The 72,089-nt window shown below is 31.5% G+C and overlaps 1 protein-coding gene and 1 non-coding gene across 2 annotated transcripts; both read right to left on the reverse strand.

Moving 5' to 3' along the window:
* Positions 1 to 13,318: 13,318 nt before the first annotated feature.
* Positions 13,319 to 13,425, reverse strand: LOC111917923 (small nucleolar RNA R71). Its single transcript, XR_002859057.1, has one exon. It is a non-coding gene; the product is annotated as a small nucleolar RNA R71 (small nucleolar RNA).
* An 11,078-nt stretch (positions 13,426 to 24,503) lies between these two features.
* LOC111917890 (LEAF RUST 10 DISEASE-RESISTANCE LOCUS RECEPTOR-LIKE PROTEIN KINASE-like 2.5) lies at positions 24,504 to 31,327 on the reverse strand. Its single transcript, XM_023913524.3, has 4 exons — positions 30,500 to 31,327; positions 25,930 to 25,962; positions 25,654 to 25,769; positions 24,504 to 25,562 (listed from the first exon to the last, which is right to left on the reverse strand). The coding sequence occupies exons 1-4, from the start codon at positions 31,299 to 31,301 to the stop codon at positions 24,504 to 24,506; spliced, it is 2,010 nt and encodes a 669-aa protein (XP_023769292.2). The 5' UTR covers positions 31,302 to 31,327.
* Positions 31,328 to 72,089: the final 40,762 nt, after the last annotated feature.

Here is a 72,089-nt window from a genome sequence, read left to right on the forward strand (position 1 = left end):
GGAAATTAGTTAATCGTCATTCACTTACCTTCAAATGTTCTGCAATTTGGGTTATGGCATCCCTCTCCCGAGTTGTAGGATATTGTGTTGGGTACTAGCCTTAGTATCTTATTTGGGTGATTTACTAAGGACTCAATCAATCAACTAACTTGAATTCGTTTTCTCCCATTTTGTAGATGTCAAAGTTCGACAACTATGGTCTTCCCAAATCCCGTGGAACAAGCATTCCACATGAAGATGGTATTCCACGATTCGATCGAGGAACAAGAAATCATTCTTCACTTCCTCCACCTCCTCCAATTGTTCTCCCTAACCCACAAGTTCGAAGGATTGAAAAGTTCAAACTCACTCAAGCCCTCTTGGCAAGTAAACATAAAGAAGGAAAGTCGGTATGTGCACACGTCCTAGGGATGAAGTCACACATTGATAGGTTAAGAATGTTGGGATCCGTTGTCTGTGAGGAAATGGCTGTTGATTGGGTTCTCCAGTCACTTCCTAACTCATATAGTGAGTTCGTAAGAGAGTACTATATGATGAACTACAATGTGACCCTTATAGATCTCACCTATATGCTTATTGCTGCTGAATCAGCAATGGTTTGGCGCAATAGAAAAGCAAAGTTGATTGGTGAATTTGCCTTCAAGACCTCTATGGATATAGACATTGGCAATGAAAGACATGCTATGATCGAAAAGTTTGATCATAAGAGAAAGGAAATGTCTGAAGTAGTTCCATGTCATGTTCCAAAAGAGTCAATTTGCTTTTATTGCCAAGAGAAGGGGCATTGGAGACAAAGCTGCCCCATTTACCTAAGAGATCTAAGAGATGGGAGAGTCGAAACATATGGCTCTAATATAGGTAAAATACATTAACTAACTCTTTTAAGCTTCTATTCTAGATTCTTAATACATAATGTGATAAGATTACAATTGATGTTTTGTAGGATCGAAGAAAAGAAAGGAAGCTTAAGGGAAGAAGTGAGCAGAATCTAACCGTGAAGGAATGGATTTCGATCGCATTTCTCGAAGATTAGATTCTTGAGTTACTACTTAGAGTTAGAATTAGATTGCTAAGAAAGATGTATTAGCATAGTTTTTCAATGAATTGCATTGTAAGGACAAATTTTTTCCGCAATAAAATAAATTTTGATTTTATATTATTTATTTATCCTTGCAATGGCGTATATGAAAAATTGATGTTTGAATGTTTCTATTATTATCAATAATGGATTTGGTTCTTATTATGTTATTTATGGAAATTCGAGAGTTTACCAAATAGGGAGAGTTTCTCATCGCCCAAGTTTCATTGGACAGAAACTTGGAATCATGCAACTTGGTTGCACGATGAATGAGAAATTTCATATTTGGAAATTAGACTAATTCATTGACAAAGTGTCAAGTGAAGGACTAGGAGATCGAGTACACAAAGTTGCGTGTTGATCAAGTCCACCATAAGAATAAAAAAATATTCGTCATAATTTACTAAAGGTTTAGTAAATATGATTATACTTACAAGATTAAGTGTAATTCTGAATTGATTGAAAAGATTTAAATCAATAGCAAAACGAATAAGAAGAATCAAGTAGGCAGAAAGATAAAAGTTTCTCCATTCTAAGAAGAAGGGAGAGTAGCTTTTATGCTTTATGATAGGTCTTAATGATTAAGAACCATATCTCAGTTGATCCTCTAAGTGAGTCTTAGTACAATTGTATGTTTAAGAAGAGGAATCAAGGATTGGAGAAATGGTTAAATCAAGAGGTCAATCATACTTCGTTCCAAAACAAGTCTTAGAGTTAAGACTGTGACATTGAGTGAAAAGTATTAAGAAGGTTTATAGTATTCATCAAATGTGAAAGTTGTGATGTCTTGGATAAGACAAAGACCAACTAGGACCAATTTATGAAGTGTTTTGATAAAAACTACACTAACTCTTGAATATTTGTTTGTCAAGAAATGTTTATTGACAAGAGAATCTCATATGTCAAGGAGTCAGTGGGAGTCTTAATGGTCTTGAAAGGTTTCAAGAACCAATCAAAATAGACCTTATCGATCATCACTAGCACACGAGTTGAGGTTTACAACCTATCGTGTAGACATTATTTTGTTTATGTGCTGTTCCAATTGAGTTAATTATGCATGTGAGTTCTATGAGTTCTCATTTTGAACGCATAAAAGGCAAGGCACCTTAATCAATGAAAGGTACATTGATAGGAAAGGGTGAGCTGCTTAACTACTTGGAAGACGTGGTGGGCAGCTGTGCCACCATAAGGCAAGAAATCATGATTAAGAAAGTCCGGTCCATATGAGTTTGAATTTGTCGTAAACTTTGGTTTTGACAAATTCACATGGATAGGAACAAATACATCGTTAAAATCTAAGCGTCATAAGATTTCCTCCTTCATGAAAATGATTGTGAATATTTTAAGAAGATAGTGATTGTAAAATTGCATTCTCGAATTCGATTATGGTTACGGTATCCCTTTCCATGATTAGAATTGTGTGGTTTGACAATTAGTCTTAATTGTTTAGACATACATATGAACTATCTAAGGCAAAGGTGTATAAGTTCAAGAAGCCTTGATAAAAGATTATCAAAGCACTAGGTATTAGAAACATGAATTTAAGAAATTCAATAAGTATTGTTTTTCTGAAAGTTAGGCTGTTTCTGAATACATGTCAAAGCTAGTGGGAGCATAAGTGTTATGTTTATAATAATCATCATGATAGTGGGAGCATAAATGTTATGATTGTATGATTATTAAGGAAAGTATTGCGAGTTAGCAATATTAATTATAGAAAACAAGAGTCATGCTTTGCAAAGTTGTAAGGATTGAATAGTTGTTTTGCTATAATTAAGGGAGAGAATATTATGCTTCATTTCAAATCTAAAGGATTAGGTTGTGGAATGTTAATAACTTAGTCAAAGAAACATAGTGTGTTCTTAAAATTTCGATTATGATTACGGCATTCCTCTTCACAATTCGAATTTTGAGAACATAGCAAATGAAATATTATGGCGGAAGATTGATAAAGTATCAAATCTTTATATAAGACATTATGCATTGTGTCCCATACGCTTCGTGTATAGGATCGATTGCAAATGCTATAATATTTGACCATTCTAAGATTTTCCAAATGTCTAGCGCATTTAGAGGGAAAAAGGACAAGAATAGGTTTTGACTAATATAATTAAACAACTATCAAAGGACAATCCAAAGTTCGCCGAGGATTGGTCGCTTGGGAGTAGTTGGAAGTATAGTATTGGAAAATATGGAAATGTTTCCATATTGGATGGACCATATCGACATTATTATGAATAAATAAGATTCTATTAAGAATAAGTTGTCATATGGAAAATATGGAAACCTGTCCATATTGGGAATTAAATATTGAAAATATATGTCTAGATTAGAAACTTTTATGCAAAAGGATGTTCAAAGGAAAGTACTTTGAGTGAGAGACATCATATCTAAGGAATTGTCTTGTAACAATCTCCGATAAAGGACTTTGTAATATCATTGGCAATAGTCTTTGTAACTTTGGTGCAGTGATGTCACGAAAGGATCATTGCATAAAATGTTAGAATCTAGCATAATCTATAAGTAGCAAGAATTTGATATTCTTTCACTTATGGAAAAAGGATTTGGAGTTGTGAAATGAGAATGATTGGGAATGTGCTCAATTTGGTCTATTTCACAAAGTAAGAACCATAGGTAAACATTGTGTGCATGCTAGGAGCATGGCACAACTGTAATAATTCAAGTAAGAAGTTGATTATCCGAAACGACAAATAATGAGTAATCGATATGGTGATAAATAAAAGATGTTTTATTTATGCTCAAAGGGTTGAGGCCATATGGGATTAGTACTATTCTTATGTTTCACTTTGCATGTTTTGACTTCCTGAATAATTTAATTGGTTTAGAACAGTCAAATTATTCGAACGAGCCACAGTCGTTCATATGTTGGAAGTAGGTATGAATGAAGACTATCGTGAATTGGTGTGTGGATTGTCTAAAGAGCATTAGACATAAGCAAATGTTTGCTGCAACGTTCATGAGTGCTTATGAATATGATTTGAGCATTGGATTAAACCCACGCTCACTTGGATCACTCCATGAATTGCATCACGAGTGATTGGTGAGACGATAACATCTTATATTCTTGAAACCGAGATGTGTGAGTTGTATCTTGCGAATCGGTTGCACATTGATAATTTGTAAACGCACTAGTAACTTGGAGTTATAAAACATATTGTTGTGTGTGATTCGGTGAGTGAGTGCAGGCAAGTATTGTATCAAATTTTATCCGTTCCTTGTATCCAAAGTAGGATAAAAGCGATATCTTTGGGCCATTCGATGATTTAGTGATGACAAACGTAAATGCTCGGTCGGGCTAGGGCTAATTTGATTTGTTCAATTAGTCGGTCGTCATAAACTGGAAATCGAGAAATAGTACAAAGAGAATGATTAGAAATCTTGTCTTACGATATCTAGAATGGAGGAATATATGATCCCTTATAAAAGGACACGCGTATCTGATAGGATCAGAGTTGACAGCGACTTTGGAAAGCTACGATTGCAGATCAGGATCTGAAGTCATACGCAGAATAGTTATTAGACTTATCCAAGTGGGAGACTGTTGGATTAGTGTCTAAGTCCATAACTATTTTAGTATGTACTTGACCCGATGGTGCATGGTCCTTTTGGGTTGCCTTCACCAAAGCAACTTGATAGGATGAATTATGGAGAGAAATGATTAAATATGAGTTATTAATATATTTTGAGAATAATATATTAAAGGAGAAATCATATTGTTTAATTAATATTAGTCAATAATTAATTGGTAATTAGTTTTGTGACTAAAAGAGATTAATTGAACTTAAGGGACTGGAATTGTAATTATAAGATAATTGCAATTTGGGCCATGGATTGCCTTGTAATAAGGAGTGGACGAATTCTATGGGGAAACCCATAAGGAAATCGTCCAAGGCCTTAAGGAAAGGGATCCATGGGTTACTTAGGTCTTAAGCATCCAAATTAGGGTTTCCTTGTTAGATAACCCTAATTGCCTCACAATATATAGACCCCTTAAGGACCAAAAACGTGGCTAAGATTTCTTCTAGGGTTTCACATGTTTTTGGGCAGCCTCCATCCTCTCTCTTCTTCATCCTCTTGCTTATGGTGTTTGTGAACCATTAGAGGAGTGACATTTGTGACTCTAAGCTTTCTAAAGTCAATACAAGGAGATTTAGGATTGTTATTGCTACATAACAATCAAGGTAACATCTTAAACCTATTCTCATGTTAATATGATTACTTGAATGCTAGAATTAGGGTTTATAGTCTTGGATAACTTGCATTTACAATAGAGAAACCTAGATCCAAGCATTAGGGTTTGTATGAGCATATAGGATGTTCTTATAGCTAAAACCCATCACCTACAAAGCCGACAGAAGTTCGACAATTTTTAGGACTCGCCGGCTACTACCGAAGATTCATACAAAACTTCTCCAAGATCGCCAAACCACTCACCACCTTGACTCAAATAGGTGTGGTATTTAAGTGGGAAGATAAACAAGAAGTCGCTTTCCAAACATTAAAACAAGCCCTATGCAGCGCACCGGTTTTGTCTCTTCCAGAAGGAACCGATGACTTCATGGTATATTGTGATGCCTCAAAACAAGGCCTCGGATGCGTGCTCTTGCAGAGAGGGAAAGTCATCGCTTACGCATCAAGGCAACTTAAGACAAACAAAGTTAATTATACCACCCACGACCTTGAGCTGGGAGCAGTGGTGTTCGCCTTAAAGATCTAGAGGCACTACCTCTACGGCACCAAGTGCACCATCTTCACTGATCACAAAAGTCTTCAGCATATTCTCAATAAAAAAGAACTTAACATGCAACAAAGAAGATGGGTAGAGCTTCTGAATGACTACGAATGTGAAATTCACTATCACCCGGGCAAGACCAACGTAGGGGCCGATGCCCTAAGCAGGAAGGAACACTCGAGCCGACGAGTAAAATCTTTAACCATGACCATCCATTCCCACCTGGCCACGCAGATCAAGGATGCTCAGCTAGAATCCTTGAAACCAGAAAACATGGCAAATGAGACATTAAGAGGAATGGATAAGAACTTGGAAGTCAAGGATGATGGAGCTCGTTATCTCATGAACCGAATTTGGACACCGAAGTTCGGTGGGTTCCAAGACGTTGTAATGAATGAAGCACACAAGACTCGATACTCCGTCCATCTTGGGTCAGATAAGATGTATCTAGACCTCAAAAAGTTATACTGGTGGCCAAACATGAAGGCTGAAATTGCTACTTATGTGAGCAAGTGCTTGACTTGTGCCAAGGTCAAAGTAGAATATCAGAAGCCATCAGGACTACTTCAACAGCCGGATATACCCGAGGGGAAGTGGGAGCGGATAACCATGGACTTCATAACCAAGTTGCCTAAGACATCGGACGGGCTTGATACCATATGGGTTATCGTAGACAGATTGACCAAGTCTGCGCACTTCCTGCCGATAAAGGAAACAGACAAGATGGAGAAGTTAACCAGGACGTACATCAAAGAGATTGTGCGACTGCATGGTGTGCCAATATCCATTATCTCCGGCCGAGATAGTAGATTCACCTCGCGATTCTGGCAGTTCTTACAGAAATCTCTAGGAACTAAGCTTGACATGAGTACGGCCTACCATCCACAAACTGACGGGCAAAGAGAAAGAACCATCCAGACATTGGAAGACATGTTGAGAGCCTGTGTGATGGACTTTGGTAAAGCATGGGATACCCATTTACCGCTTATCGAATTCTCCTATAATAACAGCTATCACACTAGCATTAAAGTCGCTCCGTTCGAAGCTCTCTATGGCCGCAAGTGCAGATCACCCCTGTGTTGGGCCGAAGTGGGGGATACTCAGCTAGCTAGGGGGCAAGTCCCTAATAGCACCCTTACTGGTCCTGAAATCATAAGGGAGACCACAGAAAAGATTGTTCGAATCCGAGAAAGGCTGAAGGCCTCCCGAGATCGGCAAAAGAGTTACGCGGATAAGCGACGCAAACCTTTGGAATTCCAGGTCGGTGATCGAGTACTACTAAAAGTTTCCCCTTGGAAAGGAATGATATGTTTCTGCAAGCGTGGGAAACTAAATCAGGTATATTGGTCCATTCGAAATCCTTGCCAGGATTGGACCAGTGGCATACAAACTTCGATTACCTCAAGAACTCGATAAGGTACATCCCACCTTTCATGTATCGAACCTGAAGAAGTGCCTATCTGACGAGACACTCGTAATACCACTTGACGAAATCGATGTTAACGAAAACCTCCACTTCGTGGAGGAACTAGTCGAGATCATGGATCGGGAGATCAAAAGAACGAAACAAAGTCGCATTCCCATAGTGAAGGTTCGTTGGAACACGAAACGAGGACCTGAGTTCACCTGGGAACGTGAAGATCAAATGAAACAAAAATATCTGCATCTCTTCCGAAACCCTTGAAGTCCCAGTCAGAGTTTAAATTTCGGGACGAAATTCCCTCTAACGGGGGGATGATGTGACAAACGTCAATTTCGAATCAAGTCAAAGTCAACAAGTCAAACCGATCGACTCGATTAACCCTTGTGTATTAGGTTTCACGTTATGTAATTACTATTCAGTGCTCAATTTTAATGAGAAATCATCAGTTGGAAAGTTTGTGTGTTTAATTTCAGTAGCCTTAGAAATGCTGAACATAGAGCCAAAGTGATAACACGCCATTTCACGCTCATCGAGAGTGTGTACAACACTAAATCATGGCTTAACAAGGTTTACGGACCTCGCGTTGTGAAGCCGGACACTCAAATATATCAAAAACGAAACCTCTCTTAATCGATTTCACTTTAACTCTCTCTATCAAAAATCTCTCCCAAATCTCTCTTTGTATGAGAAATCTCTCCAAGAATGTGAAATCTCTCCCAAATCTCTCTCAAAAGTTCCCGTAACTTTTAATGTCATTCGGGCCATCCCGACCCTTAACCGGGTCAACAACGGCTCAAAAACAAAAGTTTACGCGAAAAACGGACTTAAGGAGCCGAAACTCCTCTCAAGGATGGAAACCTCCTGAGGACCAAGCCTCGCTGTCTAAGCCGAGACCGAGCCTCGCTGTCCCAGCCGAGACCGAGACCCGGAAGCCGAAACCAAGAGCCGAAACCGAATCTGGCCACCTCTCGGACCGAAGCTGCGAAGGTCGAAGTCATTCGGGCCGAACCTCGCTCTCGGTTCCCCCTTCCGACCGAGCCTCGCCTCTAGCTGCATCTCGCACCCTCGGTTCATTTCCACCCTATCGGTCCATCTTCTCTACTTTCGGTTCCCAAGCATCAGAAGCCGAACCTCCGGGCCACGCTTCAGATTTTTGTCACTTTTCACCCGTTTTCACTATTTTTAACATTTTAAGCCCGTTTTTCATTATTTTAACGCGGGATTTTCTCCAAAAATCATATTTTAACATTTAAGACCATAAATGACTATAATTTAAACATATTTTTGTGAAAATCTTTATTAAAGGAATAAAATCTAGTGGGTGAACAATTGAGGTGGAGTGTTGATTTTGCTTTAACTTATGACACAAGCAACCTCCCCCACATCCACTCTATGACCAGCCACACCTCCCCACCTTATATAGGTCACTTAAATTTCCTTTCCACTCAATTATTATCCCTCCCCACGTTCTTAGAGATGGAGCATCCATCCTCTCTCCTCACACTTCATTTATTCTCTCATTTCTTCAACAATAGATCAAACGCTTTTCTCTCAAACTTATTCTCTCTATTTCGAGACCCCAAGGCTGATCATCAAGCTTTATTATACTCTTGGTAAGTAAAATTCACCCTCCTTGTGATTGTTACACTTCATTCTAATCCAATCATCGATTGCTTACACAAACTCCATCACTTTGATGTTAGATTCTCGAGAATCTTCAAGGCATCTTCAAGTGTTCTTGAGTTGAACACTTCTTTTCTCCATCATCCATCTACTGAAATCACTCAAGGTGAGTTCATAACCCAAAATTTTCATGTTTTTCTTAAGTTTTAAGGGGGAGAATACAAGTTAAATCATCAAGAACATAATTAAATTCTTCTAACAGCTTTCATCAGAGAAGTTTCACCCCATTCATGGACTGTTTTAGGCAACATAAACATTTTAGTTTTCAAAACTGTTTTAGGTGCAGGTAGTTCAAGTTTTTAGCTTTAAAATGACTACTTGAACATCTCCATACGGTTTTTCTACAATTTATGGTGATTTCTAGAAATCTGACTATCGTTTCAAACATCAACTCGGACCAGTCTGTGATTATGGACTTGTTCACACAAGTTAGAGGTCACTAAAAATCAGGGGGAAATTTATGAACAAACTAGACTCATCTTCCAAACTCTCAGAATTTACGGAATTTGATTTGGACATTTTATGATTTTTCTACAAATTTTCTAATAATAGTTACAGAAAATGTTATCAATAGAAAAACACTGTCAATTTCATTTCACCTTGTAACATGTTGAGCAATGTATATATCATTATGTGATTATGTGTTGTTGCAATATATGACATTTTTGTCTTAATATATAAATATACGTCAGTTAACAAATGGATTTTGCTAGATAAAGCATAGAAATAACAAAGTGTTATAATCAAGTACATCCAATACATACAAACGTTTGATTAAACTATGTTAAGTATAGTTTATATACATTACTACTACTACCCTTGTTTTGATAGACTATAATAGGTATAGTTTATGATACTTTACACAATACATATATTTCAAAATGGTACATTTATACAAAAGGGAACTTTCATTTCGTTACATGTAAATTCGTTAATGACTTTGTGAGACATTCGCTTCGCATTACTTAAAGTCCTGTATTGTAACTAGAGTCTCCTGGAGGGAGAGCATGATAGTTGTATATAGATCTATATTGGGTTTGAGAAACCCACACCCAAGCTGCATGCAACAGCTAGACCGGCAGGTCTGAGGTGACAAATGTCATAATAATTCCGACGCCTGAAGAACGTCGTTTTCAGGCCAACTAGGTCATAGCATGGTTATAATAACTCACAGAAAGTATTAACAAACATAAGAATTTACGGGAAATTCATTGACATCATACGCGTTTATGTTGAATTAAACTCATATTATTTTCTGTAAATAAGGAAGGTTACTTATACGTTTCGGTCTTTTGATATAAGACTACATTACACATTTTTAAAGGAAAATATAAGAATTTTCTGGAACAACCGTACATTTACTAGACAAGACTTTTCATAATTGCATACAAAAGGTTATGAACTCACCAACCTTTGTGTTGACACTCTTTCAAACGACTTGTATTCTCAGGAAATCACTAAACAGGAAATCAAGTGCATTTTGAGGATGGGACGTTAAGGCGTCAAACATTTCATTTTGTTGTCAACATATTGTAATTGATTTTGAAACATGTAATGCATACAATAATGTAACTCTTTCAATTATATATATGTTGGTTGTGTTTACTTTCATCACTATTGCCATTGTTGTTATGATACTATACATGAAGTCCTCCACTCTCGGACGTTTCCGCCATCCTTGGTTTGGGGGTGTGACACAGGGGGATCAAAAGAAGTTATGGCTCGTGAGCAAGAGCACCTAGGTTCATACCTCTTTCATAGCAAGCAAGAGAGGTCTAATTACAACCATTTGTAATCAGGTCAAGTGAAAGATAGCAAGCAGGTTGTTGATCAGAAGAAAGATGCAACAACATAATTTTTATTGTATGTTAGCAAGAATCATAAGCAATAGAGCAAGTAGTAAGAAGAAAGAAGAAAAGAAAGAAGTAGCAGGAAAAGAAAGGCAGGTGGAAAGAAAAGAAAAGCAAGATAGCAAGCAAGAGGTTTGTAGCAAGTAGCAAACTAGAAGTCTATAGCAAGTAGAAGATGATAACAAGTAGAAAGTTTTGGGTTTGTAGCAAGTAGCAAACAAGAACGATTATAGCAAGATGCAAGAAAGTTTTTGGAACTCAAAAGTTTAGCAAAAGCAAGATATAAGAACTTTGTGTTCTTAAAGCAAGTAGCAAGATTGAATCACAATGATTCGGATAGCAAAAGAAACAAGATCAAGATTGTCAAGATTAAGGTGGTGAATGTTGGGTTTAATCTTGACACAGATGTTATCTTAGTTTAATATTTGAATTGAATAAAAGGTAGGGTTGAATGGGTCATGTGGGGTATTTTGGGGTATTTGACTGTCAGTTTGTTCCTGTAAAACAGGAAAACATGGGCTTATTCTTGTTTAGTTTTTGTTAGGTTGTGTAGGCTATAAAAGCCTCTTGTTTCATGAATAGAAGAACAACCCTATAGAGTCACAAAAACTTCTTCATTCTCCCTGTATCACTCTTTCTTGAAAATCACACATTAAGTGTTGTTATATCTTATTTGTTGCTACAATAAAGAGTGATCTAGAGGGTCTAATTTCCATCAATCACAAGAAATCTTCCCATAGCTATACAAAAAAAAAAAAAGATTTTGGAGATGCCTTTTCAAGAATTTTTCTTAAAACCTTTAAAAAATCAAACATATTTTCGTCTATTTCTTAAAAAAAAAAATATTTTCTAATTCATTTAAACTCTTTCATTTTCACAAAGTTTATTTAAGTCTTTTTGGCCTTTAGAAAACCCAATATATTTTCACCTTATCATTAAAAAAACCACTATATTATACAATTAAATTTAGTGCATCAAAACCTTTATATTTTTTGAAAATTTTTAATCCCATGGATTGTAACCATTAACCCGTTAAGAATCAATTACCTAAAACTTTTTTGCTATCTAGGGTTTACCGTACTCAAAGCTCTAAATTAGACATTTTAAAATTTTTATAGGTTTTAACATAAAATAAAATAATGATTTTTTTCTTGATTTAATGAAAAATATGATAGGTTTTTCTAAGATTTTGGTAATTTTTTTTAAAGGGGCATTTAAAAAAAAAAAACAAAAAGCCTAAATAATTTTAAATAAATTTCTTTATTAACAAAAATTAGTTTATATTTTTATGATTTTATAGTTTATTGTTGTTTTTAGTTATATTTATTTATAATTTAGGTTTTTTTTAAATATTTTGTTTGAATATGTTGTCAACTGTCTTATTTTATTTTATTTTTTTTTACATTTTTTAGTTTATATTTTTTTGACATGTTGTATAATTTTGTTAAAAACTTTTAACGTTTTGTTCGGATAAAATTTTAATATTTTTTTATGAACTTTTATTTGTTTATATTTGTTAAAGATTTCAAGCTACTCTCCGTAAATCAATTACATTTTGCGATTTATAATCATGTTATTCTTTTACTTTTTGTTTTTTAATATAAATAAGACTTATATAATTTGTAATATCCCAATGTTAAGGTACTTCTAAACTCATCTTTATGATTTTATTTTATGACATTTTGGTTAAGAGTTTTTATTTTTAGATAAAACCCTCACCTTGTTAATTGTTTTTAGATTAATTTTTAGTAGTTAAATTATTAGCTAAATTCATTATTTGTGTTCGATACCCAACTTACTTTAATATACTATATACTGAGTAGGTACACTACCTATAGGTGCATTAGTAGATAAGCAGTTAGATTTATAAATTTAAAGTTAGATATGTATAATTTGTGCACATAAAGTTTTTGGCACCGTTGCCGGGGAATGACTTATTTGATTTTTAGTTTAATTGCTTTCAGTTATTCGATCATTCTTATGGAGTAAAAAGCGCAAAAAGTTAATTTTTCTGTATTTATATTTCTGTCTGATCAGTAACCACATCGCGGACATCTTGGCCACATCGTGGTTACGTTACAGTCAATTTTTAGTTTAGTTTTTTTTGTTTGTTTTACACGCTTTTTTTAGTTTTGTGTTAGTAGAAAAATACGAGACATCACAACCATGACAATGGACAAGTACAAGCAGCATATGATGAACGAAAACAGATGGGGTCTTGATCCACTAAAAATCCCAACCACGACAAAGTTTGAACTTCGGGGGCACATTCTTGGCTTGCTAAAAGAACTACCTTTTATGGGAACAAGCACGAGGACACTTATGAGCACATAGAAGAGGTGGTAGAGGTTTCACATTATTTTTATGTACTAAACGTGAGTAGAGATGCGGTGATGCTTCGACTTTTTACGGTCACATTGAAGGGTGAAGCTAAGGAATAGTTAAAATCACTTCCCTTTGGAACAATCACGAATTGGGTTGACTTTAAGATTGAATTCATCAACCAGTTTACCCCTCCTTCAAAATTGATGAAGCTAAAAAGAAACATATTGAATTTTCAACAACTAGAGTGGGAGTCACTATATGGAGCTTGGGAAAGTCACAAGAGATTGCTATGACATTGCCCTCAACATGACTTCAATGTGCAATAAGAGATATCAATATTTTATGATGGAGTCAATGTGTGCACTTGACAACTTCTAGACTCACAAGGGCCCATGACAAGGAACGATCCGACAACAAATAAAGCTTTGATTGAAGATTTCGCTAAGCATTCAAGAGAGCATCACAACTCAAAGGAGGATGTCACCAAAGAAGCATCAAGTAAAGATAGAGGTCAAGATGCTATCACTACATTTATTGCAAAGCTCGATGAAATCGAAGAAAAGATCACAAAAATGTGAGGATCAATTCAAGATAGATGTAGAGCTTGTGCAAGGCCCCATTCTACTAAGGATTGTCAGTTGGATTACAAGAGAGATCGTGATACAAAACAAATTCTAGAACTTAAGCATGATCTCTACCAAATTGAACAAGTCCAATAAGAGAAAATATATGCTCTCGAGTCAATGTTATTTAGATTCATGGAAGCTAGCGAAAAACGACATGAAGCTACAGACGCAATACTTAGAGAACAAAAAGAATTTATTTTAAGTATCTGTACACAAGTGGGGAAATTAAAAAGGTTGTACAAGAAAGGCTACCGTATTCACTTTCATGAAAAATCAAGTCAATCCAAAATGCTCAAGCCATGGCCATTTATACAGAAGAAGAAGATGAATTGGTGCATACGAAGGACCTTGAAGAGGATTCTAATCAGTCACTCGAAGTAAAAAAGAAAGAAAGAAGAAGAGTATCGTGAAGCTACCTAGTCGCCACGACGTGGAGGCAATAGTGCCACATCGTGTACAATAAAAGAAGATTATGATTTTTCTGTTATTGAGCCAAGGAAAATCTAGTGAAGTAGGGAAACACAATGTTCATGGAGCATAACGAACTTGAAGAGCAATTAGAAAAAGAAGAAAAGATTTCAAAACCTCTAATGTCAACGCTGAGGTGTTTGCTTTTACAAGGCCACCATATCAAGTCACAAAGGCAGTCGAAGAAAAAGAAGAAGAATATGATAAGCCTCATTGTGAAAAGAAAAACCCGAAAAGAGACAAGACAAAGCTAAAGAGATGGGAATCAGGAAAGAACCCAAACGAAAACACAAAGAAGATGTCAACCCAACAATTCAAGAAAACTCAAGAATGTTCTTCAATAGATGGGTTTCCTGCAAATGAACAAGGCTCAAGATGATGGAGAACGAGGAGGTTATACTTCCACCCGACGCAACGTAAAGTGGGAAGGATTCCGACTCACGACTCTTCAAAAAGAAGTGCTTCTCGACAGGCAACCCGATATTTTTAGAGTTTGCATTTTCTTTTGTTTTTTATTTAGTTTTACTTTTATTTTTCATTTTATTTTTATTTTATCTTAACCGAATGATCATGTGTTTCTCTACTCTTTCTGTCTTATTTTGTAGTGATGAAAGAAGTGAATCAGTGAAGGAGCTTAATTGGAAATAGTCGGGAGATTTTAGAAGACTAGAACCTAGAAGTCGCATTTTTGAATAAGTGTGGGGTACCTAACGAGAAGAGCTTTGAAAAAAAATCACTATGTGAAGACACCATGACGTGGTTATCATTGTCATGTCGTAGCAATTCTTATTTTCGCGATTACATTTTTCCACCATCGACACCACGGCGTGGTGTCACTTTCCCACATCGTGGTCGGGCTTCAGTGATATATTTTGATGTTTTCTTGCACCATACTTTTTGAAGATTTAAGTCTCTAATTCACATTTTTCTGGCACATTTACAGTAGCTGCATGGGTCCCATTTCCGATTACACTTTTGAGATGTCCAAGCTTTCCCACCAAAAAACAAGATCAACCTCACAATTTCTATCCCAAGGGAGTCTGTTCATTTTACTCTCTCTCTCTCTCTCTCTCTCTCTCTCTCTCTCTCTTTAGTTTTATGTTTTTCATAGCATGCAATGGGGACATTGCATAAAATAAGTGTGGGTAGGGGTTGATTACATTAGAGTACAAGCATTTGAGTTTTACAAAAATTTCATTATCATAAAAAATTGCTAGTGTTGACAATATGCATTTCACATAAACTTGAAATATTAGTTTAAGTGTGGGGTATTTTGATATGTGCATATCTACATATATATTTTACATCATATCTTAATATTGTTAACTATATTTATGCTTATTATAGAACAAAATGTACTTATTATGTTTAAAATTTGTTATGTAGCGTAAAAGACATGCTTCTGAAGCAATATGGAAGTTGGAAGCAGGAAAATGCGAGCTTAGACAAGAAGAAGACACTAGAAGGATGTTGTTGGATAGCTTGACATCTCGTAAGTATTTTGACCATATCTGATGACTCGTAACTATAATTGATTTGATTCAAACTAATTTGAAAATTGGACACAATTTCGGACAATTTTCAAGTTTTAGGAAAATACTTGTTCTCGATAACCACGTCATGGTGATCTCACCACGATGTGGTGAATGAAATCTTCACAATTCTTGACGCTAACTTGGAGAATACAGGATAAAATTAAGGACCATGACGTGGTGTAACTACCACGATGTGGTGACCAGATTTTAGGCAAGTATAGATATCTGAACATTATGACGAATTAGGGGACTTGATGGTGACTTTTGGAGAAGTATTATGACAAAAACCCTCTGGAAAACCCTTAGAAGAGGAGGAAACTATTAGAGCTCTAGAGTTGAAGAGATCTAGAAGAAAACATCATCAGTTCATTCGGTTTGATCATGTTTCATTTAAATCATATTGAACTTTTATGTTTGATTACTTCCATAAGTAGCTAATTTAGTAGACTTTTGTTTAGTTAGAAGAAATCTAAAACTATGAGTTAGTTTCTTACCTTTATGGATTATATGAATTTGGTTTATGCATGTGTTTGATTATCATTATCTATCATGTTAAAGTTTGTAACTTTTTCGCTTAAATTCAAGTTTAGTGTAGCTTAGTGACCATTAAATTACATGAACTTGTTACCTAGTAATTTAGTGACCATTAAATTGCTAGAGCTAGGAGTGAGCGCATCTTAGATAAAGTAATAAAGACAACAACTTTAGCTGTGTTGGAGACCATAATTGTGATCATAATTGTGTTTGATTAATTGTCTTGACCGTAGATAATTATCTTAGATATATCTTACATAGCCCAATCATCATTAATAATCAATTATGTGTTCTCTTTTGTATGACCATTGCATAATAGAACATGAATTGGTAAAAATATTAGTAGTTTGCACCAAAATTGCTAATTACATATAAATTGGTAACCAACTTCAGTAATTCATAAATAAGAACTAACCATAGGAAAAGGGTGGATTCAAAACTAAAAGAAGTGTTTTTATTATCTTGAATACATCTATTTTTAGTTAAAAGTTTGTTTTAAGTTAATCTAAACTTGCAAAATCAGATAAAACCCTCACTTAGTTAATTGTTTTTATCTGGCAATGTAGATGGCCTCTAAGGCACCAAAAAAATGCAATAAAAAGAAAATATGCAGCAAATGAGTATCGACACACTTTCATACGAATGGAAAATAATAACAGACTGGTCACTTGTGCCACCCAACACAAGAGCAACAAAACAAAAACAATCACCGGCCTCAAAGGCTAATTACTTCCCCCTAATAAACATGTCAACAAGGTCAAGAGATTCGTAGCTCCCGATCACGAAAAATAAGAGACCTTAAAGGATCATAACCTTTCCTTCGAAATACACAATGCCTAAGCTACTAGATCCCAAGGTGACGAACTCGATCTTGCTTAGATGATTAAGGTTAGAGTACAACTCCCCTTGACCCAAGGCTTAGAACAAATCCCCAAAGCAAAGGCTTTCAGCTAGGAAAGAAATGCTAAAGAAATGAACCAGCTAGAGTTCGCACCTACAAACTAACTAAAGCCACGACCAAAAGAGGCTAACCTGAGGGGAAGCGTCGGGCCCATCAGAACAGACGCTTTAGCCCCCAAAACATGTTAAATAAATGATAATATTGACCAAGGCCCTAAGAGGCCAACACTAACCTCTGGGGAGAATCCAAACCAAGCTTGACCAACACAAACCTTCCAAAAAAACAACAAAAACGATGAATCGAAAGCAAACTTAACATACAGAAAACACAAAGCAAGCATTGTTTAACCTAGAAAACCCTCGGGATTTTAAAATGACCATGCAAGGCCAAAGAAGACAACCAAACATTATTTTAAAAATTGTTCGACAAGCACCATTAAGATACAAATGTTATCTTAAAACATCAAACATCAACAAAGGACTTAAACCATCACTTACTGGGGTGGAGGAAGGTCCAGCGTGAGAAGCACCACCTCTAGAAAGCCCTTCCACGGAGTCAGGATCATCGCACATCTGATGCAGGACCCCTATATCCAGCTCACCCATACGGAGGTAGGAGGAAAAGTCCATCTCCATGAAAAAATTTATAGCATCATGCATCACCTAAGCTAGCTCCACGGTAGCTTCCCGTTCCCCAAGGACAAAATTTCCTTCGGCAACCTGCTCCCGTATAGCTTGCTTGCCGCTCTCCATGCCGGCAGCCACACATGCTATCTTCATCCGCTTCACCCCCAATACAAATTCAACACTCTCAACAACATTATCAACCACTCGAACAACACCTTTTTAAAGCAACCATCCCATGTTCTCTTCTGTAACTTTCCTTTTTGCAACCTCCTCCTCCAGCCTCTTAGGAGAATGCTCCGCCTGGACCTCTAGCACCTTCTTCTCCTCCATCAATACTTCAATCTGCTGAGAAAAGTGCTCTACTGACCCATCCAGAGTAGCCACTTGGTCCTCCAAAGAAGCCTTCTCCCCCGCCAAAAGATCATAACGCCCCTCGAATGACCACTTTTCCCCCTCCAACTCCAGCAACCTTGCCCTCAGCTCATCCCACTTGGCCTTAACCGACGCTAGCTTATTGGAACGAGAACCGAACTGACCAAGGCGAGAGGCAGTCACCGTCATAAACGAACCAACCTATACAGCTACATATAAAAGGTTGTTTGAAAGATGGGAATTAGAAAGAAGCTCTAAGGACTCTATGGTAGCTGGGGAAAACCATGGGAACCCCAATCATATGTTGTCGAGTGCTGGGAAAAGAGAGACTCCCAGGTTATCCCCCATCTAGGCATATATACGGTCGGCGCCGCTGGGGGGTAGAAGCAGAACCCCCGACAATGTCATCCCTAACCAAGAGCGGGATCTTGGGGTTCGGAGTACCTTCAAAAATAGGGGTTAACTCAACACCAAGAACATCTTCACCAAGAGCAGAAGTTTCCATCGGCTTTTCTTTGGGTTCACGGGGTAGTCCAGTCACCCCTCCCTTCATCCCCTCCTACTGTTTCGAAGTGTCATGATCAGGGATGTCAACTACCATTCTGGCCTCCCGAGAAGGAAGTCCATGTTCTGCCTCTTTAGCATGCGCCGACCTAAGGATCTGGCATCATCAGACTCCACAAGCGGCGAATCCAGCCAGTAAAGATGTCGTTTAGAAGCTGCACGTGTGTTTCGCCGAGTCATCCCGATCGATGTCTCCTCCTCCTCCTCTGTATCAAATGGCAAAGGATCCTCACGAGAAACACCACTGATTGGCGCATCATCCAATATCTGACGAATGGGAGAATCAGACCTAGGCAGAGACACAACAAGAGGACCGGCAAGGGCCATGACATGGTCAAGACCAATCGGTGAAGGAAGCGTCTCAACCAAGGCCACTTCCCGATGCACACAGGTGCTCTGAAAGCGGCCCCTCAACACCATCTCAAAGGGAAGGATCCTCTCATGATCTGCAAATGAGAGACAACCCAACATAGTTCACAAAGCAAAAGAAAACAACAATCCCAAAAGGACGGGGAAGGAGAGCCACTCACCGTCTTTCTCAATGTAGAACTGAGGCATCATCCCTCGATCCCTCCAGGCAGCGCTCATCCCAACGACAACCAACATACGATCCTCCTAGTCCTCTCCATTAACACAAATGGTCTTCAGTGCTTGTGCCGCAGTGGCACTAGCCCCAAACGATTCCAACGTCCGATTGGAAAAAGTGTTCAAGCGAGGATAAATAAAGCCCATAAGATTATGATTCACCCAGAGCCACTGATCTTGCTAGTTCTTCTTCGGAGCTTTTTGCTTGATGATAAAAGCATGTGCACCCCGCCTTTGGGAAAAAGTCCGGACGCCGAATTGAGTAGAAGAATTAAAGAAAGATTTTAAGGTCTAAAATTGTTGCAGAACTCCAAGGGCTTGACAGACGAGTTCAAAGGCAACAATATTGTTGACAACATTTGGAGTCAAATCGTCCACATAAAAGCCATATTGGCGCATTATCTCGTCAAAAAAGTCCATCGTCGACAGCCTCAGACCAGCCTCAAAGATCAGAATAGGGACCCTGACCGTCCCCTTCGGTGGGCGAGAAATTATCGCCCCCTTTCGAGGATACTCCATGCCATGCTTGAGAAGTAAACCAAAATGCTCTTAAAGAGTGGCGAATTCTCTTGAAGAAGGAACGATTCCGGTATTCAAGTCAGCCATGGTCCATCAAAAAAGTAGAAACAAGAGAGAAAAGGAAAAGAAGCAGCAGAAGTGAAAAGAGCCAGAAAAAGGAAGTTCGACTTAAATGGGGGAATTTTTAAATACAAGCGGGAAGCCCAACCGGTTAAAATGATGAAAACCGCCTGCAAAAATGCCTCTGTCACGTCAGCGGTTGTCAAAATCCATCCCCACTAAACACGTGTCCTGATCGAAGCTAGAACAACTCAGCTACCCTAAGCCAATGCTAACGTCTACTAGCCTAGGGACTTGTTAACGTATCCCATCTGAAATATGTTAGGTGTAACGGAATTGTCAATTTAATAGACGGCCTGGGCAAAAGTCGGTGTACGTCTAACATCGCATCCTCTCCCTCACGCTTCGCAACCCCATGTTCGTTCCTTGGCGCCCATGCGCCAAAAAGACAAAATAGCACAATCATCCTCCAGAGTGATAGGTGTAATGCTTAGGATGCTGATCCCCTAGAAAGTTTGCACCAATAACAAACATCCACTAACGAAGCACGATCGACCAATCAAAAGTCGCCTGTCCCTGCCAGACCTGAAAAAGTAGAAGACATGGTCGAGGTTCTATTCCCCCAACTCTAGGTATAAAAAGGCCCCTTCTCCTCCAAGAGAAGGGACTGATACAAAACACTATCCCTTTACCTCATACTTTTTCACCCTCTCACCGAAACCTAAAACTAACTTGATCGTCAGAGAATCATTGTGGGACAACCTCCCGAACGACGACCGACGATCTTGTTTTCTTTGATGTGATTCTTAGGCCCTTTTTCCATCTCTCATGGAGCAGGAATCGATTTGGAGACATATCACAACAGCTGGTGAGTGTGAGTGGTAAGTGAATCGGGCCTAGGGGCCATATTCTATGCCCCGTAAAGTCGGTATGCTAGCCTGGTGTTGGCTTCAACCCTTCCTTCCATTTATCTGACAATAGTGGGAAGCATTGTTCGTAGATGATATCTGTTGAGGTTCTTGTATTGATATATACACGGTGAATGGTAACGTCTCTGATGGACCCTTGAATTATCAATGGGTCGTCCCTTATCCAGCCAAGCGGCCTTGGGTCAGTTGTTGAAAAAGTCAAACCTCACATTTCCCCTGTGATGCTGCTTGCGTGACCTACGGGTTCCATCCTTCCTCGCTTGTGATGTATCATCAAAATCTCCTGGCAGCAGTTTCCTCCTTTGGTGTTAGCTTTAGGGTTTTCTGCAATAGACTTCGCACGTAGGCTTCGCACAATCTCTACTATGTTTCCCTTTAGCTACTTTCTTCCATTTCGTTCTTCAGGACCGATCAGTTGTTTGTGTCATGTGTTCTGATTTTGTGATATTTACAGTTGTGTGTTTTCATTCACTTGGCTACCGGTTTATCCACGATAGTGAATATTTCTGCTCGCCGTCCCTGTCTATCATCTCTTGAAAACGTTCTGAGCGTCTGTCCCGTCTGTGGTATCTATGCCCCCCTCGCCTTTCGTTCCAACTAGTCGGTTGCTCTTTGCGGATGGGGTAGACATGGCGTTTAGGTACGCTTTCTTTGAGGCATCCCCTTCTTCCTGTAGTAAGTACCTATCCAACTTCTCTTTTAGTTATGCTTGCATCTAGGGTTTCTTTCCCATAAGCTTCTGGGAAAAAAGTCCAAGGAGGAGGCCCCATGTGAACGCCCTGACGATTAATCCTTCATCATGCCCTGGCACGTTGAGCATTAAATTTGTAAACTGGGTAAAGTACTCCTTGACTATCTCCCCCTCCCGCTGTTTACATCTGATTATGGAGTATGAATCGCGGTTGCATGAAGTTGGTTAAGACACAGTATTTCGGTTGGCTAAAGTTGTAAATGCTTCCTGTTCGGAGTGTCTTGAACCACGTTCTAGCGTTGCCATCGAGTCTTGTAGGAAAGTACGTACACCAAAAACGTTTATCAAGTTTGAGGGGCGTCATGGTCCATTCATACATGTTAATGTGGCTATCCAGGTCCGTGGTGCCATTCTAGGTTTTGAGATTGGGTAGCTTGGCAGTATTGGGTATCTCATAGTCCAAGAGCTCCTTCACGGACGGTGAGGTTACGCTTCTTGAGAGGCAATCTTGGTTTGGGGTTTGCTTTGCATAGTCGTAAGTGGGTTGTTGCATCGCCAAGTATGGTTGGACCAGCATGTTCTTGTACGCCGCCAGGTTTAACGGCGTTGGGCCGTAGAAGCTTTATAGGTGGAATGTGTTGGAGAGTTGTTGGGTGACGGGAGGTGGTTGGTATTGTTGCAGCGTTGATGGCGACATGATGCATGCCGCAAATGTTGTAAAGGGTGCAATCTAAAGCATGGTTTATGTCTTGTTTGGTGTGCTACTTTGTTGGGACGTCGGTGTTTGCAACGAAGATGGTGCTCCGTTGGTGGTTTGAAATGTTATCGGTGGCAACAGTTGTATGGTTTGTTGTGGATTGTTAATTACCTAGAAAACAGGCTGCAACAGGGTTGTACTGAGGTTATTTTGTTTGTCGGTTGGAAAAAAATTGGCGGTGTTGTGCTACTAAGGATAGACGTCAGGTATTGGTTATGGAGTGTGTTTTGGAGTTGTGCCATCGCTAACGATGGCGTTTGGCCATCGGACGACGGTACATCATTTGTGGTTATTGGTCGTATCGGGCTGTTCTGTTGCCCTGAGGGTTCAACGCTGGTTTCGTTCATCATTCTAGGGGTGAGCCAGAGTGTGGTTTTTTTTATCATTTGTCACACAACAAACGGCGCCCAATGATGCGACATTGGTTCCAATCACCGACTCTCAGATTGCTTGTTGTCGTCAGAAGGCTCTACAAAGTCACAATAAGGAAAGTCGTCATTTGTTTACCGGGAGAAGGTCCCTGGAAGACGCTCCGACGGTCAAGTCAGTAGGGGATATCTCGCTGAGAGTTATAAGTATTGAGATAGATTACTTACCTCTCAAGTTAGGGCGGGGCCCCTTTTATACTAGGGATACCTGTTGTTCCATACGGGGAGCAGGGACTGTAGTTCCGTTAGGATCCGCTACTCTGATTGGCTAATCGTGTCCCTTGTTGTGTCAAGACCAACGAGTCGCTCAGGCGTTAGTGCTATAGGCGTACTCTTTGTCGTTTGGAGCTATTGCATTTGTCATGTAGCAGGAATACTCCTGGTGAGGTCGAACTTCTGGCGCGTGCGTTCCACCCTAAGGGAACGCCCGAGCGCTAAAGCCCTTACTGAGACATCCAGGTCGGGCCTGGCTGGGCTAATTGGAGGATCCTTCGACCTGAGGATCCTGCTTCTGGCCCACGCTAGGAGGCACGTCATCAGAATATATATATATATATATATATATATATATATATATATATATATATATATATATATATATAATTTATTTGTTTGTTACAATTTTGGAAGAAGAAAAACTGTTCTTTAACAAATGAACTTGAAGATATGGTCTTAGAAATGATACCTCATTTAATTGACATGATGAATGATGGTGGGTTCCTATTTTTTTGTGCGATATGTTAATAGGGTAGGTTTATACGTTTTGGTATAGGGTGGTTCTCATTTTTTGGTGCTATTTGTTGTTTTTTCCCCGGATATTTTATTGGGCAATGTATAGCATTTTCTAATGCCATTTGTGAACCGCATCAAAAAATAATATTATTTTTTGATGCTATATTTGTTGATGCCTTTTTATTAGGGGTATTCGTTTGGATGTATCGGTTTGATTCGATTCAATTAAGTAAATCCAAATTTATTTCAGTTTTCAAAATACGGATCCAAATAGTCCAAACTGAAATCAAATTTGATCCGATCCAATCCAATTACAATTCGGTTGGATCGGTTTTTTTTATTCGGTTTTTCAAAAACCAGAACATTTTAAAATGATGTATAATTATAATATAATCCAACTTTTAAACAAGAAGTAAAAACAAATTATTTAGTTGTGATTAAAAATTTATAAACAATTACTAATAATGTATATTATAGTTTAACATTCAATAAATAAAAGAACTTTTGAGAGAAAATTCATATTAATGTTTTTTATTAGTTGAAACTTTTTGAACTTATTTGAAAAAACAAATTATAAAACTAAATAAATAATAAATTGTTATTCGGTTTTTTGGACTATTCGGTTCTTATTTTATAATCCAAAACCAATCCGAAATTCAAAATAATAATTCGGTTTTGTTGTAAACCAATCAAAAAATCCGAGTATCCGAACCAAATAGTCCAATCCAAATTATCCAATTGGACAATTCGGTTTTATCTAATTAGTGAACAGCCCTACTTTTTATACTGTATTAACAAATAATACTAATACTAACGGTATTATTTAACCTCTTCTGTACCAGTGATAACCTCTACTATACTAGTGATAGTGCTTTCAAGTTTCAACATTGATCCGTGTTAGTTTTTTTAATAGCAATGCATTAAAAACCAAAAGAAAGCCTGAATTTCATCAACACTTTGTTGTGGCTGATTTTCTCTGGTATACACAAAATTCCTGAGAAATGTCTTTGAATAGAATTAATATTTGTCAAAGATCTCTTCATACAAAAATTAATTTGCGACAGTCATGAAGATAATTCTTCTTCGGTAGCCTGCATTTTTAATATTCTATCGCTGCTCAAATTCTGTGTGGCTGATGGAGAATTTTCGTGGGCATGCCTTGGGGGAGATGACCAGAAATGCCTAGGTGGAACTTGTAATGATTGAAAGCTTCCTTCCAACATCTCTACAACTTTACTTATAGATGGCCGATCTGATGGATCTGACTGGATGCACCACAGGCTCACCATCACCAACTTCCTAGCCAATTCCTCTTCTTCTTCAGTTGTCACCCCATCAACCCCTAGATTATCTCCGCTTTCTACTTTCTTGTATATCCAATCCGGGAAATATGCTTCACTCATGCTTGTGTCGTTAGAGTTGTTCTTTTTATGTGCACCTGTCATTTCAAGAACCATCATCCCATAGCTATATACATCTGATTTGTGAGATGCACCTCCAAGACTCTTGAAAAATACTTCAGGAGCCATGTATCCAGTGGTACCTCTTGCACCTGTTACAGATACAATACTCTCCTTGCTCTTCCACAACTTAGCCAGTCCGAAATCAGATATTTTTGGGACAAATTCTTCGTCCAATAGAATGTTGTGAGGCTTTATGTCAAAGTGCACAATCCTTGTGTTGCAATCTTGATGTAGGTACTCCAGACCTCTTGCAATCCCTTTTGCAATTTGGAATAATGTGTTCCAGTCTAAATGGGATCCATCACCACGAAGAAACTTATCCAAAGATCCATTTGGCATAAACTCATACATGAGGGCTCTTTTCTTTCCATCAAAGCAGAATCCTAACAGTTTCACTATGTTGACATGAGAAGTTCTACCAATGCTAGCGACTTCATTAATGAAATCATTTCCGTCTCCAATGGCATTACCCAAGAGCTTTACTGCAATTAGTTGCCCATCAGACATTTGTCCTTTGTAGACACTTCCAAATCCTCCTTGCCCCAGTTTGTCATGGAACGAGTTTGTCATTGTCTTGATTTGTGAGTACTTGAATCTATTTGGGGCCATAGTCCCATAGCTCCTTATGAATATTTCTATTTGATGATTTCTGGTGGTTCCCTGTTGTCGATACCCAATGCAACCTTATGTTAGGGAACTGGGATAATTTTATGTAGAAACTTTAACATATATATTCTTTTGAGATCCTTACCAGAAAATTAAACTTTCCATTTAGCCGAAGAGCACCTAGAGATTCCCATAACCTCTTTTTTCTATATAGAATGACAAACATCACGAATAAGATGCCAACAACGCTGCATGAAATGCCTACACATAGTTTTCCATGATCATTAAATGCATCTAAAAAATGTAGTATCATTTCTCCTATGGTCCATCGAAAATTATAGGAGGTATACTTGTATATTCATAGTAAAACTCTTCAAAAATGTGTGCTTGGCTAAACAATGAGAAAACCTTGTCTACTTACCAATTATAAGCTTCCTTGCAGCTCCTTTGGATTCTGTTTGAGAAAAAAAAGGTAACATTAATCTTAGTTGAACTTATATTGATGGAGATCAAAATTGAAATAATCTAAAGGTAAAAGGTATGAAGGAAAATTAGCAAAGTAAAGCATGTGTGAATGAGTCTTTATATTGAGGGACAAGTAAAACAAAGACCGGTAAGTAAATCCCCCCTGTGGATGTTGTATTAGTGTTTAAACACTTCAACAAACGATTTAGACAATTACACACAAAAGTAGTAATGCAAAACAAAAAACAAGAACACGATCAATTTGTATAGTTCACATGGTCAAAGTGATTGGCTACATCTACACGGAGAGAGATAGAGAGAGAGAGAGAGAGAGAGAGATTTATTGATTTCTACCGACAAAACCAATAAGGTCAAGCTCGCTAACTCTTATAAATCTGGACCACTACACATTTCATGTTGAATGTGATAAAAAAAGGTAGTCCATAAAAAATATATTCTTGTGGCACTGCCCCTTGACCACTGCCGGTTGGTTTCGGAGCGGGACAACCTTAGACTCTACAACTTAACAATCTCCTGGTTGGAGGTTGGTGAACAAATATACTGATACATTCTAGAACTTTATAAACCATCTCTCTCTCTCTCTCTCTGGTTGGAGGTTGGTGAACATATGTGTTCTATTCTTTATTCAAAAGATTCTTCTTCGGATTCAGAGTCTCGTCACTTATAAGTTCTCATATAAAGTGGTGCCTCATCTAAATGTGTTGTATCCTATTGTCAAAAAACCAGATTCTATCCACCAAGTGAACTGCTCTTTGTTTTTCATAACGCAATACAAAATATGTATTATGCATCCCTAGTTATGATAAGAAGTTCTTCAACCATATAATATATTTGTTTTCTTCTAAAATCTTCATATACACTTTTTCTATGGTTGAAAGAGCAATACTCTCTTATAACCTAGACATCCAACTGATTTTGTAACCGCTAATTGTGAACACATACTTATTTGTGCTCTTTCTCAAATCCATACAACCCCCAAATCAACATCAACAAAAACTTCCAAGAATACCCCTTTTCTTCTGAAGTATAAGGCAACTTCAGAAGTACCTTTTAAGTATCATGCCTACCATCTGACTACTTCCTAATGCTCTCTCTAGATTAGACATAAGTTTGTCACAACTCCCACTACATGAGTAATATTTGGTCTGATGCACACCATAACGTACATCTAGCTACCAACTGCTTAGGTATAGGGAAAGTTAGTAATGTCTTCATTGTCTTATTCCTTCTTTGGGGACAGTTTATTTGAGAGTCTCAACTGAATTCTCAACGGTGGACTTTTGGGTTTTCATCTGACATGTTAAACTTCTCCACGACAATTATGATAGACTTTGCTTGAGAAATTTTCAAAGGACCAACAACTTTATAGGTGGCTCTACATGTGCACAATATATTTTTAGCATCCGCTAAGTCCTTCATCTCGAACTCTATTGACAACTATATCTTTAATTTTTTTTATTTCATGCATGTCTGATCTAGCAATCAACATGTCATCAACATACAATAAATAATCATATATGAGGATCCTAACTTCTTCTGAAAACAACAATTATCCATATTACATCTCTTGTATCCATTCCGCTGCATGAAACCATTAAACCTCAAGTATCGCTATCTTGGAGCTTGCTTCGGCCCATACAAACCTTTCTTCAACTTGCACATTATATTTTCGTTTCCAACTAAGAGAAAAGTCTTTAGTAATGCCATGTAAATGTCTTCTTCCAGGTCGCCATTTAGAAAAGTTGTTTTCAGATCTAGTTTCTCTAGATGGATATCTTATGTAGCCATAATAGCCAAGACCAATATGATAGTATTCATCTTCATAACTGGAGAGAAATCTCATTGTAGTTAACCCCTATTTTTTGTTGGAAACCCGTTAACCACCAATCAAGCCTTACACCACTTATTGTCATTTATCTTATCTTTGCCCAAAAGCACTCAATTGTTCTATAGTGCTTTCTTTACCATTAGTAGCTTGGCCAATGACCAAGTCTGATTCTTAATAAATGAGCTCAAATCTTCTTCCATGTGCTTCTTTCAAGTCTGGTTCTTATCACCCTTCGCTATTAGTAACAATTATCTTATTGAAGAAGAACTTATTGGATTTCTTCTTTCTCTAGTAGATCTCCAAAAAAAAGGATTCTCTTCCTCATCAGTAACTTCAGCTTCTTGACTCCCACCATCTCCAAGTTCATATATGCTCCCAATAATTCATGAACTTTAATCTATCGTAGGAGTACTGATAGGTTTTATAATATTGTTTTCTATGATTTCACCAAACTTAACTTTATTCTTATTTGTAGTTTTTTTCTCTATTGGGGTTTGCTATAATCTCATACTTGTACAAGGCACTTTTGTTGAACACTATATCCATGCTACTAATAACTTTTTTTGTTAATCGGTAATCACAAAAATGATAACCCATGTCATCCAACATGTAGCCTATGAAGGTACACTTCTTTGTCGTTGCCTCGAGTTTGTCTCTTTTGATATTCATTTTCAAGTATTTGAGCAAAATCTCCTGACCATGGCATTCCACTTCTTAAACTATGAAGCCTATGGGGGTAAGGGTCCTTTGTTGATTAAATAAGTTCTTATTAATCTTTCCCAAACATTTTAGGAAACCCTCCATGTAATCTCATGCTCTTTTCCTCTTGTTCAACGTATCGGTCATCCTCTCATCCACACCATTATGTTGAGGTCTTTCAGAATTCCTTTTCAACATCCTTATCCCTTGTTCAACACAATAATCATATATTTATATTCTCTTCTACTTAAACGCATTGTCTGACTTAAGATATTTAATCAAACTAGTTTCATTCTTAACAAAAACTTTCAATTTATTGAGGGTGCTAGATACTTCAGATATGTTCTTCAAAAATAAACATGAACTTTCTAATAAATTCGTCAATAAAAGTAACATAATACATGTAACCTCCCATTGAAGAAACCGAAGTGCGCGACCATATTCATCTGAATGAACTAACTCCAACTTCCTGGCCTTGGGGGTTAAATTTCTTTTATTTTCCAAGGACATATGCTCGTAAAAGTCAACAACTATCACACTCTTCAGATTTGGATTTTTTTCTTTTAGAGGATAGCATCTACATTCCCTTCTCATTCATATGCCCAAGTTGTTGGTGACCGCACACCGATCAATTTTGAAATTTTTTCTACCAACAAATTAGAAAGGGCATATACATCCTCGGGTTCAGTGTTGTTGAAGATGAAAAACTCTTGGTATATAAGCACATTTCAAACGACAACTTAGAATCACTTATATAAGTTGACCTTGATACTCGTGATATCAACCAACCCCCTTCTTTTAACATGCAGCACCACTTCCATTAATTATAAAACACATTGTTTAGTAAAAAACATGTCCGACTAAGTAGCTCACATGGTTTTATTGGCTCTTATTGAAAAATGTTTGTATTGTATGTCCCGACAACACCACCAAATAACATGTATACATTACCAAATCATTATGTTGTATTATGTTGCAATACCAGCAAAATGAAGTTCAAATGGAAGACATCCTACCTCCTATTAATACATCCAACATCGACTTCTTCATGCGTGTACTTACACTTACTGGCTGAATCACTTAGAAGAGCAATCTCAGAACATGTTTCCTACAGCCACGAAACTTGAACATCTGTGCAACGTTTTCCTTACTTGCACAAATTTCCTCTTTTACTGTTGTGCTCAACAAAGAGTTGTTTCTAATTTTGTTTGTAATTTGCTTACCATTAAATACATAGACTTTGTTGAATAGTTTCTACAACCATTAAGGCAATATCTCTCTAACACTCAACCGCAAACCCACAAGTAGGGGAAACCTATAATAGTGCTTCGTTATATTAACTTTCTCTCAATAGAACCCTAATATGTGTTATCATCAATCCACTACTACGTGAAAAAAAAAAAAAAACAATCTTATTTATTGCACCACATTGAACAACACGCAAACACAAGTCCACACACCCCTTGGGTTGAATCAACAAATTAAAGAAACCCATACACGGACATGAAAAACCTAACTCCAATCATTCAAGGTTTTGTATTAGCTATTCCGAAAAAGGGGAAGGAATAGAAGGGCAGACACAATACTACACATCCGAATATTCGAACCAAATTATTAGTCAATCCCAAGTTTCCAATTATACAATCCGATTTTATTCAAATAATCAACAAATCCTATCAATACATACACAGCTAACATGTTAAATCCCTTCTCACCGCGGTCAGATTGGGACCAATCCGTTTGTACATATTCTTGATAATTCATTGAACACTAGACAGATATAAACTTCAATTTCGAGATTTTAAAATATCATTTACTAACTGTGTAAACGAAGTTAGTCGGATTTGCAGTCAGGTCTACGGAATCAAAATTCTGTATTTAGTGTGCATGGGTTTAATGGGGTTTTAAATAGACGTAGAACGTACAAGTTGTTAATCTTAGCAGACCGTAAAATATACAAAAACAGTAAATCACTTACCTCCACCTCCATCCGAATTGTTACAAGTTAACGAGAAATTTCCATTAGCACAGTAGCAAGCAAACAAATCAGGCGACGTCGAGTTTGACCCACATTGACCATCCGACCGAATACACCGATCACACTCATTGTTATTCGCCGTCCACTGTAGCTGGAAACCGGCCGTCAAACCTGACCTCAGATCATCTGTTGTAGCCGCCCCAGCCGCCAATCGAGCTGTTGAAGATTGATTCACCGGTACATCGATGCGATTTTGACACTGATCCAAGAAATTAGCCACGCTGGGGATTAGCTGATCATTTCTTATGAAATAACTGTCACTTTGGGTCTCATTCACATTACAACTAAATCTGTAATTAGCGCTCAAAGGTATCACTGCACTACTACTATTGCAACCGTAGAACAAAGACACATTCAGCTGCGGAAAATTATCACGGTTGAACAGCGTGGAGTTGTAGGAGGTGTCGTATAGAAATCGAGGGCAAGAGGTTTCCCAGAGATCGTTTCTAGCGATGGTGATCATCTGTGTACTGGTATCCGTATCCAAAACTCGGTAGTTTACTGATTCGTAATTGAGTAGGGGAACATTGGATTGGCAGATTAGCTGAAAACCAGGGTGGCCGCAGTATGCCGGACGATCTAAACCCCAAAACGGGTACTCTAGTCGAAGCTCTCCACACTCAACGGATTCAAAACAGACATCATATGGTCGGGTTTCTTGGCACCAGATCACTGGGGAATATATGACAATGAGCACTGTGAATGCCAGGAGGCCTGGGCTCAAGTGTAGATGTGTTTTCATGGTGGTCGGGGTTACAAGGTATGAGAGGAACCGATGAATAACGAATATTGAAGGATGAATGAGTTAGAAAGGATGTTGATTGATGAAAAGAATGAATCAAAGCAGGAACAACTAACAAGTCGTAATTGCTTAATTGTCAACTCTCGTGCACGGAATATAAATTTCAACGATAATGAAACTATGAAATAGTTAAATTAAACCCAAAGATAACCTTCATCTCTAAACTAAAATTCTAAATATTTTAAATATTTTAAGTTATCTTGATTTGGGGTATAAAGTGGCAACCTGCTTTATAATTATACTAGATATCAAATATGTGAACCTGTTTCTAGGTTTTCTTGAAGGCTTTGAGTCACACCCTTGAAAGACCAAACATGTGAAACTTAGGAAGAGAACCGAAATGGTTTTTGAAGAATAAATATGAGTGGTATGAACGATTTGGTTTTGAAAATGAAATAGGTTTAGGCCTGAGACAGTCTTGAAAATGAATCAGGTACTTAAAGCCCAAAAGTATGGTAAGGGAAACATGTATCTAAATCCCAAACGAGAAATTAATGTAAACAATAAATTTTACTTATCAAAATATAAACTATTTAGATAATAATGTACAAGTGTCCTTGAAATCGATATGACAAGCATGAACAGTGTCAAATAACTTGAAGTAGTGTCGTTTGTAGAAACATAAACAATCTTTGTGTTGTCTGAATTCATCACAACATTTATCGGTTGGTGGTATACTAGGATCGTGCAATGCTAGAAAACAATCCTCAATATCAACAATGGTGCAATGTAGGGATGAAAGTGGGTCCAAACCCGGACCGGATGGATCCGGACCCGGAAAACCCGGAACCGGTTAACGGGATTTTATAGAACCGGAAACCGGACCGGTATATAGGAACCGGTTCCGGTTCGGTTCCGGGTATGGTTCCGGGTAAAGTGGATCTAGAACCGGAAAACCCGGAAACATCAAAGTGGGTAGGTTGGAACTGGATAAAATGGGTTTAGACCCGGAAAACCCGAAAAAACCGGAATTTTTTGGTAATTACTTACTACTTAGTGGGTTGAACTTTGAAAATTTTCATATTGATATCCCGACTTTGGGGGGCTGTAACTTATTGAATACGAAACCATAATTAACAAAATTAGAGTCTAAAATCATGTATAAACTCTAAAATACACTCTGGAAAAACCCGCATGTCAATCCGAATTTAAACGAATGAGATATACTTGTGTTAATATTTTCACATAATACAAAGTACAAAAACAAATAGCTGAAAAGTTGAAATTTTTCAGTTTTGATATCCCAACTTCGGAGGACTGTAAATCATTGAATGTTAAACCGAAAATGACAAAATTATAGTCTAAACTCATGTACAAACTGTAAACTAGAAGTTGGAAAAAACCACATATCAATCCGACTTCAAACGAATTAGATATGCATGTTTTAAAACTTTCACCGAATACAAAAAAACTAAAAAACTAAAAACTTTCAGCTTTGGTATCTCAACTTTTGAGGACTGTAAGTCAATGAATATAAAACTAAAAATGACAAATTTATAGTCTAGAATCATGTACAAACTCTAAACTACATGTTGGAAAAAACCATATGTCAATTGGAGTTGAAACGAATAAGATATGCATCTTGTAAACGTTTCACAAAAAGTGGTTCCGGCTCTAAAAGTGGTTCCGGTTCCAAAAACCGGTTCCGGATTTTAGACCCGGTTTACCCGGACCCAATGGACCCAAACCCGGATTACCCGGAACCCGGATAAAGCCAATTTTTAAATCCGGAACCGGACCCGGTTCTATATATTCCGGTTCTAACGGGTCCGGTTCCGGTTCGGTTCTGGTTCCGATCTGGTTTTCCGGTTCTAAATCTCATCCCTAGTGCAATGTCCAATTTGTGGATATGCTTTACCTACTAGCATCGTGAGCATAACCATCACCGTAACTATTTTCTCAAAAGTCTTCATGATTATTCCAAATAGATCAATCTAAGAGAGAGATAGGTATTTTTACGCAAATATAGCTCAGGTATTTATAGATGTTATAAAATGAAATTAAAGATTTTTGAAAAACAAAAAATATGATTTTTAACATTAAATATCTTATTAAATAGTATGTACTTAAACAATGACCTCCTAGGTTTTGATTTGTGAAAAGATAAATTAATTGGCAGTTATGCAATCATTAATTCCGGCCATTGATTACCTTGTAAAACATTTTCAGTGAACAGCCTCCTTCAAAAGTTGAAGGTTCACCCGTTCAAGTGTCATTTGGAGCATATAACATATAAATAGCTAGACGATGCTCGCGCGTTGCACAGAAACGCGTATATAATTAAAAATTTTATAAATATATGATTTTTTAAATAAAACAATAACATTGTTATTAAATTTGATATAATAATTTGTATATTAAATTGATATAATATATTAATTATTTTGAATTATATGCTAATATATATATATATATATATATATATATATATATATATATATATATATATATATATATATATATTAACTGCATAATCTCAATCGTTTAAATGACTTCTACCCGTGAATTATTCATGAATAAAAGTAAAGATAATATATAATTTAATGTTATTTATAGTTGTTGTTATTGTTAATTGTTTTTATAAAATTTATTTGCTTAATATTTCAATTTATATGATTATAATTATTTAAAACATCAAACATTGTTTTTTGACTTTAAAGGTAAGAGTATAATCATTTATATAGAGTGATTTTTAACTATTTTTATTGTAAGTTATTTTAAACTACTTATTTGAAAAGTTTTAACGATTATAAAAATATTTTTAGTAAATATTATAGTTAAATTGACATTACAATTTAGATTTTGCATTTAGGACTACAATTTATCACTTTTAACTTTTCACAAAATATTTTTTGTGTTTTTTTAAATGGAACTGAAATTTATATTTAAATTGACACTGTAATATTATATTTAAATTAACAATTTAAGTATTTTGTCCAAAGTTTTCAAAATTTATAGTTTTAAACTGTTAATGGTTTACATACAACAACATATTAAACCTAATAAATTAAATATAATATATTAAAAGTTAAAAACATGGCTTTATAAGTAGAAGTAAAGATATTAAATTTAATATTGAAATTTAGTTTATTTATAATTATACTTTAGATTTGATATTTATTTAACCTTATTAACTAACTTATAATCATTATTATTATTAGGAAATATAATAGTTAAATTGAGATTACAATTACATTTGCATTTAGGACTACAATTTATAACTTTTAACTTTTCATAAAATATTTTTTGGGTTTTCTTAAATGGAACTGAAATTTATAATTATGTTGACACTGTAATATTATATTTAAATTAACAATTTAAGTATTTTATCAAAACTTTTCAAAAATTATAGCTTTAAATTGATAATGGTTTACATACAACATCACATTAAATCTAATAAATTAAGTATAATATGTTAAAAGTTAAAAATATAGTTTTATAAGTAGAAGTAAATATATTATTTTAATATTGAAATTTACTTTATCTATGATTACACTTTAGGTTTGATATTTATTTAACCTTATTAACCAACGGATAATCGTTATTGGAAAGACACTACAATTTATCACTTTTAACTATTTACAAAATATTATTTGTCACACCCCGACCAATGGCGGAAACGCCGGGGTTGCGACTTAAACATTTGGATCATAGTCAACAACATATAATAATATAATAACAGAATTTATTCGACATTACATTCATCCGAAGTCTGAATATGACAAAACACACTGTTTAATAGTCCAAAAGCGTTATACGCAGATTTCAGTTTCTTACAACATAAAAGAGATAAAAGGCTACTATAGAGCCAACAATTTATTTTCAACGTCAAACCCATCATCCTCACACGTGGTGAGAGTTCTTCTGGCCACCTTAAACACCTAGAGACACATACATTTTGAAAATACGTCAACAATAATGTTGGTGAGCTTTATAGGTTTTCTTTTGACTCCAATGATTTTCATAATTCAAAATAATATTTCCAAAGACCGGTAAATTATAAAGCATATTTTTCTATTCAGCCACTTTTTAAACAATAAATATTAGTTATTTTCATGACGATTTTTATTCTCTGGATCTTGTCCGTTACGAAAAATTATGTCGTAAGGAAAACTATATAACGTCCTAACACTCGACACTCTCGGTCCCAAATTGGGAGAATTGACTCAATCTAGATCTATACATCTTCGAGTAAAAATCTTCAATATATTAATTTGCCCATAACCGACACTATTCGTCGCTCCTCCACAAATCGCATAAGCGCAATAAACAAGCCACACAGGCACAATACAAATAAATATAGAGGAATCGAGATCGTTACTAACGTTTAAAAGTAGTCGTATAGTAACGAAGAAAGAAACACTTGACGCCTGTTGCCTCGTCAGACGAAGTTGTAGCTAGCAACCACATACAGAAACTAACCATTCGTATAAATCTTTCCATAAGAATTAGATCTACACCAAAGTTCTTTATTATAAATCTATGCCGTGTACATAGACCTACAGTATATGATTCCTCCTGGATTAACGGTTATAGAGCTAGGTGTCGATTCCAAGATCAGATCCTTACAAGGGAAAAACACACCATCAACAATCTCTCTCCTCCACCCCTTTCGATACATTCCTCCCACAAGCACACACGAGATACACAATCCGCGAAAATACATGGCAATAAAAATTTGCCGCTTTCAATGATCGCCAACGCGAGTCTTTATTTATGATTTTATTTTTATCTAGTGCATTTAGTTAAATATTAAATTTAACTTAGCTTTCAAATAAAGAGACGATATTTACTCAAAATTTCAATCTACCAACCGACAGGAAAGACGTTCCTTTAGCGTAGTCGAGTACTTCATACGTGTCAGTGTTACGTCGGTTCACCGGTCGTTGCTTTAATCGAATATTTTTGTATTTTTAATATTTACTTAATGTTGAAAAGTATTATTTTCGTTTGTAAGTAAACTTTAGTCTTAAAAATACAAACACATTATTTATCAACAAGATTTCATATTATAACATAATATATAACTACTTGTGGTTTATTCTCATACTCTTGATATCATTTTATAATTTATTTGTATATTTTTATTTTATCATCTCGTTTAAATCTTTACTATCAATACTTGATGAAAAATAAGCTTAATGCCCTAATATACACAAGTCATATGGTTATACCTATCATGACAAGTTAAACATGTTCATTTATCAAAATTTTGACATAAGTTCTTAACGATACTTTTATTTGTCCCGACAAATAATATAACACTAGATTACTTTTATCTAACTTTTGTTTACACAAGTGCTTGTAAATAAGTCTAACATTTTATAAAATTTTTGTGTATAACCATTACTAACCACCACCTTTATTACAACGTCATTTGTAAAAAAAAATAGTATATGTAATAAACATTGACTCTAACAATTTTTGCATCTAGTACTAACTGTGTATGCATGTAACATATAAACTTTTTGCCATTTTACTATATCAAAATACTCAAGTATGTGTCTCCCCCCAAATAAGTAAAAATGTAAAAACGGGGCCATAAAGACTCACATTTGCAGCGTGATTCTCAAGTTTAGACGGGAGGATTCGGTGAGGTTTGTGCTTTGTTCAAGACCCGATACCTTCACCAACAATAAACGAATCTAGTTTTAGATTATTGAGCTTGACTAAGGTGTTCAAAACAGCAAGTATTTCAGATTTTTAAGGTGAAATAAACTCACCCAAAACAGCCACAAAAGCTGTCGACGGAAATGGGGTTGTCGGGGGTGTTTCCGGCAGCTTTCTCACCCCTTTTCGTTCCTATTTTTCAGCAACTTTTGACAGCAACAAGATCGATCCAGGGAGGGTGTTTGGCTGTCTCGAAGGTTGGTTAATCAGTGGAGAATTTCGAGAGGCTGCTGCCTCTTTTCTTACCGGTAAACTAGCCAATTAACACCTCCGGTGGAGGTGTTCCTTGGTGAACTCCGAACACAAGAGGGGAAGTAGAGAGGAAAGAAGTTTGAGGCTGAATTTTTCTGGGTTAAAGGTCCCTAATAGTGCTCTTTTTATACACTTCTCAAAGCTATCCACTTTCGTACTTTCCTTTAATGTGTACTTTTGGCCATTTATTGAAGTAACTCTACTCTCTAATAATGGCTTGGGGTTTTGCATGGATGGATGACTTGTGAGGGAAAGAGGACACGTGAGATAGAGGGAGAAGGAGTGTTAGTCATTTAAGGTGATCCACTTGTCCATGTTTTCATCATTATTGTAATTCTTTGGTTACTCATAAAAGTTAAGCTATTTCACATCATCTTCCTTTGTATTTTTAATTAAATCTTGAAAGCAACCCAATGTAATGTATGGTACTTGCTACATGTAGAAAAGGTGGGATTTGGTGGGTGAAATAGCATTAACCACGTGAGAGAGAGAAGAGTAGAGTCCTAGGTATTGACTTTGGCCTTTAATTCTTATGGCTAGTAATATGTTGCAAATAGTGTCATACTAACCCTTACATGAGGTGTATTATGTCAATAATGAACTTCTTGGGTATGGATGAGGAAGTTTTCGAGATTTCCTAACCATATACACACTTATGTATATTTCATGCTCCATATATTTTGTTACACTTTTGTCATAAAAATAATAAGGTTCACCTATTATTACTTAACATAATTGCATGGACTTAGATATTTTTATAAATAATACCCTTCTACTATATGAACTTAACCATATACATATCTTATTGATTTTATTAGCATATAACTAGTCGCAATCTAATAATGATCTATATTAAACGATTCTTAATAAAAAAAATATATACTTATTTTTTTAAGAACGTCGTACATTAAGTCCTGCAGCAAAATTAGTTATGGTCGTCATTCGACGAACATCGACCTAATTTTTACGATTGTTACATTATTCGCGTTGTTTAAGTTAAACTAAAAATTATATTTAAGTTGACCATGTAATTTTATATTCATATTAATAATTTAAGTATTTTATACAAATTGTTCAAAAGTTGTAGCTTTAAAATGATAATGGTTTACATCCAACAATATATTAAAAAAAAATTAAGTATAATATGTTAAAAGTTAAAAAACATAACTTTATAAGTAGAAGTAAATATATTCTTTTAATATTGAAATTTAGTTTATATATGATTACACTTTTGGTTTGATATTTATTTAACTTTACTAACCAACTTATATTAATTATTAGAAAGAAATTGAAAAGTCATGGGAGTTTCAAATGAATATGGTGAAAAAAATGTTTTTTTATAAGTTATACTAGGTAAGTACCCGTGTGTTGCGCGGAATACACCAATATATTTGAAATCTTTATAAACGTATGTTTTTTTAAATATATCAATAATGTTGTTTTTAGCTATTATATAATAAATTGGTATAAACATTGTTTGTTTTCAATTATATGATAATGTTGACATCTTTTAAAATTTTATAAACCTAATTGTCTTAGTGGCCTCTACTTACGCGTTAATCATGAATAAAATTAAATATAATATATGGTTTAATGATATTTTTAGTTGTTATTATGATTAATTAATTTTAAAGTTAATTTGCTTAAAATTTTAATTTCTATAATTGTAGTTATTTAGAACATCAAACATTATTTTTTTTAAAGGTAACAACATAATTTTTATATATAATGTTACTTTTAAATATTGTTGTTGTAAGTTATTTAATATAAAGTATTTGGAAACTCTTAATTATTTTAACTTGGTTTCAGAAATTCAACTTTTTAAAAATTTATTTGATGGATATTGTTAGTTTCTTTGATTGTAATTATTTAAAACAACAAACATTGTTTTTGTGTTTTAAAATATAACATTATAATTTTTTTATATAATATTACTTTTAACTATTTTGATTGTAAGTTATTTTTAAGCTATTATTTGAAAATTCTAACTGATTATATAAAATACTTTCATGGTTTTTTTTTTAATTTCGGATTATAATTTAGATTTAACACGATAATGTATAACTTTTATCTATTTATAAAATTGTCTTTCAATTTTTTTACATTTAACTGAAATTGTGATTTAACTTAACCGTTTAACATTATATTAAAATTAATAATTTACTTATTTTGCATAAAATCATAAATTATACAAAAGTTGTGAATTTACAATGACAATTGCTCAATATATTTAAACTAATAAGTTAATTATAATATGTGAAAGAGTTAAAGGCATAATTTTATAAATATAAGTAAAATATGATATTTTAATGATGTAGTATAGTTAATTTATGATTAGAATTTACATTTTGCAATAATTTAACATTATTACCCAATTTATAATAATTATTAGAAAGAAATTGAAAAGTCATGAAGGTTTCAAATGCATGTGGTGCAAGTAAAAGTGTCTCTTTTATAAGCATACTAGGCGAATACCTGTGCGTTGCACAGAATACAACAACATAATATATTTTTCTAAATATATCAATGGCGTTGTTCCTAGCTCTTATATAGTAAATCTTAAAATAAGTTGGAATAAAAATTATTTATTTTGAATTATATGATAATGTAGACATCTTTTAAAATTCTATAATCTTAATTGTCTTAGTGGCCTTTACTTACGGGTTACTCAAGAATAAAATTAAATATAATATATATCTAATGATATTTATAGTTGTTGTTATGATTAATTAATTTTAAAAAGTTTATTTTCTTAAGATTTTAATTTCTATAATTGTAATTAAAGGTAACAATATAACTTTTGTATATAATTTTACTTTTAACTATTGTTGTTGTAAGTTATTCAAAATAATGTATTTGAAAACTCTTAATTATTTTAAGAAAAAACTACAAATTTGGTCCTTGTGGTTTGCAAAAATCTTTGGATGGGGTCCAAAAAGTTTCCAGCATGCACAGAATGTCCAAAATCAAGGTTTTTCTAGGTTTTTGGTCCTAAGCTTAAGAAATTTTTGTAGTTTTGGTCCATGGAGCACTTGAATTGACTATTTTGTCCTTTTAATTTATTTTTTGTATTTTTTATATTTTTATTTTATAAATATTAATGCATAAAAGAGAATTATATATATATATCTCTCTACCAAACCCACTGGAGCCCCCCCCCCCCCCTTCTCTCTCTTCCTCCTCCCCCTCCTTTGAAGTCCTTTCTCTCTCTCGTTTCTGTCGTGCTCACCGGAAAACACAGCAGCAACCGGAGTTGTTGCCTCCCCCAACACCACCTTACACCGTCACCACCCTACCATCATTCCACCTCTGTCCCTTCCTGTTTCGGTGACCAAGCCTCAACTCAAACATCTGAATATTCCCTTTTAAATCAGTCAAGAACAAAATAAGAACACAAGAGAAAAACTACACAATAGCAACCGGAGTTGTTGCTGCCTCCCACAACACCACCATAGAAAAAAAAAGAACAGGGTAGGCTTCCTGAGCAGCACCCAATCACACACTTGTCAACCACCGATCGCCTCATCGCAGCACCCACTGAGACCGACGACCAACCCTCGCACCTTCCTCTTTTGTTCCGTCGAGCAAACCCACCGAGGACCTCGACTACTTCGTTGCTGCTGCTCACGACACTCCACCATTTCCTTTGTCCCTTCGGCTTCGTCAAACCACTGAGATGACCTCCCTCGTCACCGATCGAACCTTTCCCGCTTCGCACATCACCATTGGAGCAGGAAGAAGCTTCACTGCTTTTTCCCTTCATTCCGTCGATTTGGGCAAACCCCAAAGGTCCTCCCCTTTTCCTTCGTCGCTTCGTTCTCATCGACCACCGAAACTCCATCCCTTTGCACTCGCAATTGATTGTCATCCATCGGATTCGCAATGTGAGAGAGAGAGAGGTACCAGTGGGGGTCATCTTTTTGGTTTTTTATTTTTATTTCATAAAGTATTAATATAAATAAGAAAAGAAAATACAAAACTGAAATTAAAAGGGTAAATAGGTCATTTCAATTTTTTTGGACCAAAAACCTAAGAAAAACCTTGTTTTCGGACCTTCTGTGCAAGCTAGAAACTTTTTGGACCCCATCCAAAGATTTTTACAAACCACAAGGACCAAATTTATAGTTTTGTCTTATTTTAATTTGGTTTCATAAATTTATCTTTCTTAAAATTTAATTAATGACTAATGTTAGTTTCTTTGATTGTAATTATTTAAAACAACAAATATTGTTTTTGTTTTTAAAGATAACATTATAATTATTTATGTAATATTGTTTTAACTATTCTTATTATAAATTATTTTTAAGATATTTATTATAAAATTCTTAATGATTATAAAAAATAGTTTCATGATTTTTTTTTTGTTAATTTAGGTTTAAAACTATAATTTATAACTTTTAACTATTTATAAAATAGTCTCTCGATTGTTTTCAAGTTAAACTGCAATTTTTATTTAATTTAACCATTTAACATTATATTGAAATTAATAATTTAGTTATTTTGTATAAAATCGTAAATTATCAAAAGTTGTGACTTTAAAATATCAATTGCTCACATACGACAATATATCTAGACAAATAAGTTAACAATAATTTGTTCAAAAGTTAAGGTCATAATTTTGTAAATAGTAGTAAAATATGATATTTTAATATTTTAGTTTAGTTAATTTACGATTAGAATTTAGTTATTGCATTAATTTAACTTTATTAACCAATTTATAATAATTATTAAAAAGAAATTGAAAAGTCATGGAAATTTCAAATACGTTTGATGCAAGTAAAAATGTCTCTCTAGTCTCTAGGCAATATTCCACTCATATGTTATTAAAATAAATATATTATTGTTAGTAACTTTAAATTAATAATTCTTACACTAATTTATTATAGAACATTCTAAGTATTTTAAATAAATGATAAATAGTATCAAACATGAGTATACGAAATTACTTTCGTAATTGATTTATGAGTATCAAATAATAGATTACATATTATTCTATTTAAAATCGCATCACCTCAATAGCCGCTACCCATGAAAATAAAAATAAACTCAATTTAGATAGACATATTTTATGTGATATTATATCAATGAAATATATTTATATGTTGTGTGAATTTGGAATTACGATGTTGGTTTTATATTTAATAGTTTATTTATTCCTTATTATTTTTAATAAATTTTAACACTATCTTTTGATATATGTTTTATATTTAATATTTTATTTAAACTTTTAATATTTTTAATTTAATTTAAACTATCTATTTTGAGAAAAAAAAATATCATTATAAAAAGTAAATTTTTTATTAATTTGACATTTTAATTTAGATCTTATATTTAAACCTTTTAACTATTTAGAAAAAATATGCTAGAATATATTATAATAATTATGTTTTGAATTTAAGATCATATATAGAATAACAAACTAAATATATTATATTGAGAATAAATAATTAATATTGGATTTAAAATATTAATTTAAAAAGATGTTTAAATGTTGGGGGTTTCAAATGAATGTAGTTGAAGAAAAACGTATAAACATTTATATAGTTGAAATATTTACAAATATATGTTTTTTTAAGTATAACAATAATGTTGTTGTTAAATTTAATATAAAAATTCATATACTAAGTTGATATAATATATTGATTATTTTGAATGATATGATAATATATACATCTATTAAAACTGCATAATATCAATCTTTTGAATGACCTCTACCTACGGGTTACTAATGAATAAAATTAACTATAATATATGGTTTAATGTTATTTATATTTGTTGTTATTGTTAGTTAATTTTTTAAAATTTATTTGTTTAACGTTTTAATTTCAATCATTATAATTATTGAAAATATAAACCATTTTTTTATTTTAACGGTAACAATATTATCACCTATATAAAATTATTTTTAACTATTGTTAATGTAAGTTATTTTAAAATACTTATTTAAAAACTTTTAACGATTATAAAAATTTCTTTAGGAAATATTTTAGTTAAATTGATATTACAATTTACTTTTTCCATTTAGCACTATAATTTATCACTTTTAATTATTAACAAAATATTCTTTGGGTTTTTTTAAATGGAAGTGAAGTTTATATTGAAGTTTGCCCTCTAATGTTATATTTAAATAAAAAATGTAAGTATTTTATCCAAACTGTTCAAAAGTTGTTGTTTTAAACTTATAATGATTTACATACAACAACATATTAAATCTACTAAATTAAGTATAATATGTACAAACTTAAAGACATAACTTTATAAGTAGAAGTAAAAAATATTATTTTAATATTCAAAATTATTTTATTTATGATTAAACTTTAGGTTTAATACTTATTTAAGTTTATTAACTAAATTATAATCATTATTAGAAAGACATTACATATTATCACTTTTAACTATTTACAAAATATTCTTTGGATTGTTTAAGTTGAACTAAAATTTATATTTAAGTTGGTCCTGTAAGGTTATATTTAAATTAACAATTTAAGTATTTTATATAAAATTTTCAAAAGTTGTAGCTTTAAAATGATATTTGTTTACATATAACAATATATTAGACCTAATAATTAAGTATAATATGTTAAAAGTTAAAAACATAACTTTATAAGTAGAAGAAAAATATATTCTTTTAACATTGAAATTTAGTTTATATATGATTACACTTTAGGTTTGATATCTATTTAACCTTATGAACCAACTTATAATTATTACTAGAAAAAAATTGAAAAGTCATGAGAGTTTCAAATGAATGTGGTGAAAGGAAAAAATGAATGGGAGTTACAAATAAATGTGGTGAAAGGAAAAATGTTTCCTTTATCACGCACTACGCGAATGCCCGCGCGTTGCGGTGAAGCATCTATATGGCTGAAATCTTTAAAAATATATGTTTTTTTTAAATATAACAATAATGTTGTTGTTAAATTTGATATAATAATTCGTATACTAAGTTTATATAATATATTATTATTTTGAATTATATAATAATATATACATCAATTAAAACTGCATAATCTCAATTTTTTGAATGACCTCTACCTTTGGGTTACTCATGAATAAAATTAAATATAACATATGGTTTAATGTTATTTATAGTTGTTCTTAACATTAACTAGTTTTTTAAAATTTATTTTCTTAATGTTTTAATTTCTATCATTGAAATTATTTAAAACATCAAATAATTTTTTAATTTTAAAGGTAACAATATAATCATTTATATAGAGTTATTTTTAACTATTTTTATTATAAGTTATTATAAGCTACTTATTTAAAAACTTGTAACGATTATAAAAATATCTTTAGGAAATATTTTAGTTAAATTCATATTATAATTTAGTTTTTGCATTTTGCACTACAATTTATTGCTTTTAACTATTCACAAAATATTTTTTGGGTTTTTTAAGTGCAAATGAGCTTTATATTAAAGTTGACCCTTTAATATTATATTTAAATTAACAATTTAAGTATTTTGTCCAAACTGTTCAAAAGTTGTAGCTTTAAACTGATAATGGTTTACATACAACAACATATTAAATCTAATAAATTAAGTATAATATGATAAAAGTTAAAGAGATAACTTTATAAAAAGAAGAAGAAAATATTATTTTAATATTGAAATTCAGTTTATTTATGATTACACCTTAGTTTTGATACATACTTAACCTTATTAATCAACTTACAATAATTTTTTGAAAGACAGTACAATATATCCCTTTTAACTATTTATAAAATATTCTTTAGGTTGTTTAAATTAAACTATGAGGTTTCAAATGAATATGGTTTGAGTAAAATATTTCATGGGATTTTCAAATGAATGTGGTGAAAGAAAAAATGCTTCCTTTATAAGTATATAAAGACTAGGCGAATGCCTGCACGTTGTGCAGAAACATCTATATAGCTGAAATCTTTACTTGTATATTCGTTTTTTGAATATATCAATGTCCCTGTCGGTAGACCACCACCCCCCCCCCCCCCAAAAAAAAAAAATTCCTAGATTGAGCTTGTTTTTTTTTTTTGCCAAAATGAAAAAGAAGTTCTCGCTTATTTTTATAATTTTTTTCATACTTTATTTAGATGTGGGCACTCTTCAGCCCGAGGACAATCTCTCAAATACACATTAAGATGTTGACCCTTTTTCTTTTCTTTGCTGAGAGCTCTCCCTCTTTCTATAGATAAGCGGGTTCTTCGATCATTCTAATGAAATATGTTCGTTAAAGCCAATTGCTCGAATTCTGTTTTAGATTCCTATTCCACTCCAACCGGTGCAGGACTCTTATCCTTTCTAGGACCCCCTCTACGACAAGGTGCTGCTCTACACTTTGCATTTGCTCCCTCGTGTATAGCGGTTGAGTTCTTCGCCTCACAGTTTGGCTACCCATCGTCATTCCCTCTCTGTCTAAAGTGAGAGGGGTTCTCTGCACGCAGTGTAAGATTCCCCTGGGAGTAGGGCGAAAACTAACATAGGATCATGAACATTTTCTTCTTTCTTTTGCTGCTGATCTCACATTGATGTTAAATTTGATATAATAATTCGTATACTAAGTTAATATAATATATTGATTATTTTGAATTATATGATAATATATATATATATATATATATATATATATATATATATATATATATATATATATATATATATTAAAACTGCATACTCTCAATCTTTTGAATGACCTATACCCACGGGTTACTCATGAATAAAATTAAATATAATATATGGTTTAATATTATTTACAGTTGTTGATATTGCTAATTAATTTTTTAAAATTTATTTGTTTAACTTTTTAATTTCTATCATTATAATTATTTAAAACATCAAACATTGTTTTTGATTTTAAGGGAATCAATATAATCATTTATATAAAGTTATTTTTAACTATTGTTATTGTAAGTTATTATAAGCTACTTATTTAAAAACTTTAACGATTATAAAAATATATTTTGGAAATATTTTAGTTAAATTGATATTACAATTTATTTTTGGTTTTAGCACTAAAATTTATCACTTTTAACTATTCACAAAATATTCTTTGGATTTTTTAAGTGGAACTAAACTTTATATTGAAGTTGATCCTGTAATGTTATATTTAAATTAACAATTTAAGTATTTTGTCCAAACTATTGAAAAGTTGTAGCTTTAAACCGAAAATGGTTTACATACAAAAACATATTAAATCTAATAAGTTAAGTATAATATGTTAAAAGTTAGAGACATAACTTTATAAGTAGAAGTAATATATTATTTTAATATAAAATTTTAGTTTGTTTATGATTACACTTTAGGTTTGATACTTATTTAACCATATTAACTAACTTATAATCATTATTAGAAAGAAATTACCATTTATCACTTTTAACTATTTATAAAATATTCTTTGGGTTGTTTAAGTTGAATTAAAATTTATATTTAAGTTCATCATGTTAGGTTATATTTAAATTAACAATTTAAGTATTTTATGCAAATTGTTCAAAAGTTGTAGCTTTAAAATGATAATGATTTACATAAAATAACATATTAAACTTAATAAATTAAATATAATATGTTAAAACTAAAAAAACATTACTTTATAAGTAGAGGAAAATATACTATTTTAATAATGAAATTTAGTTTATATATGATTATACTTTAAGTTTGATATTTATTTAACCTTCTTAACCAACTTATAATCATTATTATAAAGAAATTGAAAAGTCATGGGAGTTTCAAATGAATGTGGTGAAAGAAAAAAATACATGGGAGTTTGAAATAAACGTAGTGAAAGGAAAAATGCTTCCTTTGTAAGTATACTAGGCGAATGCCCGCGCGTTGCGCAGAAGAATCTATATAGCTGAAATTTTTACAAATATATGTTTTTTAAATATAAGAATAATGTTATTGTTAAATTTAATATAATAATTCATATACTAAGTTGATATAAGATATTGATTATTTTGAATTTAATGATAATATATACATCTATTAAAACTGCATAATCTTAATCTTTTGAATGACCTCTACCTGCAGGATACTCATGAATAAAATTAAATATAATATATGGTTTAATGTTATTTATAGTTGTTGTTATGTTTTATTAATTTTTTAAAATTTATTTACTTAACTTTTTAATTTCTAACATTGTAATTATTTAAAACATCAAACATTTTTTTATTTATTTTAAAGTTAAGAATATAATCATTTATACAGAGTTATTTTTAATTAATGTTATTGTAAGTTATTTTAAGCTACTTATTTGAAAACTTTTAACCATTATAAAAATATCTTTAGGAATATTTTAGTTAAATTGATATTACAATATAGTTTTTGAATTTAGCACTACAATTTATCACTTTTAACTATTCACAAAATAATCTTTGGGTTTTTTAAGTGGAACTAAAATTTATATTGTAGTTGACTCTGTAATGTTATATTTAAATTAACAATTTAAGTATTTTGTCAAAACTGTTTAAAAGTTATTGCTTTAACCTAATAATGGTTTACAAACAACAATATATTAAATCTAATAAAGTTAGTATAATATGTTAAAGTTACAGACATAACTTTATACGTAGAAATAAATATATTATTTCAATATTGAAATTTAGTTTATTTATGATTACACTTTAGGTTTGATACTTATTTTACCTTATTAACCAACTTATAATCATTATTAGAAAGATACAACAATTTATCACTTTTAATTCTTTACAAAATATTTTTTGGGTTGTTTAAGTTGAACTAAAATTTATATTTAAGTTGATCCTTTAAGGTTATCTTTAAATTAACAATCTAAGTATTTTATACAAATTGTTCAAAATTTGTAGCTTTAAAATGATAATGGTTTATATACAACAAAATATTTGACCTAATAAATTAAGTATAATATGTTAAAAGTTAAAAACATAACAATATAAGTAGAAGAAAATGTATTCTTTTAATATTTTGAAATTTAGTTTATATATGATTATACTTTATGTTTGATATTTATTTAACATTATTAACCAACTTATAATTGTTATTAGAAAGAAACTGAAAATTCATGGGAGTTTCAAATGAATGTAATGAAAGGAAAAATGAATATGACTTTCAAATGAATGTGGTGAAAAGAAAAATGATTCATTTATAAGCATACTAGGCGAATGTACGCGCGTTGCGCAAAAGCATCTATATAGGTGAAATCTTTACAAATATATGTTTTTTTAAATATAACAATAATGTTGTTGTTAAATTTGATATAATAATTCATGTACTAAGTTGATATGATATATTGACTATTTTCAATTATATAATAATATATACATCTATTAAAACTGCATAATCTCAATCTTTTGAATGTCCTCTACCCGCGAGCTACTCATGAATAAAACTAAATATAATATATGGTTTGATGTTATTTATAGTTGTTGTTATTGTTAATTATTTTTTTTTAAAATTTATTTTCTTAACGTTCTAATTTCTTTCAATGTAATCATTTAAAACATCAAACATTTTTTTTGATTTTAAAGGTAACAATATAATCATTTATATAGAGTTATTTTTAACTATTATTATTGAAAGTTATTTTAAGCTACTTATTTGAAAACTTTTAATGATTATAAAAATATCTTTAGAAAATATTTTAGTTAAATTGATATTATAATTATATTTTGTATTTAGCACTACAACTTATTCTTTGAGTTTTTTAAGTGGAACTAAAACTTATGTTGAAGTTGACCCTATAATGTTATATTTAAATTAACAATTTAAGTATTTTGTCCAAAATAGTTTACACACAACAACATATTAAATCTAATAAATTAAGTATAAATTGTTAAAAGTTAAAAGACATAACTTTATCAGCAGAAGTAAAAATGTTATTTTAATATTGAAATTTAGTTTATTTATGATTACACTTTAGGTTTGATACTTATTTAACCTTATTAACCAACTTATAATCATTATTAGAAAGAAACTAAAATTTATCAATTTTAACTATTTACAACATATTCTTTTTGTTGTTTCACTTGAACTAAAAATTATATTTAGTTTGATCCTATAAAGTTATATTTAAAATAGAAATTTAAATATTTTATACAAATTGTTCAAACGTTGTAGCTTTAAAATGAAAATGGCTTACATACAACAACATATTAGACCTAATGAATTAAGTATAATATATTAAAAGTTTATATATTATTACACTTTAGGTTTTATATTTATTTAACCCTATTAAGTAATTTATAATCATTATTAGAAATAAATTGAAAAGTCATGGGAGTTTCAAATGGATGTGGTGAAAGGAAAAAGGAATAGGAGGCTAAAATAAATGTGGTGAAAGGAAAAATACTTCATTTCTATGTAAATAATGATATAGATAATGACTACGCTAATGCCCGTGCGTTGCGCAGAAGCATCAATATAGCTAAAATCTTTACAAATATATGTTTTTTTCTAAATATAACAATAAGGTTGTTAAAGTTTATATAATAATTCGTATACTAAGTTGATATTATATATTGATTATTTTGAATTACATGATAATATATACATCTATTAAAACTATATAATCTCAATGTTTTGAAAGACCTTTACCCACGGATTACTCATTAATAAAATTAAATATAGTATATAGTTAAATGTTATTTATAGCTGTTGTTATTGTTATTTAATTATTTAAAATTTATTTGCTTAACGTTTTAATTTCTATTAGTGTAATTATCTAAAACATCAAACAATTTTTTTTTTATTTTAAACGTAACAATATAATCATTTATATAGTGTTATTTTTAACTATTGTTTTTGTAAGTCATTTGAAGCTATTTATTTGAAAACTTTTAACGATTGTAAAAATATATTTAGGAAATATTTTAGTTAAATTGAGATTACAATTTATTTTTTGCATTTAGAACTACAATTTATCACTTTTAACTATTCACAAAATATTCATTGAGTTTTTAAGTGGAACTAAAATTTATATTTATGTTAACACTATAATGTTATATTTAAATTAACAATTTAAGTATTTTGACCAAACTGTTCAAAAGTTGTAGCTTTAAATTGATAATGGTTTACATACAATAAAATATTAAATTTAATAAATTAAGTATAATATGTTAAAAGTTAAAATCATAACTTTATAAGTAGAAGTAAAGATATTATATTAATATTGAAATTTAGTTTATTTATGGTTACACTGAAGATTTGATATTTATTTAACCTTATTAACCAAATTATAATCATTATTAGAAAGACAATACAATTTATCGCTTTTAACTATTGACAAAATATTTTTTGGGTTGCTTAAGTTAAACTAAAATTTATATTTAAGTTGACTCTGTAATGTTATATTTAAATTAATAATTTAAGTAATTTATATAAATTGTTCAAAATTTGAATCTTTAAAATGATAATGGTTTACATCCAACAATATATTAAAACTAATACATTAAGTATAATACGTTAAAAGTTAAAAAAAACATAACTTTATAAGTAGAAGTAAACGTATTTTTTTAATATTGAAGTTTAGTTTATATATGATTACACTTTAGGTTTGATATTTTTTAACCTTATTAACCAACTTATAATCATTATTAAAAAGAAATTGAAATGTCAAAGAAGTTTTAAATATAACAATAACGTTGTTGTTAAATTGAATATAATAATTAGTATACTAAATTAATGAAATATATTGATTATTTTGAATTATATGATAAAGTATATATTTATTATAAGTGCATAATCTCAACTGTTTGAATGACTTCTACCAACGAGTTACATATGAATAAAATTAAATATAATATATGGTTTAATTTTAATTAAATATAATTTATAGTTGTTAATGATAATTAATTTTTTAAAATTTATTTTCTTGACGTTTTAATTTCTATCATTATAATTATTTATAAAATCAAACATTGTTTTTTGATTTTAAAGGTAACAATATAATCATTTATATAGAGTTATTTTTAACTATCGTTATTGTAAGTTATTTTAAGCTACTTATTCGAAAACTAAGTTCGTCCGAACTGAAACTTCATCCTTCATTTCACGCTGCCTACTGACCACCGACATGATGTCGTGAAGCGGCGGCGGCGTCCCCATGATGCTAATCAAGCTTATAATCGCAGCCGCAGGGGTGGAAGTCGTGGGGATATAGGTGATTGTTTGTGCCGCACAGTATTTCTGACGTTCATCTTCCGTAGCAATAACCGATAAGACAGGCGCACCTGTGGCCTATCTCCTCATGGCCATCCTCCTTCATCGTCGCTCACGACATTTATCCAGCGAATCTTCATCTTCATCACTCACCATCACACTCTTGCAACTACCGTAAACTTGCTTCATTATCGTTCGGAAACAAAATCTAAGGCTTCAATCATCTCTCAGAAAAAAATTGAAAAAATATATGGAAACTCATAGGTGTCAATTGGATATATGGTAGGAGTTAAAATTATGCAATGCGACGAGCAACATGGTAAAATCTGGTGGATCTGTCGTGGAAGCCAACTCAACTCAACGGGCAGGAAGACTGAGCTGCCCAATCTGACCGATGACCGACCTTGGGCTGGACACTAAAAAATGAAAATACAAGAAAACAACTTTTACAAAATGGTGACATATTCCTGTCATTCATCCACTTTCATTTTTTCTCAAACCTAAACCTGAAAAGAAATTATATATAAATGAAATCAAGATCCGATTTAAATGAAGCCCACTAATTTATCTTTATTTATTAATTTTAATGAACAAAGCTTAAAATTTGGAGAAGAAATAACGCTTAGTACTAGCATGATGATGATCATGAACTGAACATATTTAGGAATTATTTTATTTAAATTGAGATTATAATTTAGTTTTTGCATTTGGCACTACAATTATCACTTTTAACTATTTACGAAATCTTCATTGGGTTTCTTAAGTGGAACTAAAATTTATATTTAAATCGACACTATAATGTTATATTTAAATTAACAATTTAAGTATTTTTTCCAAACTGTTCAAAAATATTAGCTTTAAATGGATAATGGTTTACATACAACATATTAAATCTAATAAATTAAGTATAGTATGTTATAATTTACAAACATAACTTTATAAGTAGAAGTAAAGATACTATTTTAATAATGAAATTTAGTTTATTCATGATTACACTTTAGGTTTGATATTTATTTAACCTTATTAACTAATTTATAATCATTATTAGAAAGACACTACAATTTATCACGTTTAACTATTTACAAAATATTCTTTGGGTTGTTTAAGATAAACTAAAATTTCCAATTAAGTTGATCCTGTAATGTTATTTATAAATTTATAATTTAAGTATTTTATACAAATTGTTCAAAATTTCTAGCTTTAAAATGATAATGGTTTACATCCAACAATATATTAAAACCAATAAATTATGTACAGTACGTTAAAAGTTAAAAAGGATATACGTAGAGGTAAAGATATTATTTTAATATTGAAATTTAGTTTATATATGATTACACTTTAGGTTTGATATTTATTTAATCTTATTAACCTACTTATAATAATGATTAGAAAGAAAACTGAAAAATCATGGGAGTTTCAAATAAATGTGGTGAAATGAAAAATGCATGAGAGTTTCAAATGATTGTGGTGAAAGGAAAAATGTTTCCTTTATAAGTATAGTAGGCGAATGTCTGCGTGTTGCGCAGAAGCATCTATATAGCTGAAATCTTTACAAATATATGTTTTTTTAAATATAACAATAATGTTGTTAAATTTGGTATAATATTTTGTATACTAAGATGACAAAATACAAGCTCATAATCGCAGCCACAGGGGTGGAAGTCGTCGGGATATCGGTGTTTGTCTGCGCCGCACAGTATTTTTGACGTTCATCTTCCGTAGCAATAACCGATAAGACAGGCGCACCTGTGGCCTATCTCCTCATGGCCATCCTCCTTCATCTCCTCTTACGACATTTATCCAGCGAATCTTCATCTTCATCACTCACCATCACACTCTTGCAACTACCGTAAACTTGCTTCATTATCGTTCGACGACAAAATCTAAGGCTTCAATCATCTCTCATAAAAATATTGAAAAAATATATGGAAACACACAGGTGTCAACTGGAAATATGGTGGGAGTTAAAATTATGCAATGGGACGAGCAATGTGGTAAACTCTGGTGGATCTGTCGTGGAACCCAACCCAACTCAACGGGCAGGAAGACTGAGCTGGCCAATCTAACCGATGACCGACCTTGGGCTGGACACTGAAAAATGAAAAAACAAGAAAACAAGTTTTACAAAATGGTGACATATTCCAGTCATTCATCATCTTTCATTTTTTTCAAACCTAAACCTGAAAAGAATTTATATATAAATAAAATCAAGATCCGATTTAAATGAAACTCACTAATTTATCTTTATTTATTGATTTTTATGAACAAAGCTAAAAATTTGGAGAAGAAATAACGATTATTATTGGCATGATGCTGATCATGAACTGAACATATTTAGGAATTATTTTATTTAAATTGAGATTATAATTTAGTTTTTGCATTTGGCACTACAATTTATCACTTTTAACTATTTACAAAATCTTCATTGGGTTTCTTAAGTGGAACTAAAATTTATATTTAAATCGACACTATAATGTTATATTTAAATTAACAATTTAAGTATTTTTTCCAAACTGTTCAAAAGTGTTAGCTTTAAATGGATAATGGTTTACATACAACATATTAAATCTAATAAATTAAGTATAGTATGTTATAATTTACAAACATAACTTTATAAGTAGAAGTAAAGATACTATTTTAATAATGAAATTTAGTTTATTCATTATTACACTTTAGGTTTGATATTTATTTAACCTTATTAACTAATTTATAATCATTATTAGAAAGACACTACAATTTATTACGTTTAACTATTTACAAAATATTCGTTGGGTTGTTTAAGATAAACTAAAATTTATATTTAAGTTAATCCTATAATTTTATATTTAAATTTATAATTTAAGTATTTTATACAAATTGTTCAAAATTTCTAGCTTTAAAATGATAATCGTTTACATCCAACAATATATTAAAACCAATAAATTATGTACAGTATGTTAAAAGTTAAGAAGCATAACTTAATAAGTAGAAGTAAATATATTATTTTAATATTGAAATTTAGTTTATATATGATTACACTTTAAGTTTGATATTTATTTAATCTTATTAACCTACTTATAATCATGATTAGAAAGAAAACTGAAAAATCATGGGAGTTTCAAATAAATGTGGTGAAAGGGAAAATGCATGGGAGTTTCAAATAATTGTGGTGAAAGGAAAAATGCTTCCTTTATAAGTATAGTAGGCAAATGCATGCGTGTTGCGTAGAAGCATCTATATAGCTGAAATCTTTACAAGTATTTGTTTTTTTTTTAATATAACAATAATGTTGTTAAATTGGATATAATATTTCGTATACTAAGATGATAAAATATTTCGATTATTTTGAGTTATATGATAATATATATACATCTATTAAAATTGTATAATCTCAGTCTTTTGAATGATCTCTACCTGCGGGTTACTCATGAATAAAACTAAATAAAATATACCGTTTAATATTATTCATAGTTGCTGTTATTGTTAATTAATTTTTTTAAATTTATTTTCTTAAAGTTTTAATTTCTATCAGTGTAATAATTTAAAACATCAAACAAATTTTTTTTTCTATTTTAAAGGTAACAACATAATCATTTATATAGAGTTATTTTCAACTATTGTGATAGTAAGTTAATTTAAGCTATATATTGAAATTTTTTAACGATTTTAAAAATATCTTTAGGAAATATTTTTGTTAAATTGATATTACAATTTAGTTTTTGCATTTAGCACTAAAATTTATCACTTTTAACTATTCACATAATATTCTTTGGGTTTTTTAAGTGGAACTAAAATTTATATTTAAGTTAACCATGTAATGTTATATTTAAATTAATAATTTAAGTATTTTGACCAAACTGTTCAAAGTTGTAACTTTAAATTGATAATGGTTTACATACAACAAAATATTAAATCTAATAAATAAAGTACAATATGTTAAAAGTTAAAGTCATAAATTTATAAGTAAAAGTAAAGATATTATTTTAATATTGAAATTTAGTTTATTTATGTTTACACTGAAGATTTGCTATTTATTTAACCTTTTTAACCAAATTATAATAATTATTAGAAAGACAATACAATTTATCGCTTTTAATTATTTACAAAAAATTCTTTGGGTTGTTTAAGTTAAACTAAAATTTATATTTATGTTGACCATGTAATGTTATATTTAAATTAATAATTTAAGAATTTTATACAAATTGTTTAAAATTTGAAACTTTAAAATGATAATGGTTTACATCCAACAATATATTAAAATTAATACATTAAGTATAGTTGGTTAAAAGCTAAAAAACATAACTTTATAAGTAGAAGTAAACTTATATTTTTAATATTGAAATTTAGTTTATATATGAATACACTTTAGGTTTGATATTTTTTAACCTTATTAAGCAGCTTATAATCATTATTTAAAAGAAATTGAAATGTCAAAGGAGTTTTAAATATAACAATAACGTTGTTGTTAATTTGATATAATAATTATTATACTAAATTAATAAAATATATTAATTATTTTGAATTATATGATCATATATATCTATTATAACTGCATAATCTCAACCATTTGAATGACTTCTACCCGCGAGTTACATATGAATAAAATTAAATATAATATATGTTTTAATGTTAATTAAATATAATTTATAGTTGTTATTGATAATTAATTTTTTAAAATCTATTTGCTTGATGTTTTAATTTCTATCATTATAATTATTTATAACGTCAAACATTATTTTTTGATTTTAAAAATAACAATATAATCATTTATATAGAGTTATTTTTAAGTATTGTTATTGTAAGTTATTTTAAGTTAATTATTATAAAACTAAGTTCGTCTGAACTGAAACTTCATCCTCCATTTCACGCTAACTAACGACCAGCGACATTATGCCGTGAAGCGGCGGCGGCGACGTCTCCATCATGCTAATCAAGCTCATGATCGCAGCTGCGGGCGTGGAAGTCGTCAGGATATCAGTGATTGTCTGTGCCGCATAGTATTTCTGACCTTCATCTTCTGTAGCAATAACCGATAAACTGGGCGCACCTGTGGCATACCTCCCCATGGCCATCCTCCTCCATCGTCGCTCACGACATTTATCCAGCGAATCTTCATCTTCATTACTCACCATCACACTCCTGCAACTACGTAAACTCGCATCATTATCGTTCGACGACAAAATATAAGGCGTCAATCATCTCTCAGAAAAAAAAATTGAAAAAGTATATGGAAACACACAGGTGTCAATTGGAAATATGGTGGGAGTTAACTCATGCATGGCGACAAGCAACATGGTATACTATGCGTTGCGCAGAAGCATCTATATAGCTGAAATCTTTACAAATATATGTTTTTTTTATATAAAACAATAATGTTGTTCTTAAATTTGATATAATAATTCGTATATTAAGGTTATATAATATACTGACTATTTTGAATTATATGATAATATATACATCAAATAAAACTGCATAATCTCAATCTTTTAAATGTCCTCTACCCGCGGCTACTCATGAATAAAACTAAATATAATATATGGTTTAATGTTATTTATAGTTGTTGTTATTGTTAATTATTTTTTATAAATTTATTTGCTTAACGTTTTAATTTCTATCATTGTAATCATTTAAAACATCAAACATTTTTTTAATTTTAAAGGTAACAATATAATCATTGATATAGAGTTATTTTTAACTATTCTTATAGAAAATTATTTTAAGATACTTATTAGAAAACTTTTAATGATTATAAAAATATCTTTAGGAAATATTTTAGTTAAATTGATATTACAATTACAATTTTGTATTTAGCACTACAACTTATCTCTTTTAACTATTCACAAAATATTCTTTGGGTTTTTTAAGTGGAACTGAAACAAATATTGAAGTTGACCTTGTAATATTATATTTAAATTAATAATATAAGTATTTTGTCCAAAATAGTTTACATACAACAACATATTAAATCTAATAAATTAAGTATAATATGTTACAAGTTTAAAACATAACTTTATCAGTATAAGTAAAATATTATTTTAATATTGAAATTTAGTTTATTTATGATTACCCTTTAGGTTTGATACTTATTTAACCTTATTAACCAACTTATAATCATTATTAGAAAGACACTACAATTTATTAATTTTAACTATTTACAACATATTATTTAGGTCGTTTAAGTTGAACTAAAATTTATATTTAATTTGATTCTGTAAGGTTATATTTAAACTAGAAATTTAAATATTTAATACAAATTGTTCAAGAGTTGTAACTTTAAAATGATAATGGTTTACATACAACACACATTAGACCTAATAAATTAGGTATAATATGTTAAAAGTTAAAAACATAACTTTATAAGTAGAAGAAAATATATTCTTTTAATATCTTTAAATTTACTTTATATATTTACACTTTAGGTTTTATATTTATTGAACCTTATTAACCAATTTATAATCATTATTAGAAAGAAATTGAAAAGTCACGAGAGTTTCAAATAGATGTGATAATATATATATATATATATATATATATATATATATATATATATATATATATATATATATATATATATATACACATATATTAAAACTGCATAATCTCAATATTTTGAATGACCTCTACCCACGGTTTACTAATGATAAAATCAAATATAATATATGTTTTAATGTTATTTACACTTGTTATTATTATTTAATTTTTTAAAATTTATTTGCTTAATGTTTTAATTTCTATCAGTGTAATTATTTAAAACATCAAACAATTTTTATTTTATTTTAAAGGTAACAATATAATCATTTATATAGAGTTATTTTTAACTATTGTTTTTGTAAGTCATTTGAAGCTACTTATTTGAAAACTTTTAACAATTATAAAAATATCTTTAGGAAATATTTTAGTTAAATTGAGATTACAATTTAGTTTTTGCATTTAGCACTACAATTTATCACTTTTAACTATTCACAAAATATTCATTGGATTTTTAAGTGGAGTGAAATTTAATTTGATATAATAATTATTATACTAAATTAACAAAATATATTAATTATTTTCAATTATATGATAATATATATCTATTATAACAGCATAATCTCAACCGTTTGAATGGCTTCTACCTGCGAGTTACATATGAATAAAATTAAATATAATATATGGTTTAATGTTAATTAAATATAATTTATAGTTGTTATTGATAATTAATTTTTTAAAATATATTTGCTTGACGTTTTAATTTCTATCATGATAATTATTTATAACGTCAAACATTGTTTTTTGAGTTTAAAGACAACAATATAATCATTCATATAGAGTTATTTTTAACTATCGTTATTGTAAGTTATTTTAAGCTACCTATTCGAAAATTAAGTTCATCCGAACTGAAACTTCATCCTCCATTTAATGCTGCCTTACGACCACCGACATGATGTCGTGAAGCGGCGGCGGCGGCGTCTCCATGGTGCTAATCAAGTTGATGATCGTAGCTGCGGGCGTGGAAGTCGTCGGGATATCGGTGATTGTCTGTGTCGCACAATATTTCTAACCTTCATCTTCCGTAACAATAACCGATAAATCGGGCGCACCTGTGGCGAAGATCCCCATGGCCATTCTCCTCCGTCGTTGCTCACGACATTTATCCGGCGAATCTCCATCTTCATCTTCATCACTCACCATCACACTCTTGCAACTACCGTACTCTCGCTTCATTATCGTTCGGCGACAAAATCTAAGGCTTCAATAATCTCTTAGAAAAAAAATTGAAAAAATATATGGAAACACACAGGTGTCAACTAGAAATATGCTAGGAGTTAACTCATTCAATGTGACAAGCAACGTGGTAAACTATGGTGGGTTTGTCGTGGAACCCAGCTCAACTCAACGGGCAGGATGACTGAGCTACCCAATCTGACCGATGACCGACCTTGGGCTGGACACTGAAAAATGAAAATACAAGAAAACAACTTTTACAAAATGGTGACATATTCCTGTCGTTCATCCACTTTCATTTTTTTTCAAACCTAAACCTGAAAAGAAATTATATGTAAATGAAATCAAGATCCGATTTAAATGAAGCCCACTAATTTATCTTTATTTATTAATTTTAATGAACAAAGCTTAAAATTTGGAGAAGAAATAACGCTTAGTACTAGCATGATGATGATCATGAACTGAACATATTTAGGAATTATTTTATTTAAATTGATATTATAATTTAGTTTTTGCATTTGACACTACAATTTATCACTTTTAACTATTTACAAAATATTCATTGGGTTTCTTAAGTGGAACTAAAATTTATATTTAAATCGAAAGTATAATGTTATATTTAAATTAACAATTTAAGTATTTTTTCCAAACTGTTCAAAAGTGTTAGCTTTAAATGGATAATGGTTTACATACAACATATTAAATCTAATAAATTAAGTATAGTATGTTATAATTTACAAACATAACTTTATAAGTAGAAGTAAAGATACTATTTTAATAATGAAATTTAGTTTATTTATGATTACACTTTAGGTTTGATATTTATTTAACCTTATTAACCAATTTATAATCATTATTAGAAAGACACTACAATTTATCACATTTAACTATTTACAACATATTCTTTGAGTTGTTTAAGATAAACTAAAATTTATATTTAAGTTGATCCTGTAATGTTGTATTTGAATTAATAATTTAAGTATTTTATACAAATTGTTCAATATTTCTAGCTTTAAAATGTTAATGATTTACATCCAACAAAATATTAAAACCAATAAATTAAGTATAGTATGTTAAAAGTTAAAAAGCATAACTTTATAAGTAGAAGTAAAGATATTATTTTAATATTGAAATTTAGTTTATATATGATTACACTTTAGGTTTGATATTTATTTAATCTTATTAACCTACTTAAAATCATGATTAGAAAGAAAACTGAAAAATCATGGAAGTTTCAAATAAATATGGCATGGTGAAAGGAAAAATGCATGGGAGTTTCAAATGATTGTGGTGAAGGGAAAAATGCTTCCTTTATAAGTATAGTAGGCGAATGTCTGCGTGTTGCGCAAAAGCATCTATATAGCGGAAATCTTTACAAATATACGTTTTTTTAAATATAGCAATAATGTTGTTGTTAAATTGGATATAATATTTCATATACTAAGATGATAAAATATTTTGATTATTTTGAGTTATATGATAATATATACATCTATTAAAATTGTATAATTCAGTCTTTTGAATGATCTCTATCTGCGGGTTAGTCATGAATAAAACTAAATAAAATATATGGTTTAATGTTATTCATAGTTGTTGTTATTGTTAATTTTTTTAAAATTTATTTTCTTAACGTTTTAATTTCTATCAGTGTAATAATTTAAAACATCAAACGTTTTTTTTACTATTTAAAAGGTAACAATATAATCATTTATATAAAGTTGTTTTCAACTATTGTGATTGTAAGTTATTTTAAGCTACTTATTGAAAATTTTTAACGATTATAAAAATATATTTAAGAAATATTTTAGTTAAATTGATATTACAATTTAGTTTTTGCATTTAGCACTAAAATTTATCACTTTTAACTATTCACAAAATATTCATTGGATTTTTTTTAAGTGGAACTAAAATTTATATTTAAGTTGACTATGTAATGATATATTTAAATTAACAATTTAAGTGTTTTGTCCAAACCGTTTAAAAATTGTATATTTTAACTGATAATGGTTTACATACAACAACATATTAAATCTAATAAATTAAGTATAATATGTTAAAAGTTAAAGACATAACTGATGGGTTTTGGTCATAAGACATCCTATGTGCTCATACAAACCCTAAAGCTCGGATCTAGGTTTCTCTATTGTACATACTTTGAATCCAAGACTTTGAACCCTAATACTAGCATATGGAAATCAGAATTCACATGTAAATAGGTTTAAGAACATACCTTGATTGTTATATAGCAATAACAATCCAATTCCTCCTTGAATTGACCTTGGAAAGCAAAGAGTCACAAGTGTCACTCCTCTAATGGCTCACAAACACCATAAGCAAGTGGAGAAGGTATAAAGAGAGAGGAGGGAGGTTAGAATTCGTCCTTAGGACCTCTTCGGAAGGGTTACTCGAATTCATGGCCCTAGGGGTGTTTATATAGGTGTAGAGATAGGGTTTCAGTCATTATCCTTATCTAGTTGATTATCCATTAAGCAACCAATAAGATAATCCTTGAATCCTTATCATACTTGAATTCTAAGGCTTTCCAACCTTAAATTCGTTCACCATACTTATAAGATAATTCTTACCTTATTTTGTAACTATCACATAATTACAAATCAGCCCCTCTAGTTTAATTAATTACACTTGATCACAAAATTAATTCTCAATTAATTATTGACCAATATTAATTAAACAAATATGATTTCTCCTTTAATATATTATTCTTATAACATATTAATAAATCATATTATCCTCTCTCTCTTTATTCATTTCTCCAATCAAGTTGCTTTGGTGAAGGCAACCCAAAAGGACCATGCACCATCGGGTCAAGTACATACCAAAATAGTTATGGACTTAGACACTAATCCAACAGTCTCCCACTTGGATAAGTCTAACAACTATTATGCGTATGACTTCGGATCCTGATCTGCAATCGTAGCTTTCCAAAGCCGCTGTCAACTCTGATCATATCAAATACGCGTGTCCTTAAGATAAGGGATCATATATTCCTCCATTCTAGATATCATATGAGATATGATTTCAAATCATTCTCTTTGTACTATATCTCGATTTCCGATTTATGACGACAGACTAATTGAACAAATCAAATTAGCCCTAGCCCGGCCGAGCATTTACGTTTGTCATCACTAAACCATCGAGGGGCCCAAAGATATCGCTTTTATCCTACTTTGGATAAAAGGAACGGATAAACTTTGATACAATGCTTGCTTGTACTCACGCACCGAATCACACACAACAATATGTTTTATAACACCAAGTTACTGGTGCGTTTACATATTATCAATGTGCAACCGATTCGCAAGATACAACTCACACATCTCGGTTTCAAGAATATAAGATGTTATCGTCTCACCAATCACTCGTGATACAATTCATGGAGTGATTCAAGTGAGCGTGGGTCTAATCCAATGCTCAAATCACATTCATAAGCACTCATGAACGTTGCAGCAAACATTTGCTTATGTCTAATACTCTTTTAGACAATCCACACACCAATTCACGACAGTCTTCATTCATATCTACTTCCAACATATGAACGACTGTGGCCCGTTTGAATAATTCGATTATTCTTAATAAACTCAATTATTCTGGAAGTCAAAACATGCAAATGTGAAACACAAGAATAATACTAATCCCATATGGCCTCAAACCTTTGAGTATAAATAAAACTCCTTTTATTTATCACCATATCGATTACTCATTATTTGTCGTTTCGTGTAATCAACTTCTTACTTGAATTACAACACTTGTCCCATGCTCCTAGCATGCACACAATGTTTACCTATGGTTCTTACTTTGTGAAATAGATCATATTGAACACATTTCCAATCCTTCTCATTTCACAACTCCAAATCCGTTTTTCATAAGTTAAAGAATATCAAATTCTTGTTACTTATAGAATATGCTAGATTCTAACATTCTATGCAACTATCCTTTCGTAATGTCACTGCAGCAAAGTCACAAAGACTATTGCCAATGATATTACAAAGTCTTCTATCGGAGATTGTTACAAGACAATTCCATAGATGTGATGTCTCTCACTCAAAGTACTTTCTTTGAACACCCTTTTGCATAGAAGTTTCTATTCTAGTCATAGATTTCTCAATATTCAATTCCCAATATGGACACACTTCCATATGTTCCATATGACAACTCATTCTTAATAGAATCTTATCTATTCGTAATAATGTCGATACGGTCCATCCAATATGGAAACATTTCCATATTTTCCAATACTATACTTCCAACTATTCACAAGCGACCAATCTTCGTCGAACTTGGATTGTCCTTTGATAGTTGTTTAATTATTTTAGTCAAAACCAATTCTAGTCCCTTTTCCCTCTAAATGCGCTCGTCATTTGGAAAATTTTAGAATGGTCAAACATTAAGCATTTGCAATCGATCCTATACCCGAAGCGTATGGGACACGACGCATAATGTTTTATTTGCTATGTTCTCAAAATTCGAATTGTGAAGAGGGATGCCGTAATCATAATCGAAATTTTAAGAACACACTTTGTACCTATGACTAAATTTATTAACATTTCTCAACCTAATCCTTTAGATTTGAAATGAAGCATAATATTCTCTCCCTTAATTATAGTAAAACAACCTTTCAACTCTTACAACTTTGCAAAGTATGACTCTTGTTTTCTATAATTAATATTGCTAACCTTGCAATACTTTCCTTAATAATCATACAATCATAACATTTATGCTCCCACTATCATGATTATTATTATAAAACATAACACATATGCTCCCACTAGCTTCGACATGTATTCATAAACATCTTAACTTTCAGAAAACAATACTTATTGAATTTCTTAAGTTCATGTTTCTAATACTTAGTGCTTTGATAATCCTTTATCAATGCTTCTTGAACTTATACACCTTTGCCTTCGATAGTTCATATGTGTGTCGAAACAATTAAGACTAATTGCCAAACCTCACAATTCAAATTATGGAAAGGGATGCCGTAACCATAATTGAATTCGAGAATGCAATTATACAATCACTATCTTCTTAAAATCTGTCTTAGTGAAAGCATTTCCTCACAATCATTTTCATGAAGGAGGAAATCTTATGACACTTAGATTTAAACAGTGTATCTGTTTCTATCCATGTGAATTTGTCAAAACCAAGTTTACGACAAATTCAAACTCATATGGAGCGAACTTTCTTAATCTTGATTTCTTGCCTTATGGTAGCACAGCTGCCCACCATGTCTTCCAAGTAGTTAAGCAGCTCACCCTTTCCTATCAATGTACCTTCCATTGATTAAGGTGCTTTGCCTTTTATGCATTCAAGATGAGAACTCATAGAACTCACATGCATAATTAACTCGATTGGATTGGCACAAAATCAAAATAATGTCAACACGATAGGTTGTCAACCTCAACTCGTGTGCTAGTGATGATTGGTAGGGTTTATTTGATTTGTTCTTGAAACCTTTCAAGACCATTAAGACTCCCACTGACTCCTTGACATATAAGATTCTCTTGTCAAAAACCATTTCTTGACAAACAAATATTCAAGAGTTAGTGTAGCTTTTATCAAAAGACTTCATAAATTGGTCCTAGTTGGTCTTTGTCTTGTCCAAGACATCACAACTTTCCACATTTAATGAAAGTTACAAACCTTCTTAATACCTTTCACTCAATGTCACAATCTTAACTTTAAGACTTGTTATTGGAATGAAGTATGATTGACTTATTGATTTAACCATTTCTTCAATTCTTGATTCCTCTTCTTAGACATACAATTGTACTAAGACTCACTTAGAGGATCAATTGAGATATGGTTCTTAATCATTAAGACCTATCATAAAGCATAAAAGGTACTCTCCCATCTTCTTAGAATGGAGAAACTTTTATCTTTCTGCCTACTTGATTCTTCTTATTCGTTCTGCTATTGATCTAAACCCTTTAATCAATTCAGAATTACACTTAATCTTGTAAGTATAATCATATTTACTAAACCTTTAGTAAATCATGACGAATATCATTGTTACTCTTATGGTGGACTTGATCAACACGCAACTTTGTGTACTCGATCTTCTAGTCCTTCACTTGACACTTTGTCAACGAATTGGTCTAATTTCCAAATATGAAATTTCTCATTCATCGTGCAACCAAGTTGCATGATTCCAAATTTCTGTCCAATTGAAACTTGGGCGATGAGAAAACTCTCCCTATTTGGTAAATTCTTGACTTTTCCATAAACACCACAAATAAGAATCATATCCATTTGTTGTAGAAATATGCAAACACCAATTTTCATATTGATTTCATTGCAAGGAAATAAACAAATAAATAAGTCAAACAAAAATTTATTTTATTTATAAAAGCAGCGGAAAACATATGTCCTTACAATGCAAAATCCATTGAAAACTATGTATTTCAAAAAAAAAAAATTTCTAACAACTCTATCATAACTATCTAAGATCAAAATCTAATCTTCAAGTCCATGCGATCAAGATCCATTCCTTGTGATTAGATTCATCTTGCTCTTTCACCAAGCTTCCTTTCTTTTCACTGATCCTGTAAAACATTCAAATGCAATCTTATTACATTATGTATTAAGAATTAATGAATAGGAACTTAATGGAGTTAGATAGTGGATTTTACCTGAAGCGCAGCCATACTCTTTGACTCTCCTAGCTTCTGGACTCTTCCGGCTCTTTAGGCAGACTTGTATCCAACGCCCTTTCTTTTGGCAGCAAACGCAGGTCGGTTCTCCTAGAACGTCCTCGGAAGCATGGTTGGTTGACTTTTCCAACAAATACGCTCCATTGCTTCGCCAAATCACTTCTGATTCAGCAGCAATGAGCATGTAAGTTAGGTCAATGAGGTTGTCGTCATGATTCATCATATAATACTTTCTTTTGAACTCATTATATGATTCAGGAAGTGACTGCAAAACCCAATTCACAGCCAACTCATCTGGGAATGACACACCCAACATTATCAACCTATCAATGTGTGATTTCATTCCTAGAACGTGGGCACACACGGGTTTACCATCTTCATGTTTCATTTCCAATAGGGCTTTAGTGATATTGAACCTTTCAATTCTTCGATCTTGTGGGTTGGGGAGAACTATAGGAGGAGGAGGAGGAAGTGAAGCATGATTTCTCGTTCCTCGATTAAATCGTGGAATACCATCTTCATGTGGAATACTAGTTCCACGGGATTTGGGAAGACCATAGTTGTCGAACTTTGACATCTACAAAACGGGAGAAAACAAAAACAAATTCAAGTTAGTTGATTGAATGAGTCCTTGGTAAATCACCCAAATGAAATTCCAAGGCTAGGACCCAACACAATATTCTACAACTCGGGAGAGGGATGCCGTAACCCTAATTGCAGAATATTTGAAGGTAAGTGAATGACGATTCACTAATTTCCACCATGAAAAACGAAAAAGAATTTTAAGTTTTAAATCTATGAAAACTCCTAGATCCTATGAGATACATTGAACTTTCAATGGCATGTTTAAATCTCGATATGCCCCTCTTGTTTGTGACTGGGATGCCGAGGATCACAAAGCGGGTGTGAATAACCATGCAAACTTACATGGTGCCCTCACATGTTACAGTCACCTATTCGATGTGCCGGTAAACCACACACGCTCCACCGAACCATGACAAACATTGAGTCACCCTTTGCTACCTTTGCTTAGACCCATTTAGTGTGCCGGTTAACCACACACGCTCCACTAACGTCTTCGCAAGGGCACAAAGTGTAATTTCATGGAATTGCATCAATTCACTTTTGCCTAAGTAACTAAGATTGGGAATTTTGAAAAACATTTAGTTACTTTTATAATTCATTATACTTATAATGGAAGGTTTCGTCCTATCCTACCCGTTCGGCTAACGACCCTCCACTAGTCAAGAGTGCGGTGGGTAAGAGTGGATACCCATTCAATCGCCATTTTATAGGCAATTTCCTTAAACACCCCTTATAGACCAGCTTCGTGAATGAGGCCTACTAACGGTAAGACTGACATTTACTCATACATATATATAATGTTAGACTTTTAATGTTATATATATAGTATAGGGTGTATTTTACACTTTTAAAATATTAGGTGGTTCAATTTTACAATTATACTTTTAATTTACTTAAATTGTAAACCTAAACTTTTATGGATTTATTAAACCTCTTTAATTAAACACTTTAATTAGTTAATAAAACCATAAGGGTGTGATTTGAACTTTTTCAAAACTATACTAGAGTTTTAGAATTTAACATTCCTAATTAAACTTTTAATCAACTTTTAAATTCCAAAACTTGAGGGCAAGTTTTGAAACATTTCAACACATTAGGGTTTAGAATTTAAATATGCATCAAAATTAAACTATTTAATCAAAATTTAAATTCCAAAACTTGAGGGCTAGTTTTGAAACCTTTTTCAAAACATTAGGGTTTCAACTATTTAAATTTCAAAACAACAAAACTTTTGGGGTTCAAATTTAAACTATAAAACCTAAAGGGCCAAATATGAAACTTTTCACAACAACAAGGATCAAATAACAAATAATTTAAATTAACATTTAATCACATAATTATCCATATTTGATGATTTCTTGCAAAATAATTTATCAATTTACTTAAAATAATTAATCAATTATCTTATAAGGAAACAATTATCTTATTAATTGATAAATATCTTCAATTAGATTAAAAATATAGTCAAATATATCATATAATCGGATTAATATTAATCTAACATGATAAGGTAATTATCCCAATGCAAAAATAGCAAGAAATCCCGAGATAAGCACTGTCTGACGCACCGACTCGCCGAGTCACCCTCTGGAACTCGCCGAGTAGGGCTGACTCGCCGAGTCCAAGAGTGACTCGCCGAGTCAGGTCGAACAGTGAGGCCAAAACACGATTTTCAGTTACATCAAGCATCAATACAATAGAAACCAATCATGGCTCTGATACCACTGATGGGTTTTGGTCATAAGACATCCTATGTGCTCATACAAACCCTAAAGCTCGGATCTAGGTTTCTCTATTGTACATACTTTGAATCCAAGACTTTGAACCCTAATACTAGCATATGGAAATCAGAATTCACATGTAAATAGGTTTAAGAACATACCTTGATTGTTATATAGCAATAACAATCCAATTCCTCCTTGAATTGACCTTGGAAAGCAAAGAGTCACAAGTGTCACTCCTCTAATGGCTCACAAACACCATAAGCAAGTGGAGAAGGTATAAAGAGAGAGGAGGGAGGTTAGAATTCGTCCTTAGGACCTCTTCGGAAGGGTTACTCGAATTCATGGCCCTAGGGGTGTTTATATAGGTGTAGAGATAGGGTTTCAGTCATTATCCTTATCTAGTTGATTATCCATTAAGCAACCAATAAGATAATCCTTGAATCCTTATCATACTTGAATTCTAAGGCTTTCCAACCTTAAATTCGTTCACCATACTTATAAGATAATTCTTACCTTATTTTGTAACTATCACATAATTACAAATCAGCCCCTCTAGTTTAATTAATTACACTTGATCACAAAATTAATTCTCAATTAATTATTGACCAATATTAATTAAACAAATATGATTTCTCCTTTAATATATTATTCTTATAACATATTAATAAATCATATTATCCTCTCTCTCTTTATTCATTTCTCCAATCAAGTTGCTTTGGTGAAGGCAACCCAAAAGGACCATGCACCATCGGGTCAAGTACATACCAAAATAGTTATGGACTTAGACACTAATCCAACAATAACTTTATAAGTAGTAGTAAAAATATTATTTTAATATTGAAATTTAGTTTATTTATGATTACACTCTAGGTTTAATACATAGTTAACTTATTAGCCAACTTATAATCATTATTAGAAAGATAATACAATTTAGCACTTTTAACTATTTATAAAATATTCTTTAGGTTGTTTAATTGAACTGAAATTTATATTTAAGTTGATCACATAAGGTTATTTAAATAAACAATTTAAATATTTTATACAAAATTTTCAAATGTTAGACCTAATAAATTAAGTATAATATGTTAAAAGTTAAAAACAAAACTTTATAACTAGAATAAAATTTATTCTTTTAATATTGAAATTTAGTTTATATATGATTACACTTTAGGTTAGATATTTATTTAACCTTATTAACCAAATTATAATCATTATTAGAAAGAAATTGAAAAGTCATGGGAGTTTCAAATGAATATGGTGAAAGGAAAAATGTCTCCTTTATAAGTATACTAGGCAAATGCCCACACGTTGCGCAGACGCATCTATATTACTGAAATCTTTAAAAATATATGTTTTTTCATAAATATAACAGTAATGTTGTTGTTAAATTTGATACATTAATTCGTTTACTAAGTTGATATAATATATTGTTTATTCTGAATTATATCATAATATATACATCTATTAAAACTGCATAATCAAAATCTTTTGAATGACCCCTACTTGCGGGTTACTCGTGAATAAAATTAAATATAATATATGGTTTAATGTTATTTATATTTGTTGTTGTTGTTAATTAAATTTTGAAATTTATTTTCTTATCGTTTTAATTTCTGTCATTGTAATCATTTAAAACATCAAACAATTTTTTTTTTTAATTTTAAAGGTAATAAAAATATCATTTATATTGAGTTATTTGTAGCTGTTGCTATTGTAAGTTATTTTAAGCTATTTATTTGAAAATTTTAACGATTATAAAAATATATATAGGAAATATTTAGTTAAGTTGATATTACAATTTAGTTTTTTCCATTTACCACTACAATTGATCACTTTTAAGTATTCACAAAATATACGTTGGTTATTTTAAGTGGAACTGAAATTTATATTGAAGTTGACCCTATAATGTTATATTTAAATTAACAATTAAATATTCTTTCCAAACTGTTCAAAAGTTATAACTTTAAATTGATAATGGTTTACACACAACAACATATTATATCTAATAAATTAAGTATAATATATTAAAATTTGAATAAATAACTTTAAAAGTAGAAGTAAAAATTTTATTTCAAAATTGAAAATTAGTTTATTTATGATTGCACATTAGGTTTGATACTTATTTAACTTTACTAACCAACTTATAATCATTATTAGAAAGACACTACAATTTATCACTTTTAACTATTTACAAAATATTTGTTTAACTTAAACTAAAATTTATATTTAAATTGATCTTGTAAGGTTATATTTAAATTAACAATTTAAGTATTTTATAAAAATTGTTCAAAAGTTGTAGCTTTAAAATGATAGTAGTTTACATACAACAATATATTAGACATAATAAATTAAGTATAATACCTTAAAAGTTAAAAACATAACTTTATAAGTAGAATAAAATAAAAAATTTTAATATTGAAATTTAGTTTATATATGATTACACTTTAAGTTTGATATTTATTTAACCTTATTAACCAACTTATAATTCTTGTTAGAAAGAAATTGAAAAGTCATGAAGTTTAAAATGAATGTGATGAAAGGAAAAATGAATGGAAGTTTCAAATGAATGTGGTGAAAGGGAAAATGCTTCCTTTATAAGTGTATTATGACTAGGCGAATGACCGTGCGTTTCCCAGAAGCATCTATATAGCTGAAATCTTTATATATATATATATATATATATATATATATATATATATATATATATATATATATATATATATATATAATATTGTTGTTAAATTTGATATAATAATTCATATACGAATTTGATATAATATATTTATTATTTTGAATTATATGATAATATATATACCTATTAAAACTGCATAATCTCAATCTTTGGACTGACCTCTACTTACGGGTTACTCATGAAAAAAAAAATTAAATATTATACATGTTTAATGTTATTTATAGTTCTTGATATTGTTAATTATATTTTTTAAAATTATTTTCTTAACGTTTTAATTTCTATCATTGTAATTATTTAAAGTATTCAACAGTTTTTGTTTTTTTGATTTTTAAGGTAACAATATAATAATCTATATAGAGTTATTTTTAACTATTGTTATTGTAATTTATTTTCATATACTTATTGCAAAATTTTTAACGATTATAAAAATATATTTATGAAATAGTTTTGTTAAATTGATATTACAATTTAGTTTTTGCATTTAGCACTATAATTTATCACTTTTAACTATTCACAAAATATTATTTGGGTTTTTAAGTGGAATTGAAATTCATATTGAAGTTGACCCTGTATTGTTAATTTTAAATTAACAATCTAAGTATTTTTTTCAAACTGTTCAAAAGTTATAGTTTTAAACTGATAATGGTTTACATAAAACAACATATTAAATCTAATAAATTCAGTATAATATGTTAAAAATTAAAGACATAACTTTATAAGTAGAATTAAAAATATTATCTTAATACTGAAATTTAGTTTACTTATGATTACACTTTAGGTTTGATACTTATTTAACCTTATTAACCTACTTATAATGATTATTAGAAGACACTAAAATTTATCACTTTTCACTATTTACAAAATATTCTTTGGGTTGTTTAAGCTGAACTAAAATTTATATTTAAGTTGATCCTTTAAGGTTATATTTAAATTAACAATTTAAGTATTTTATACAAATTCTTCAAAAGTTGTAGCTTTAAAATGATAATGCTTTACATACAACAACATATTAGACCTAATAAATTAAGTATAATATGTTAAATCTTAAAAACATAACTTTATAAGTAAAATAAATATATTCTTTTAATATTGAAATTTAGTTTATATATGATTACACTTTGAGTTTGATATTTATTTAACCTTATTAACCAACTTATAATCTTTATTAGAAAGAAATTGAAAAGTCATGAGAGTTTCAAATGGATGTGGTGAAAGGAAAAATGAACAGGAGTTTCAAATAAATGTGATGAAAGTAAAAAGATTTCCTCTATAAGTATATAATGACTAGGCGAATATCCACGCGTTGCGCGGAATACAATTATAAATTTAAAATATATGTTGTTA

The sequence above is a fragment of the Lactuca sativa genome, chromosome 4 (genome assembly GCF_002870075.4).
Source record: "Lactuca sativa cultivar Salinas chromosome 4, Lsat_Salinas_v11, whole genome shotgun sequence".
In the NCBI taxonomy this organism is placed as follows: Eukaryota; Viridiplantae; Streptophyta; class Magnoliopsida; order Asterales; family Asteraceae; genus Lactuca; species Lactuca sativa.

Excerpts from the sequence above, each read along its gene's own strand:
- LOC111917890 (XM_023913524.3), bottom strand. The coding sequence starts at position 31,301 with ATGAAAACACATCTACACTTGAGCCCAGGCCTCCTGGCATTCACAGTG. Across the intron at positions 25,963-30,499 it reads CAATTCGGATGGAGGTGGAG|AATCCAAAGGAGCTGCAAGG; the intron begins GTAAGTGATTTA and ends TTTCTCAAACAG. Across the intron at positions 25,770-25,929 it reads TGCAAGGAAGCTTATAATTG|GCATTTCATGCAGCGTTGTT; the intron begins GTAAGTAGACAA and ends AACTATGTGTAG.